The 72,089-nt window shown below is 37.0% G+C and overlaps 3 protein-coding genes and 1 pseudogene across 4 annotated transcripts; all 4 read left to right on the forward strand.

Moving 5' to 3' along the window:
* The first annotated feature begins 16,295 nt into the window (after positions 1–16,295).
* Positions 16,296–20,080, forward strand: LOC104109484 (flavin mononucleotide hydrolase 1, chloroplatic). Its single transcript, XM_009618806.4, has 7 exons — positions 16,296–16,596; positions 17,299–17,374; positions 17,889–17,940; positions 18,472–18,586; positions 18,672–18,742; positions 18,941–19,028; positions 19,821–20,080. Exons 1-7 carry the CDS (start codon positions 16,361–16,363, stop codon positions 19,975–19,977), a joined length of 795 nt encoding a protein of 264 aa, XP_009617101.4. The 5' UTR covers positions 16,296–16,360; the 3' UTR covers positions 19,978–20,080.
* A 1,869-nt stretch (positions 20,081–21,949) lies between these two features.
* LOC104109483 (flavin mononucleotide hydrolase 1, chloroplatic-like) lies at positions 21,950–28,477 on the forward strand (annotated as a pseudogene).
* Positions 28,478–34,582: 6,105 nt separating this feature from the next.
* On the forward strand, positions 34,583–42,708 carry LOC104109481 (uncharacterized). 2 transcript variants are annotated; one of them, XM_009618803.4, is made up of 6 exons: positions 34,584–34,768; positions 36,437–36,537; positions 37,346–37,423; positions 37,524–37,595; positions 39,732–39,829; positions 41,578–42,708. In XM_009618803.4, the coding sequence occupies exons 1-6, from the start codon at positions 34,745–34,747 to the stop codon at positions 42,138–42,140; spliced, it is 936 nt and encodes a 311-aa protein (XP_009617098.1). In that variant the 5' UTR covers positions 34,584–34,744; the 3' UTR covers positions 42,141–42,708. The 2 variants fall into 2 exon arrangements, with proteins under 2 accessions (XP_009617100.1, XP_009617098.1); XM_009618805.4 differs by lacking the exons at positions 37,346–37,423; positions 37,524–37,595 and having other exon boundaries at positions 34,583–34,768.
* A 13,321-nt stretch (positions 42,709–56,029) lies between these two features.
* LOC104089931 (zinc finger BED domain-containing protein DAYSLEEPER-like) lies at positions 56,030–60,411 on the forward strand. Its single transcript, XM_070175766.1, has 8 exons — positions 56,030–56,174; positions 56,514–56,998; positions 57,811–57,838; positions 58,477–58,640; positions 59,459–59,533; positions 59,620–59,650; positions 59,963–60,005; positions 60,221–60,411. Exons 1-7 carry the CDS (start codon positions 56,030–56,032, stop codon positions 60,001–60,003), a joined length of 969 nt encoding a protein of 322 aa, XP_070031867.1. The 3' UTR covers positions 60,004–60,005; positions 60,221–60,411.
* Positions 60,412–72,089: the final 11,678 nt, after the last annotated feature.

Genomic DNA, 72,089 nt, shown 5'->3' on the forward strand with positions numbered 1-72,089 from the left:
ACCCTTATCACACCGCATGACTTCAAATAGTTCCCCTGCTAGCGACGCGTATCAAGCCACCCTTATCTCACCGCATGCGTTTCAACACCCAGACCTTATACCACTACATGTGTATCAATATCACAATATATCATAATCTGTACCTCGAGTGCTTGAATATTTTAATTTGCCAAAATAAATCAACAACAATAATATTTTTCCACAATAGGGAGCTCACGGCTCAATCACAATGAGCACAAAATCTCACAAAATATTCGGGAATAAATAACTCAGCAAAAATAATATTTCACAATTTTTCGTTCTTAACTATCCTCCGTTGATCCCCGAACACGATCCCGGCTTAATTCCTTGGGCTTTTACTCAAACTTCAAAGCTCCAAATCACTTGAATTCGTTCCATAACATCTACATAGCTCGAAATCACTCCTACAAGGCATAAAACACACAATTAGTGCAAAACATTAGTGATTAAAGCTCAAACTCAACTAAAGTGCAGTAAATTGGAATGTAATAATCGACTCAAACATGACGAGCACAAAATCGGTGTACAAAATGTTGGCTCGCTAGTCAAATATAGTATAGTATTAAATCGTCTCCACAGGGATTGGTTTCAATAATGTTCTATTAATTCTTCTGCTTAACACTATCCAAGATAATAAACATTTTGATTTATGTTATTATTGACTGCAAATAAACTAAGATTATCAGCTGTAAGAAACTGGTGATACTCGAATGATTAGTAATAAAAAAGGAATATCAATGAGAGAGGCAAGGGCGATGACAAGATATGTGATCAACTATTGTTCTTGGTACTCTGTGCTAAATTCAATCTTAACTTCTATTTATTCTTTCGAGTTCAATAGATGATCAGGCTACTTCAGGGATTCCAATTCTTCTTCCGAATAAATTTGATTCCTTTAGCAAACCTAATGATAATTCCTATGAATTATATGCACTAAATTAGTGAATGAATGATCTTTCGAAGAACACCTCTCAGTTATTCTCCTGAACTGGGTAAATCGATACCTGCTTAAGCTCTTTCGATTACCTAGAAGAGGCGTAAAATCAACCCAATTAAGATGGTACAAAGCAAATAGCAGCAAACTTCTCTTTCGATTAAAGTAAAACTACAATAAACCTTGCAATTCAATTAATAACTCATTCAGTAAGGTTGAGCAATTAACATAGAGTAAAACCCAAAACAATAATCAATTCACAACATCCGTCAACAACCCTGAGTAGAATTACTCCATAACGAAGAAAGTATTCAAAACAAGAGTATTAGAAGAACAAGAAGACATTACAATTCTCAAATTCAACCAAACTTTCATATTGAGTGAATTGGATTAAGTATCTCGCTTTTCCGTTGCTTCCGTGCTTCTTCTCCCTCCAAAGTTCTCCTAAATTACAAGATACCCTCTTTTTAGACGATTTGGGCTTCATATAGGTCAAGGAAAGTTGCCCCCAAAATTACAATTTTAGCCCTGGAAAATTTTTCTCGGAAGGACGTGTGCGGCCGCGCACCTGGGCAGGTGATCGCGCATCTGGCCGCGCACTTTGGCCAGTTTCTACTTGACTTGCGCGGCCCAGTGCGCGGTCCATGCGCGGCCGCGCACCTGGGCAATTTTCTGCACTCTTCTTTGTTCTTCTTTTTAAGTGTGCTAACCTACTTTGATCCTCGAACGAACTCCCAATTTACTCCATAAGCTTTTACTTGGCCTTCAACGCTCCATATTAGCTCAAAAACGCTCCCTAACCTCATTGTAGCCCGAAGTTGCTCCCGCAAAGCATAAAGTACTCAGTCAGACCAATTTACTACCATTTAACGCTCAAACATCAGTAAAGTGCAGCGAATTAGAATGCAAATAGTGGCCAAAATACATAGTTATAGCCTACCATCAACACCCCACGCTTAAATCATTGCTCGTCCTCGAGCAATCAAACTACACTTTATATAGACACAACCTTACTAAGCAACTCTCCTAACTCATCACACCAAGAATATTTAAAATAGACTAAGCACAATAGTGTAACATCTTCACCTCAAGATTTGACTCACAAGTACCATGCATTATTCACAACTCACTCACTTACTCTAACATAGAGGTCAATGATTATTTTTCCTTCATGAATCAAGTGTCCTCCCACAACAAAAGAGAATAGTTCCACAATCAATAAATTTTAAGAACAAATAGGAACTCAAGATAGAAAGGATTCACTCACTCTCAGAAACGACATTCATGTGCCACAAAAGATGCACCATAGGCTTGCCCGTAGTGTACTGCTCTACTAATTGAGCTCATTCAGTCAAGGATTAAGTAGGACTTTTAACTGGTTGTAATGTAGGCTGCGGGTTGGGTAGGATACATTTAGATATAAGAGTGACTACACCTCTCTAAGCACTTTAATACATACACTTTAACACTTGAAACCCCACACTTATGTCAAACCATAGCTCGACCTTCACATCAATATACATTAACTCCAAACTATTTAAGCTCATTTGCATCAAGAGTCACCACTATTTTCACAACAATACAACTTATTTTTTTGTCTTTTTTTTCCATACAAGTGACTCTTACTTTTTTCAGAACATTGCACCTTTCTCCTTATTTCACTAGTTCAATTCAAAAGCCAAACCAACCACACCACACTTCAACTTTTACAAAGTTCATAACACTTTTAAGTGCTCATGAGAGGTAAATGGTTCAAATAGATGGTCAATTCAAATAAAAAGGGTAAGGCTTGTAATGTAGTTGCCAACAAAACAGGATTACAGGTTCAAAGAGGTTAACTAAGATACATAACAATTAGGTGGGTAAAACATATAAATGGCGCAACAAAGAAATGCCTATATCACTTCCAAGACTGAATAAAACTACTATTTCGCTTTGCAAACATACGGGGCAAGTTCTAGACATCAAATGCAATGCACAAAATACAACAAACCTCAAATGCACATGGCATATGACTCACTCAAGATTGGATCATCAAGACACTCTAGTCAAAGCAGTTAAGCAAAGTTAAGAACATACAATTTAAGGCACTTATACAAGAGTCAAACATTGAGCCTAAGTGTCAAAACTAAAGCACTCACTATTCTCAAGGCATGATCGAGTCAAGAGATATTACTTCCATTTCAAATCATAGCACAAGGTTTCCTATTTCTAACAAAAATAAAAACTAACTATACACGGTTTAATCAAAACCCTTGAAAAAGAACCGCAACACAAAGAAAAATCAAGGGGTAATTAATACACTAACTACAAAAGAAAATCTTTTTGTCTTTTTCTTTCGACTTAATTCCCTCAAGAAACTCGTCGAATGATATCCATCGTCGGAAAAAATCAAAATTTTTAATGCTTTTTATGTTTTTTTCTAACTACTAAAACAACAAAAACTAACACATATACATATAACATACAATTATCCTCCTACCCCATACTTTAAGTTGTGGCATGTCCCCATGACACACAATTAAAAAGTATAAGGTAAAGGAAACTTCCCTGAATTTTCTTCTTTTTCGAGAACTTATGAACTCCACCCCTAATTCTAAGTTCATTCCTCATTTTCGCTCCTTGGGATTCCTTATGGAGCTCATTAAACCCAATTCTTCTGAGGATACCTGCAAGACCCACTCTTTTCTTTCTTTCTTGTCCTTATCTTGACGGTGATTGCTCGTTCAGAATTATCCTTAACTTGTTTCTGCATTCTTTCACAGGATCAATCCGTGTATCTTCCTGTAAATCCCCAAAAATAAAATCCACATGATCAAGGTTAAAATAAGAAAACAAAGAAGAAAGGTCAAGTGAATATTCCTCTGGTATGTCCAAGACTATTTGTTTCTCATTCTCTTCTATTAAAGGTTGCAAATGTGGAAAGGCAGATGGGGGTTTGAACTCTTCTTCCGTTGCTTCACACTCAACCACAGCCTTATTCTCGATCATCTCGGTTGAATTAAGTTCTCTTGAACAATGGAAATCTCTCTCTGTGGATGCTCATCCTCTTGGGTAGGCTCATTCTCACATGGTATCTCCTCCATATATTCACCATCACAATGCAATGAGCTTTCTGAAAGTGTACTTATTATTTGACTCACTTGCGTTGTTAGGTTGCTAATGGCTTCATCATCTTGTGTAAATCTCTCTACTGGCTTATTTATGAACTTATACACAAGTTCTTCCAAACTATCATTATCCCCTTGAGGTGGTTGTCTCACTTCGCTTGCATTCCAGTCATAATAAGGGTATTCATCCCAACCAGAGTCAAGATTGTACGCATATCCTCATACATGTACGAACTAGAAACAGAGTGAGAGTCTTCAAAATACGAACCATAGGAAGAATACATACCTGCTTGACAGTTAACCCATAGATGATTTTCACCGCATTTAAAACACATAGCATACCGCTGATAATATTTAGTTGTTAACTCTTCAACCGTTTTCTTAGGCTGGTTGTACTCCATCTTCACAGCATTTAGAGTTCAATATCTATAGTATCAACTCAAACTTGTTAGGAACCACAAAACAAATCTTGAAAAGAAGTTAACTAATAAAGAAAATAAAATAGAAAAGGAAAAATAAAAATAAAAAACTAAAACCAAATTCCTGAATTAGCACCAAAAACTATTTCAAACACCAATGATTACAAATTCCCGGGAACGACGCCAAAATTTGACGAGCGCGAAACTGGTGTACAAAACATAGGCTCGCTAGTCAAAGATAGTATAGTATTAAATCGTCTCCACAGGGATTGGTTTCAATAGTGTTCTATTAATTCTTCAGCTTAACACTATCCAGGATAATAGATCTTTTAATTTATGTTATTATTGACTACAAATAAACTAAGATTTGTGATACCCGAATGATTAGTAATAACAAAGGAATATCAATGAGAGAGGAAAGGCCGATGACAAGATATATGATCAACTATTGTTCTTGGTACTCTGTGCTAAATTCAATCTTAACTTCTATTGATTCTTTCGAGTTCAATTGATGATCAAGCTACTTCAGGGATTCCAATTCTTCTTCCGAATAAATTTGATTCCTTTAGCTAACCTAATGACAATTCCTATGAATATATGCACTAAATTAGTGAATGAATGATCTTTCGAAGAACACCTCTCGGTTATTCTCCTGAATTGGGTAAATCGATACCTGTTTAAGCTCTTTCGATTACCTAGAAGAGGCGTAAAATCAACCCAATTAAGATAGTACAAAGCAAATAGCAGCAAACTTCTCTTTCGATTAAAGTAAAACTACAATAAACCTTGCAATTCAATTAATAACTCATTCAGTAAGGTTGAGCAATTAACATAGAGTAAACCCAAAATAATAATCAATTCATAACATATGTCAACAACCTTGAGTAGAATTACTCCATAACGAAGAAAGTATTCAAAACAAGAGTATTAGAAGAACAAGAAGACATTATAATTCCCAAATTCAACCAAACTTTCGTATTGAGTGAATTGGATCAAGTATCTCGCTTTCCCGTTGCTTCCGTGCTTCTTCTCCCTCCAAAGTTCTCATAAAATTCAAGATACCCTCTTTTTAGACGAGCTGGGCTTCATATAGGTCAAGGAAAGTCGCCCTCGGAATTACAATTTTAGCCCTAGAAAATTTTTCTCGGAAGGACGTGCGCGGCCGCGCACCTGGGCAGGTGACCGCGCATCTGGCCACGCACTTTGGCCAGTTTCTTCTTGACTTGCATGGCCCAGTGCACGGTCCATGCGCGGCCGCACACCTGGGCAATTTTCTGCACTCTTCTTCGTTCTTTTTTTAAGTGTGCTAACCTCCTTTGATCCTCGAACGAACTCCCAATTTACTCCATAAGCTTTTGCTTGGACTTCAATGCTCCATATTAGCTGAAAAATGCTCCCTAACCTCATTGTAGCCCGGCTCCATACCCAACAATCAGGCCTTGCCCGGCTCAAACTATACCACTGGGGACCGGCACCGCCTACCATACAAAGCCTCATACGGTGCCATCTGGATGCTGGACTGGTCACTGTTTGTAATAAAACTTTGCAAGTGGCAAGTATTGGTCCCATGACCCTCCGAACTCCATCACACAGGCACAGAGCATATCCTCAAGAATATGAATCGTGCGCTCGGACTGCCCGTCCGTCTGAGGGTGAAAGGTTGTGCTCAGCTCCACCCTAGTACCCAATTCCTACTGTACGGCTCTCCAAAACTGTGATGTGAACTGTGTACCTCTGTCTGAAATAATGGATACTAGAATACCATGAAGGCGGACAATCTCCCTGATATAAATCTCAACTAACCTCTCAGAAGAATAAGTGGTCAACATTGGTATAAAATGAGCTGACTTGGTCAGCCGATCCACGATCACCCAAATAGCATCGAACTTTCTCAAAGTCCGTGGAAGTCTAACTACAAAGTCCATAGTGATCCGCTCCCACTTCCACTCTGGGATCTCCAACCTCTGAAGTAATCCACCCGGCCTCTGGGGCTCATATTTGACATGCTGATAGTTGAGACACTTGGCCACAAATCCAATTATATCCTTCTTCATCCTCCTCCACCAGTAGTGCTGTCTCAAATCTTGGTATATCTTCGCGGCACCGGGATGAATGGAGTACCGTGAGGTGTGGGCATCCTCGAGAATCAACTCCCAAAGCCCATCTACATTGGGCACACAGATCCGGCCCTACATCCTCATCACACCGTCATCACCAATAGTCACATCTCTGGCATCACCTCACTGAACCCTGTCCTGAAGAACTAGAAAATAAGGATCATCATACTGGCCCTCCCTGATACGGTCATAAAGAGAAGACCGAGCAACAACACAAGCTAATACCCGGCTAGGCTCTAAAATATCCAATCTCACGAACTGGCTGGCTAAGGCCTGAACATCCAAGGCTAAGGGCCTCTCAGTTGCCAGAAGATATGCCAAACTCCCCAAACTCTTTGCCCGGCGACTCAAGGCGTCGGACACTACATTGGCCTTCGCCGGGTGGTACAATATAGTGATATCATAGTCTTTAGATAGCTCCAACCACCTCCGCTGATGCAAATTAAGGTCCTTCTGCCTGAGCAAGTGCTGCAAACTCCAGTGATAAGTGTAGATCTCACAAGGAACACCGTACAAATAATGACGCCAGATCTTCAGGGCGTGAACAATAGCTGCTAACTCGAGATCATGGAGCGAATAATTCTTCTCATGCACCTTCAACTGTCTAGACGCGTAGGCAATTATCCTACCTTCCTGCATCAATACCGCTCCAAGGCCAATCCTCGAGGCATCACAATAGACAATGTAGGACCTCGAACCTGTAGGCAATACTAATGCTGGGGCTGTAGTTAAAGTTGTCTTGAATTTCTGAAAGCTCTCCTCACACTCCTCGGTCCACCTGAACGGAGCACCCTTCTGGGTCAGCCTGGTCATAGGTGCTGCAATAGATGAAAATCCCTCCACAAAGCGACGGTAATACCCCGCCAAACCAAGGAAACTGCGGATCTCCGTAGCTGATGACGGTCTAGGCCAACTCTGCACTTCCTCCACCTTCTTCGGATCTACCTTGATCCCATCACAAGACACTATGTGGCCCAAGAATGCCACTGAATCAAGCCAGAATTCACACTTAGAAAATTTTTCATACAACCTCTTCTCCCTCAAAGTCTGAAGCACGGTCATCAGGTGCTTTTCATGATCTTCCCGAGACCGGGAATATACCAGGATGTCATCAATAAACACAATGACGAAGAAATCAAGATAAGCCTAGAACACACTGTGCATCAAATGCATAAAGGTTGCTGGGGCCAAATAACATGACAAGAAACTCATAGTGACCATATCTGGTCCTGAAAGCAGTCTTCGGGATATCCGACTCCCGAATCTTTAACTGATGATAGCCAGAATGCAAGTCAATCTTGGAAATCACCCTAGCACCCTGTAACTAATCAAATAAATCATCGATGCGAGGCAAAGGATACCTGTTCTTCACCGTAACCTTGTTCAAATGCCAATAATCAATACACATACGCATAGAACCATCCTTCTTCTTCACAAATAAGACCGTAGCACCCCAAGGTGATACACTAGGTCTGATGAAACCCTTATCCAGTAACTTCTAAAATTGCTCCTTCAACTCAGGAGGAGCCATACGGTAAGGAGGAATAGATATGGGCTGAGTGTCTGGCAACAAATCAATGCTGAAATCAATATCTATATCGGGCGACATACCCGGAAGATGAGCTGGAAACACATCAGGGAAGTCCCTCACTACTGGGATTGACTTAATTGTAGGGGTATCAATACTAACATCTCTCACGTAAGCCAAATACGCATCACACCCCTTCTCAACCATTCGTTGAGCCTTAAAAAATGACATGACCCTGCGGGGAGTATACTCTAAGGTACCTCTCCACTCTAATCTCGGCAAGCTTAGCATACCCAGCATCACGGTCTTAGCGTGACAATCAAGAATAACATATGGGGCGACAACCAATCCATGCCTAAGATAACATCAAAATCTACCATACTGAGTAATAACAAGTCGGCTCTGGTCTCAAAACCACTAAGAGCAATCAAACACGACCGATATACACGGTCCACAATGAGAGAATCTCCCAAGGGAGTAGATACATAAACAGGGGAACTCAAAGAATCCCGAGATATCCCCAAATGTGGAGAAAAATAAGAAGACATATATGAATACGTAGAGCCTGGGTAAAATAATACTGATGCATCCCTATGATAGATAGGGACGATACCTGTGACGACTGAATCTGAAGCGACGGCCTCTGAACAAGCTGGAAGGGCATAGTACCTGGCCTGGCCTCCCCCTCTAGGGCGACCTCGACCTCCCCGACCTCCACCTCGAGCTGGATGAGGAGGTGGGGTGGCAGCTGGGGCTAGAAGAATGGCCAGAGGACCCGGTGGAGCATGTGGAGGCTGATAAGTCCGTGAAGGTGCACCCCTCCTGGCTTTGGGGCAATCTCTAACCATGTGACGAGTGTCACCACACTCTAAACAACTCCTTGGAGGACGCGGCGGCTGAGACTGACTCGGACCTGGCCTGCTAGACTGGCCGGTAATAGCACCTCGAGTAGGAGGCATACTGGATACTGGCGGTGCATAATAGGGCTCCTGAGGTCTAGGAGGAGCTGGAACACCGCTGGCTTCTGGAAGAGCTGAATGAACAGGGCGACTCACAAAACCCCTACCATAGTGTGCTGCTGGTGCACGAGCTCCTGAATAATGACCAGTCTCTCGAGACCTCTTGGACTCTCTCTCCTCTCTGTCCCCGGCGAACATGCGCTCCACTCTCCTGGCAATGCTCACTACCTGCTGATAAGTGATGTCCATCTTCAACTCCCTAGCCATACTGGCCCGAATACTGGGGTGGAGTTCCTCAATGAAGCGATGAATCCTCTCTCTGACTGTAGCAACCAAAGCCAGTATATGGCGAGCTAACTCACTAAAACGGACTGCATACTCCGACACAGTCATAGCACCCTGACGCAGCTGCTCAAACTCTGCGCGCCAAGCATTCCTGAGGCTCTAAGGAACATACTTACGCAAGAACATCTCTGAAAACTGAGTCCAAGTGAGTGAGGCTGCCTCATCCGGACTACTCAGCTCATAGGCACGCCACCACTAATATGCTGCTCCCCTCAGCTGGAAAGAGGTGAAAGAAACCCCACTCGTCTCCACAATGCCCATAGTGCGGAGAATACAATGACACTCCTCAAGAAAACCCAGAGCATCATCTGAAGCTAGTCCGCTGAAAGTAGGTGGGTGGTACTTCTTGTACCTCTCAAGTTTGAGCTGCTCTGCCTCAGAAGCAGCTACCCTGGTCTCATGCTGAACCGGAGCCACTGGGGGCATAGGAATATACGCTAGGGCCTGATCAACCTGGACCCTCTGCTCAGGAGTGCGGGCTGCGGGAGTCTGTGCCCCTCCCCCGGCCTGAGATGTAGCGGGAGCTATCGGAAATAGTCCAGCCAGAGCCAGAGTGGTGAACATGTTCAAGAACTGAGCTAAAGTCTCCTGGAGGGCTGGAGTAGCAATATGGATCTCCGGTGTTGGCCCTCCAGCTGGAGCTGCTGGGGGCTCCTCTGACGCAGCTCTCGCAGGTGCTCGGGCTGCACCACGTGGTCGTCCTCTACCCCGATCCCGGCCTCTGGCGGCTCTGGCAGGGGGCTCGGGTGCCTGATCATTGGTCCTCCCAATACGGGTCCTCACCATATGTGAGAGAGAATAGAATAGAATTTTAGAATTTTTTTTATGTTAATAACTCGCACGATACACAGCCTCCCGAAGATAAGTACGGACGTCTCCGCACCGATCCGCGAAACTCTAATAAACCGGCTTGTGACTCGCGACTCCTATGAACCTAGTGCTCTGATACCAACTTGTCACGACCTAAATTAACCCTCCGTAAGGTGTCATGACGGCACCTAGTCTTTACGACTAAGTAAGCCTAATATTACGAAAAATATAAAGAAAACACAACATTTTAAAGATAAAACAGCATATTGTGAATAACAAAAAGTAGTACCACTCGGCATAAATAAAATAATTTCCCAAGACCCGGAATATCACTAAGTCACAAGCTGTTATAATCCATGTAGCTCTATACAAAAGTCTGAAGATAATAAGGAAAATCTCTAAGCGAGGGAGTAGAAGGGGACTCCGAGGATCTGCGGACGCAAGCAGAAGTACCTTGAAGTCTCCTAAAATCAGCAGCACGCACTAACCCCGAGGCTGATAGCTCGCACCTGGATCTACACACGAAAACATGTGCAGGAAAGGGCATGAGTACACCACAATGGTACCCAGTAAGTGCCAAGCCTAACCTCAGTCGAGTAGTGACGAGGTCAGGTCAACGCTCTACCGGAGTAAATATAATAACTTAAATAATAAAAGATATAAGTAAAGTTTATGGTAACACAGTTAAAGAAATTATCAAAAATTTAACAGTTAAGGGAGCCCTCGGCTCAAAACAAGGTAAAACACAATGTAGAATCTCCTGAGATACCGTCCCGTAGTTCCGAATGAATATGCAGTACAGGGGAATCTCTCGAAATACGTTCGTAGTCTCAAAGTAAATATACAGTGCTGGGGAATCTCCCGGAATACGTCCGTAGTCCCAAAATAAATATGTGAGACAGGGGGATCTCCCGGAATACGTCCGTAGTTCCAATTTAAATATGCAAGACAGAGGAATCTCCCGGAATACATCCTTAGTTCCAATTTAAATATGCAACGCAAGATGAAATGACAGGTATGGCATCGAGTTATACAGTTTACACTGAACACAGATAAGGAAAATAGGGACTTCTAAGCATGGCACACAGAATGTCAAATAGGCAGTTAAAACACGTAAGCATGCTTCTCTAATCTAAGCTAAACAATTAAACGTATTAGTGCAATTTAATAAGGGAAAACAGTTTATGATTTAGAAAGGAAAAACGTGATTTTTGCAATAATAGCCCGTGTACGTACTCATCACCTCACGTACGCGGCGCCCACACATCAATTAATATCAACATCCTAAGGAAAAAGTCCCAAACACAAGGTTAGGCCACTTACCTCGAACCGCTCAAATCAACTCGATATCACGTTCTTGCCACGAGTATCCGACTCCAAATGGCCCAAAACTATTCAGATTAATTGCATAATATAAATATAACTACAAGTAATTAATTTAACTAATTAATTCGAAGCTAAAGCGTGAAATTAGGAAAATCGCCCAAAAAGTCTCCCCGGACCCACGTCTCGGAATCAGGTAAAAATTATAAATTATTAACACTCATTCACTTACGAGTTCACTCGAGCAAAAATCATCTAAATCCGACGTCAAATTCCCATTCAAATCTCAGATTTTCAATTGGGGAACCTTTTCCCCCATTTCCAAACTTCTGCCCTCAAATTCCTTAATTAGATGAGGAAAACAACAATAGATTAATGTAATATACACGAATTAGAGTTAAGAATTGTTACCCACTGATTTTCTCTTCAAATCCCTTGCAAAATCGCCTTCTCCCGAGCTAAAATTCGAATTGGTGAAAAATGAGGAATGAAACTCTCGAATCTGCCTCTTCAACCCAGCGATTTCTGCACCTGCGGACCTAGGACCGCACCTGCGGTCACGCACCTGCGGACAAATCCATCGCAGGTGCGAAGTCCACTTACTTGGGCTGGGTCCGCACCTGCGAGCCTAGCTTGACAAGCTCATTTCCGCATCTGCGAGCTTCCCATGGGCACCTGTGAGCTCGCAGGTGCGGTCAAACTTGCGCACCTGCGCTCCATCACCAGCCCCACCAGTTCCGCATCTGCGCACTCCCTCCGCACCAGCGGCTCTCGCACCTATGGCCTCCCTTCCGCAGGTGCGAAATACCAGAACCAGCAAAGGCACCAGATTTTCCTAAGTCCAATTTCATTCCGTTAAGCATTCGAAACACACCCGAGGCCCCCGGGACCTCCACCAAACCTACCAACCTATCATATAACACCATACGAACTTAGTCGAGCCTTCAAACCACATCAAACAACACCAAAATCATGAATTAAGCACGGATTCAAGCCTAAGAATTTAGAATTTTCCAAATTCTACAAACGATGCCGAACCACATCAAATATAGTCCGAATGACCTCAAATTTTACACACAGGTCACAAATGACACTACGACACTACAGCCACTTTCAGAATTCCATTCCGAGCTCGATATCAAAATTTTCACTATCGGCCGAAATCGTCGAAAAACTAACTTTCGTCAATTCAAGCCTAAATCTACTACAGACCTCCAAAATATATTCTGGACGCGCTCCTAAGCTCAAGATCACTCAACGGAGCTAACGGAGTTGACAGAATTCCATTCTGAATCCGTCTTCACACAGTTCCGACTACGATCCAATTTCTAAGGCTTAAACTCACAACTAGGGACTAAGTGCCCCAAAACTCCCCGAATTTCATAACCAATCACTCCGCCAAATCCCAAAAGTAGAAATAAATGTGGGAAAAGCAGATATTAGGGGATCGGGGCTCTAATTCTTAAAACGACCGGCCGGGTCGTTACATGAGTTTCTACTTCTTGTGCTCACAATCATACATGAATTTGATCATGGCAAGACATAAAAATTTTATCACTTCGGGTAGTTAGAATTTCTTATAAACTCTATTAGAGTTATAATCAAAATTTATTGTCTTTACTTATATTTAAAATCAAATTATAGAATTTCAAGAATTTAAAAGAGAAAAATAAAGTAAACTACGTACTACTTACCTTAAATCCAGAATTTATTCCTCAAGGAAGTTCATGGAACAATTGACAATCGTTATGCTTAATATTATGTACAAATTGAGCACCGTGCACGTATCCCAAAGCCTGATGACCAAAGCAAATGCCTAGTATAGGAATCAATGCATTCACGCAAGACAGAGTTCTATATCTTCTCTCCACGGGTAGTTTAATTTCTCAAATATTAGACAACTAATTAATAGTATATCTATAAATTAAAACAACCGCCTCTACTCAATTGGTTAGAGTCTCGTGCTGATAACGTGTTATAAAATAATAAAAGAAGAAAAAAGTATTGCAAAGAAAAGTAGAGAGAGAGAATTCTTATTGATTTTGGGATGAATTACAATGGAAAATAATCTCTCTATTTATAGGAAAAAAGTAACTTAGACACCAAATAACAAATCCTAAAATCTCTCTAAAATATAGACATTTACCTTAAATACAATTCTATTTATAACATTACCCTTATACTTTTGCTATTCCATTTCTTTCTCCGTTCACTTCCTTCTTCTCTCTTACTTTGCCCTATTTCTTTATCCACAGAAAGGCCGAAATCTTTAAAGGTTATTTGCCTCCTATACTAATCTTTTTCTTTTTCAATTTTGTTTTGAAACCCGTTGGGATCTCATTTTGCCTCCTATACTAATCAAGTTCCCTAAATGTATATATTTGATGTTGTATTCTGTATATTTAATGTGCAATACATTTATAGTTGTAATTTATATAATATACACATTTGATGTATAATTCTGTACACCTATAAATAAATCTATATATTCGGTATATGTAGTATTATATTTTATGTATAACTTATGTAGTTTGGTGAAATCTGAATATATTTTATGTATACTTGACATGGAATATTTTTTAAACTTCTCCATGTCTATGTAATCATAATTAAAAAAAAAGTACATATTTTAAAATTATATACCTTAAATAAACAATGTATATTATTGTTATTAGGAGATTATATTTAACATATAGTGTTGTTCTAACTGTTATACTCAATATATAACAGTTCTATTTGATATTATTTTTTAATTATTCTATATATTATAGATCATATATTCTAGATTTATTAGTTAGAAATTTTACCTCCTATAGCAAAGGTATACACCCTATTTATTATAAACCAAAATTATTTTAAAATATTATTTTCTATAGGTACCTTTTATATTTTATAGCAAAATAGGTATTTATAATATATACTACCATTGAGATATGAAATATGTTATTTATATTTTTTTTTCTCTCTTTCTTTCAATTAACACAAGATTCTCTCTCAGATTTTTTCTTTTTTCTCTCTCTTCCTTCTCTCTCTCTTCGAGCAACTCGAGCCCTAATATTGATGGCCGACGAGAAAGAAGAATCTCTCTCTCTTCGATTCTCTCTCGGATATTTTTCTTCTTTCTCTCTCTCTTCGAGCAACTCAAGCCCCAATATTGATGGCCAACGAGAAAGAAGTATCTCTCTCTTTTCGAGCAACTCAAGCCCTAGTATTGATGGCCGACGAAAAAGAAGTATCTCTCTCTCTCTCTCTCTCTCTCTCTCTCTCTCTCTCTCTTCGAGCAACTCAAGATACATGCCCTAGTATTGATGGCCGATGAGACATTAGAATAGAGTAGAAGGCAGTCAGGAAACAAAAAAGAGTAAATTTTTCGAACGGAAAGGAGTAATGTGATGAACTCTTATCATAAATTTGTTGTACGGATCCGACGAACTTTCTTCTCTTCTTTGCTATTTAGTCACATACAATGATACAAATACATTGTATTCTGTACAAATTCACTCAAACATATTGTATTTATATATAAATATATTTTTGCCTGTATTTATGTATTTCGAAGATCTGGTTTTTTTTAATACAGCTGAATAGACTTGTATTCATGCATACTGTACATATAGTATGCATGAATACAAGATATAAACATTGAAATACACTGAATACAAATATTAAAATAGAATAAAATATAAACAGTGAATATATTTAATTTTAAAATACTGTAAAATACAGTAAAATACACTGAATAAAAATAAAAATATAGTGAATATAACCAATAAAATATACTGAATATAGCAGTAATAATATGTATTAGGAATAACTAAAATATTGTTAATATAAATACATTTGAATATACTGAATATAAAATAATGAATACAGTAAATACAAACATTGAATTTAATGAATGCAACAGTAAAAAAATAATATTGAAATACACTAAATACAAAAGTTAAATACAACAGTTATATACAATTGAAAATTTATTCTAATTAATAGGATTGATAAAGAGACATGTTAGAATTGATTTTGTTGAGTTATATTAGGAGTGTATCGCACTAATTGATATTATTTCCGTTATTAGACAGCTGGACATACCTATTTTTAAGGTGATTGGCGTTACTGTATTCATAAATACATGGCACGAATACATGTGAATACATGTGCGTACAGCTGGACTGTCATGATTTTAGGCATTTTGAATACAGCAGTGCGAATACAGCGAATACACTACCGTAATAACTGAATAGTAGCTATAGGAAGTAATTATGTATATAGTAGTTATAGAAAATTAATAGCCACTAAACAATAATGGTTTCTGAAAATTCCCCTTATTAGTTTCATATTTTGCAAATGATACCAAACCAAAGAAAATATACGGGTAGCAAGAAAAAAAAAGGAAAGATTATTTAGGTAGTTACAAACATGTCATATCCGTAACATGTCAAAACAAAATGTGTATTATCCTAATTAGGATATAGAATTATGAACATTGGTCCACCTTTTATTTTGGAAATAAAAAAAAAACCAATTAAACAAGTCCTCACTCCTCAAAAGTAGCATGCATGATGATTCCTAATTTTGAGGCATGGGAAATGGCTGGATAGCTGGTTCCATGCCATATTTTGTTAATTGATTAATGTTGTTAGAATTTAGTAACATTTTCTTAAATCTTGTATAGTTATGTTTTCTTCCCTATAAATAGAACTCCTCCTTAGCCCAAAAAAATAAATAAAAAAATACCTTAATCTTGCAGAAACAAAAGAATCCAATTTTTTTAAAAGGAAATTATCCAAATTCGAAATGGCTTTATTGGTATCTTGGAGACCATCTGCTTCTAACATTAGCAGTTTCCCTTTTATGGTCAAAACATGTCCTAAAACTGCAAAAATGGGTTATTTCAGTAACAACATTAGTTGCAGTGCCATTTCATCAGTAGCAACTATGGCAGGTCAAAGGAAGCTTCCCATATTGCTTTTTGACGTTATGGACACTATTGTTCGTGACCCTTTTTACCATGATATCCCCGCCTTCTTCAGGTATTTACTATATGTACCCCCTCCCCCACATCTAGCTCTTCTAACGCCCCGATTGGCCATTAAAAAAATCATTTTTTTTTCGAAATTAATGTTTGTCCATGAAATTTTTTAAATTTTACTAGAAGTTGAATTTCATATTTTTTTCTGAAATTTGAAAAACTCCTAAAGATTATTTTTCAAAATTTTCACTTCAAATCATTCACAAAAATTCAATAACAGGTCCAAATTGTATTCATAACAATTCCAAATTGTATTCATGTCCAAACACAACTCTAATTTTTAAATACTATTTTCACTTAATTTTTTTTATTTTTTCCCGAAATTTCATAATTCTTATGTCCTAATGCCCACTAACAATCTCTTAAACTTGGTTTAAGTTTTCATTTTGATACCTCAATTAAGGCTAGTATTTATTGAACATTCCAACTTAGTTCTTAGTGTACCTATTAAACACAAAAATTGACATGACAAAAACATTGTTTCCTTATTTTTCCTTAGGCGCGTGAATTTGTCCCAAATTAATATTTTTCCTCTTTTTTTTTCCTCTTAAAAAATACACATTTTTAAAGATATACTAGTACTTACAGTCAGCACCCAGTATCAAAATGATCCCTTCTCCTAGTGTTTTTTTCTCTCTTTTTTCTTCTAATTTTTAGCTTCTAACTCATTTTCTCCTGTTTCAAATTGAGATTTTTTATTCAGAATGCCAATGAAGGAATTGCTAGAATGCAAGCATCCAACTGCCTGGATTGAGTTTGAAAAGGGTCTTATCAGTGAGGTATATTATATTGACAAGTGTTTCTACTTTTAACTATTTCAAGTAGCTACACATTAGATTTAATAGAGGAATATAACCGCATTGGTATTATGTTTAATTATTCTTCTGTCGTGGAAGATGATGATTAATTATGTCTATTTCTTTTTTTGATAGGCTAAATCAAATATAATCTAACCTTATACACACTATTTACTAAAGGGCACCTACACATTTTTTCCAAACATTTCAACATGGTAGTTTTGTGGTAAAGCTGGTAAGGTTCTTGGGATCGAATCTCACCGTTACCTATTATCAAAAATGATTTTCATGTGCTTGGCCAGCCCGCACGTAAGGGGTGCGCTGAAAAAATAATCAAGTAAATAAAAGTGTGCTCTATATATCAGAATAAACTTTTTGATAAAACAGTCACATAATTTAGTAAACCGGAAAAGAGTTAATTATTTTCTGACTTTGCGCGTCAACTATTTTTTCTCTCTTTTTAAATTATAAAAGTTTGTTCTACTACTCTTTTCAGGATGAGCTAGCTATGAAATTCTTTAAGGACGGAAGATCTTTTGATTTGGAAGGTACGTTAGAATATTCGTGCACCTTATCTCCCATAAATAGACCTGAAATAACCTGGAATATTTTTAAATTCCGCAAAACCTTATTTGAATGTTAGGAACTATTATGCTAAGGTATGAACCTATTTTCGCACTTGCTCATCACAGCATATATACGTAGAGATCAGGGGCGTATGTAATATATACGTGACGGATTCAACTAATTAAACTCATAACTTTTGATGAGCAACATAAATTTATTAAAGAATATAATAAATAGTAGATTTTAATCCATAACTTTAAAAATATAATGAGTTCAAAGCTAAAAATCTTAAAGGTTGAACCCATTAAAGTTTAAATCCTGGATCCGCTTCTGGGAGATATCTCTGTATTTAAAGTAACTCCTAAACTATCACATACCAGTTTATATTAGCTACTTCACTTCAGTCTGAACATTATCTTTAAATAAACAAATAATCATCACCCCATTAAATCTATTAGCATATTTTGTTTGTTCATTTGTAAACTGAAAAAACCATTTAAGTTTTCTTGTAGGCCTCAAAAACTGTCTGAGAAGTGCATGTTCCTACATTGAAGGTGTTGAAGGATTATTGAATTCATTAAAAGAAAATGGTTATGAAATTCATGCTTTCACAAATTTTCCCATATGGTATGTTCAATTTAAATTAAACCTTCATTACTTTGCAAAATATATATATCAAGTCTTTGAAACTTTGTTACTATTTATTTTTCAGGTACCAAATGATTGAGGACAAGCTAAAACTCTCAGATTACCTATCTTGGACATTTCGTTCTTGTGTATTTGGTAGTTTTCTCAAAAGAAGTGGCTTAAAGATTTTCACTTTTATACTTAGCGTGTGTTTGGTATATGAAGGAAAATATTTTTTTGGAAAATTTTTGTCGAAAATCTCTGACACCTAAACTTGTGAAGCGCAAGAAATAATATAAAGTATGAACTCAATTGGAGTATAAACCTTATTTTTTCAGTTTGTTATCTTAACAGGAAAACGGAAGCCTGATCCTGAGTTTTATTTGGAAGTTGTAAAGCATCTTAATGTAGAAGCTTCCAACTGTGTTTTTATTGATGACAGGTATGTCATTAATGTTATTTACTTTTAGGATAAGTGGCATATTGTTAATTATTTACACTACTAAAATGCAGTTCTATCTACTCATTACCTTGGCTGCAAAAGGACCAAATTATTACTTGATCTTATGTCATGCGGAAGCGGAACAAAGGCCGATTCAAAATTTAAATTTAATGGGTTCAATTTTTAAAAATTTTATTATTGAACTCATTGTACTGTTAAATTATGGGTTCAAATCTAGTACTTGTTGAAATTTTAGTAAAATCTTGGGCGAACTGCAACAATAGCCACTATTTTGCCCGCTATTTAAAATATATACACAATTTACAATGTATTTAAAGATTAGTCAATTCATTCAAACTTCAGGATAAGTATCCTAAATTTTTGAGCTACTAATTTGAAATTCAAAACTAAGTGTCCTGAATTTCTGAACTACTAACTTAAAATTCAGGACATAAGATTCAAACTTATGGACACAATTTTCGAACTTTAGGATACGATGTCCTGAAGTTTGAACTTTGAAGTTTAAACTCTAAGACGTCGTGTCCTGAAGTTTGAGCAAAATTAGCTAATCTTTAAATACATTGTAAATTGTGGATATATTTTAAATAACATTCTTAAAAGTGACTACCTGATGCCATTTCCATTAAAATCTTTACATATAAATCCATATTCTGTGTTAAAAGTTACGGGTTCAATTAGCCAAAAGGCTACATCCGCCCCTGATACAGAAGCTATGATATTTAAGTTTGTTTAATATAAATTTCTCATACAAGTTATGTAATGATCATTTAGGATGAGGAATGTTGAAGCTGCAGTTGAAATAGGACTCAAAGGCCTTCAATTCAAGAATGCGGATTTGTTACGGACGGACTTGTGTCTTCTTGGTGTCGATGTTTCAACAAATGAAAATCAAGATTTGGCTGATGTTCGTCATAAAGTTATATGTTAATTGATCAATTATCTGTTTGTTAACTTAAGAAAGTGTCCTTTTATCTTTTTTTTTAATAAGGTAATATGATTTTCTCAACGAATAATAATAATAAGGTGTCCCTTTTTCTTAAAGCAACAAATTTTAGCACAATTTGTTCTAGACAAAACGATGTCAAGCTATATATAAGCTCCAGTTCAGCGTATGTTTTCCACCATATATATCTAGCATTTTGGAGTTCACATGTCGATTTAGCATCGAATATGTAACATAACAAATAGGAAGGAAAAGGGTTGGGTAGAAGGATAAATAATATACAGACATCAAAATGACTCTAAGGAAGGGGGAGAAAAATTGAAGGACTACTTTATATTAGGACTCTTATATTTATCTGTTGTGCAAGTTATCTTGTACTACTTTTCCTAGAGATAGTTATATCTTCGTCTCTTGGGCTCGTTTGGTACGAGGGATAAAGAATAATTAATCTCGTGACTAAATTTAAGAAGAAGTTATCCCATGTTTGGTTGGTAGAAAAATACGGTATAATTTGTTGAGGTTTTTGTTATTTAAGATGAAATAGTTTTAAAATGAGGGTGAATGAGAAATGGAGGGAAAAATAAAATTTTTGAGTAAAATTTTAAGTTTTCCCCTCTTGACAATGAGACATTGTCCCATATTGGAAGAGGAAAAGATTTTTGGTGGGTATATATATAATTGCTCTTCTTGTAGCTCTTAAAGAGTTAAGAAGAAAGCAAGCCTCGCGCCGTCGTCGTCGCTCGGCTCGGCTTCGGAATTAGTTATACTGGGATTAATTATATTGGATTTTTGTTATTTAAGATAAAATAGTCTTAAAATGAGGGTGAATGGGAATTAGTTATACTGGGATTAATTATATTGGGTTTTTGTTATTTAAGATAAAATAGTCTTAAAATGAGGGTGAATGGGAAATGGAGGGAAAAATAAAAATTTTGAGTAAAATTTTAAGTTTTCCCCTCTTGACAATGAGACATTGTCTCATATTGGAAGAGAAAAAGATTTTTGGTGGGTATATATATAATTGCTCTTCTTGTAGCTCTTAAAGAATTAAGAAGAAAGCAAGCCTCGCGCCGTCGTCGTCGCTCGGCTCGACTTCGGAATTAGTTATACTGGGATTAATTATATTGGGTTTTTGTTATTTAAGATAAAATAGTCTTAAAATGAGGGTGAATGGGAAATGAAGGGAAAAATAAAATTTTTGAGTAAAATTTTAAGTTTTCCCCTCTTGACAATGAGACATTGTCCCATATTGGAAGAGAAAAAGATTTTTGGTGGGTATATATATAATTGCTCTTCTTGTAGCTCTTAAAGAGTTAAGAAGAAAGCAAGCCTCGCGCCGTCGTCTTCGGCTTCGACTTCGGAATTAGTTATACTGAGATTAATTATCCCTTATCTCTTGTACCAAACGGCCCTTAAAGTGATGTACTTGTACTTCTTATTATGAATGAAGTTCTGGTGCATGGCATTGTTATTGTAGTTTATTTAGCAAAAGCAATCGTGCTTTATTCATCCTTAACAGGAAGAAAAAGAGTTTCATAAGCAAATAATAAAGATTACAAAACTCCCCTCTTTTTAATTTGTCGCAACCTGGCTATTGTGTGTAGTCGGAATATCCACCAGTTGGTTAGATAATAATAGATTCCATGAATTAAATTTGTATTATTTAGGACCCTTAATGATAATTTCTGAAAAATGGTGGATGAAGGTGAAAATTAAGTGCCTTAAACAAAAGGGATTTGGGAGATTGTGGGTTAAAGTTAGACATGGGATAATTTTAAATGTTTACAAAGCCTTAGAGGATAAATTTAATCCGATAATATAATAATAAAGATAAATTTGTTCGAATAATATAACACAAGTTAAATATAAATAATATCCAAAAGTAAGGTAATAAATTTGCTCCTTTTCCTTTACAATATATAACCCCAAGCGATACATTTTTCCAAAATACCACTTCAAAAATTATATGCCACCACACAAATATATCTCAAAGCAAAAAAAAAAGAAAAAAGAAAAAAAGAGAGAGTAACACCCAAAACCAAATCCAAACGCTCATCGAAACCGATCCATATTGTCTTTTATTGCAATTTCTTCCATTAATTTTCTCTCTTTTTTTTTTCCTTTCAATTTCATCTATTATTGGGATGAGACCTCAAGGCCAGTCGATTGGACAATCAAAAGTCAAAACTATAACTGCAAAATACACAAATGAATGAGAAAACTCCTCCTCAGCCAAAAAAAAACACACCCCTTAATATTTCTGAAACAAAAGAATCCAAATTCTAAATGGCTCTATTGATATCTTGGAGACCATCTGCTTCTAACATTAGCAGTTTCCCTTTTATACTGAAAAAAACATCTCCTAAATCTGCAAAAATGGGTTTTCTCAATAAAAACATTTGTTGCAGTGCCACTTCAACAATGGCGGGTCAAAGTCAAAGGAAGCTTCCCATATTGCTTTTTGACGTTATGGACACTATTGTTCGTGATCCTTATTACAATGAGATCCCTGCCTTCTTTAGGTAATTACTATCTGCACCCTCCACTTGCTCTTTCTTGTTTTTTATGATACTTCTGTTCAGTCTATGTTTGCCTTATTATGCTGGAATTGTTCAGTCAATATGAATCAACTTTGATTCAATTCAAAACTAAGTTGGGATCAGTATATGAATCTTTTGTTGCCATTCTGCTCTAATTGAGCTCGCCTCAGTTCTTGAATTGCTATATGTATGAAAAAGTGTTAATTTTAGCTGATTGGGCTTTTGACTTGGTTGCTAGTTACGCTTAGTTAGACTTTGACATCTGATCTATGTTGAAGTATATTCTAGTACTAATTATTTAAAGGGTGAAATACAAACATCAAATTTTAGTAACTCTTTTTTCCAATTAGAGGAAAACTGAACAGGAGAAACACAAAGATATACCTATTAGCAAAGACTATACTTTTTTTTTTAATAGCGGTAGAGTTGGGGCCAGCTTGTGTGCAAGTTGACTAATTCCACGGGGTATGTACTGCCTCTCACCAACATAGGTACCGGGTAACTCAGACACAACCAAGTTTACCGGAGGGGACTAACGCTTCTACTTCTCCACCGAGGATCCGTTCTTGCGAGAAGAAAGGGAGACTTGGACAGATGGGAAGAAATCACCTAATATTTTTGCCTCCACTAGGATTTAAACCTAAGACCTCATGGTTGTCCAACTTGCTCTTTCTAGTTTTTGGATACTTGTGGTATGGTAAAGGTCCTATTGTTATGTTGCCTTGCTATGCTGGAAGTCTTGATTGTTCAATCAATATGAAATAATTACACCCAAATGGATTTAAGGTTTGAACTTTATGGGTTCTGAATTCTAGGACAACGACCTCAAGTGCTAGTACCGGGTTCTGAATTTTACTTTTGTACATATTTAGTGGATTAAAGCTTTCTTTACACATATTCAGTGTTTGGGCTAAAGTTACTAGGTTCTGCTGAACCCATATGTTTACATCCACCCGCGGTTACACCTCAATCCCAAACAAAGTTGGGATATGCTATATGGATATTATGTGGAAAAAAATCAAATCTTGAATCGTTATATGTTTAAAAAATGATTAGTTTTAGCAGATGGGGTTTTGACTTTTGTGCTATGGTGGCTGAATGTTCACTGTGAAATGGATGATAACGAATCACCGTTTCCATAGGGAAAGTAGAAATAATTAAAAGGGCAGCCCGGTGCACTAAGCTCCCGCTATGCGCGGGTCCGGGGAAGGGCCGGACCGCAAGGGATTGGTGTAAAGTTGATTTGGTTGTGCTAGTTAAGCCATACAAGATCAAACTTTAGACTTTAGTAACTCTTTTTCCAATTAGAGGAAAACTGAACAGGAAAAACAGCAAGATGTAGCAATTAGAAAAGGTTACGCTTTTTCTTGCTTCCATTACTTTTGTTCAAACCAGACTAGTTCTTTTTTTCTTCTTTTAGCTTCTAACTCTTTTTTGTCCTGATTCCAATTGAGATCTTTTATTCAGAATGCCGATGAAAGAATTGCTGGAATGCAAGCATCCAACTACCTGGATTGAGTTTGAGAAGGGTCTTATCACTGAGGTATATTGAGGAGTGTTTGTAATGTAACTGCTTCAGGTAGCTAGACATTTTCATAGAGGCATATTTCGCTTTTGTCTTGAACATATGATAACTATCTTTTCTTTTTCGACTATGTCAAATATAATCTGATTTGTTATACATGTTTTACTTGGGGGCATCTAGCCATTTTCCCCTGTGACTGAAATTCTGTCTCTCAGCGTTCTTTTATATGTTAATATAAGAGAAAGCTGTATACAGTCTTGAACATAGAGCTCTGACATCCTCAAAGAAAAGGGAAAAAGGATCACAAATAAATTGTATTGTGCTAAAAGATCACCCTTGTTTTGTTAAGTGGTAAAACTTGTATCCTCTTCCTTATTTTTTTGTGTATATGTGCATGTATGCTAGTCTCTCTTTTTGAGTTTTGCAAGCCATTTCCTGTTGGCATCTATTGACGGTCTTAAGGAAAAAGGTTAGGCAACATTTTCAGCCCAGGTTGCTGCTTTGATAGTTGAACTGGAAAGTGGGTCCTTTTCATGGCTTTTCTTGAGTAACTTTTTTTAAAAAAAATTATAGAAGTTTGTTATAATATTCTTTCAGGATGAGTGTGCTCAGAGATTCTTTAAGGATGGAAGACCTTTTGATTTGGAAGGTAAGGTAGACATCACCTTATCACCCAAAAAGAGGCCTAACATGAATTGCGGAATACATTGAGGGTCTTGCAGATCTTTTTTGAATGTTACAGCTGATTTGTTACAAAAAAGATATATAGCTCCTATAGTATCATATACTTACCAATTTATATGAGCCACTTGACTTCTGTATGCTTTTCCTCATTTAATCTGGACCCAGAAAAGTTGGAAAGCTCGCATACTAAAATGAAAGATAACAACCTGGATCCAGGTATGCATCATCTTGAAGGAGGCAGCTATGTTGATTTGGTAGATTTTGAGTATTAATCCACCAATATTAACTTGATTATTATCCTTAATTTCTAGGTGTTTCAGACTGCCTATTCATTAAATTTTGGCTTTGATACTACACGCTCATGTTATCATTTTTACTATGCCTCAGTAAAATTTGTCCATTGTACTCACTTCCTGTTATGGACAATCAGATACAAAATTTGTAATAAATTTTTTAAAGTGGAATAAGATATGGGCCAGGCCTCAACCTTCTATTCTTGTATGAATGTATAGAGTTTTTTAGGAAATGCAGATTGGGCCCCCATGCTAAGAACTGATTTATAATGAATAAATATACCATCAATTAATTTCCCAGGAAGAGCCTATACTCATTTCCTGATTGTTCTTTTGTCTCTGTGTTATTATGATTGATGTAGGCTAAGGATGATTTGGTTGCAACTTATTCAAGCTATTAGCATCTTTTCTGTTGTTTGTAAACTGAGCACCATTAAATTATCCTTTCCAGGCCTCAAAAACTGTATGAGAAGAGCATATTCCTACATTGAAGGTGTTGAAGGATTGTTGAATTCTTTGAAAGAAAATGGCTATGAAATCCATGCTTTCACAAATTATCCCATCTGGTATGTTCAATTGAACCTTCGTTAATTTACAGAACATTCAAGTCCGTCAAACTTTGGTCTTTTTCCAGGTATCAAATGATTGAGGACAAGCTACACCTCTCAAATTACCTATGTTGGACATTTTGTTCCTGTATATTTGGTAATTTTCACGGACTTTCTTTCTATCTCTGGACTTCTGTTTGAATAATATTTCATTGTTGATGTGGATGGCTCCTTATGTATTCCTGCATATGTCGATTTTTGGGATGCTTACACAATTAATATTTCAACAATCAACATCCTGATAGTTGATACTTGAGTAGAAATATAGGAAGGAAGATATGCTGACCAGAAAGAGAGGTCTGAGACAAAACAAACCACTTAAAGATTTTCACTTGTAGTCTTAATTTAAATGCTTTTTTAATTAGTCTGCGTTGGAGTTTGGACCTTTAAAAATTCTTCTACTTTTGAGAGACAATTTCGAATTTCTTTTTTTGTCAGGGTTCTTAGTGAGAACCAATGTATGGAAATGTCCATTTCAGTGTTTACAATAGCTTAACTGAATATTATCTATATATCATTTTTGATAGATTGTGAGTTGAATATCTGTCTAAATGTATTATACAAGTTTAATATGTTTAATCGTACAGTCAAAGCTGCTGTTTTATAACTTGTCTGCAAGAATTAGATTTCGAAATTCTGATTGATTTATCCTTTTTTGTGTAGTACTGTATCTCAAATTTGTGAAATTTTGGATCCTCCGCTTTTGTTCCTTGTCGAAAAGTTCTGAAACCCTAAACTTGCGGAGTTGTGACGTGCAAGACATAATATGAAGTGTGAATTCACTTGGAGCATAGACCTGATTTTTTCAGCTCTTTATGTTAACAGGAAAACGCAAGCCTGATCCCGATTTTTATTTAGAAGTTGTAAAGCATCTCAATGTAGAAGCTTCCAACTGTATTTTTGTTGATGACAGGTATGTCATTAATATTATTTGCTTTTAAGTCTTTATAAGTGTTTATAATGCATCAATATTTGATAAGGTAAGTGGCATATAATTAATTATTTACACGAATAAACATTTGTTAAATGATAATCAAGTTTCGATTCCTTTAGTTACCAGTTTAATGTGGTCTTGAATCTTTATTATTTCTTCCGAGAAATTGGCACAAAGTAAAAAATTCTGGTCCTTTGATGCCAAAATGTCATTAGAAATCAAGCTATCCAGGGCCTTGTTCTGTATGCCAATTTCAGATGGTTTTACTTGGTATGCTAGTCATGGACTTATTTATTATCTTCATCTCTAATCTTGTTCAATGAAGAAAAGGCATAATCAAGATTAGAATGTTGGTCCAAACGAGTCTCCATTATCTTGAGGCTTATTTCCCAGGCATCATCAAATGATTGGAGGTTTCCTAGCAATCTAACACACAGGAAAAGAAATTTCTAATGTAATCCAACTGAAACAGTCTCCTTGTGTGTGTGTTTGGGGGGGGGGGGGGGGAACGGGATCCAATTAAACGTAAATGTCAGCATTGTAAATCACCGCAGGCAGTGTATACAGTATATATAGATGCTCTGATGAGTATTTCTCTCTCAATCTGGTTCAAATACCTGTTTAATATATCCCCACAAAGTGCAGTCGGAGTAGGGCTTGGAAATAACAACCACCCAGTGGAATCCCACAAGTGCGGAGAGTAGGTCTAACAAAAATGAATCTTCCTTTGTAAAATGTCTAATATCTTTACTATGTATACATGAAGCTAACAGCAATTGCCCAAGTAGCCACTTAATGGATCCAGTATAATTCTACTACAGATAACAGAGGTTATCAGCCTCAAAATATGTCTTCTCTCCTAGGTGACACTTGACTACTTTTCACAACTATTTTGATGACTCAACATGGTTAAAAAGGGGAAACCTGCGGGGACGAATGAATTCTGTAAATGTAATTATAGCTAAAGAGGCTGAGATCAATGTAAATTATGAAAACCGAAGATAAGTGGTTCAAGGAAACAGTCAATAGGAATTGTGAAGTTGCGGATGATTGCAGCTTATTGCTGGTTGTATCTTTTCTTCTTTCTTGAGTAATGAAGGTTTTATACCATCAGTAATGGGTCCATTCTGTACCTCCCCTTAAAACCATGTTGCTTTTTAATTAAGGGGGTGGGAGTGGGGTGGGGTGGGTTTTGGGGGGGGGGGGGGGGCTACCAAGACTCCTTTCTTCTCGAGAATCCATCCATCCATTAACAACTATCTCTTGACCACAAGTTCAAGTTCAGCCTCAATGATTTTTTCATAATGCAGCTATATAGACGGAGTCTATGCTTGGACGCATCCCATGTCCTTGTTCATCATGCTTCTAAGTTTAAAAATATAAATGGTTGGATAATAAAGAATTTTGTCAGAGTATAGTATATCTGAAAGAACTGAAGCTTTCTATTCATCGTCTTTAGACATGAAAATGCAGTTCCATCTACTCGTTGGGTTGCAAAAGTTCCAATTATCACTTGGTCTGTCTCTGCAGAAGCTATAACGTCTATGTTTGTTCAATGTAAATTTCTCACACGAGCTATGTCATGATCATCCAGGATGAGAAATGTTGAAGCTGCAGTTGAAGTAGGACTCAACGGCCTTCAATTCAAGAATGCAGATTTGTTGCGCAAGGACTTGTCTCTCCTTGGTGTCAATATTTCAACAAATGATAATCCAGATTTGGCTGAATGTCCATCATAAGATTATATGTTTGTTAACTTGAGAAAGATGTCCCTTTTTCTTGAAGGATGTAGATGATTTTTATTGACCTTTTGTCTTCAGGAGTTAGAATTCTCAAAGCAACAGATTTTAGCGCTATGTTATTACAGTGTATAAATGAAAAACCACTCATTCTTTTCTCTATATGGAGTGAAAGGAGAGCATTATTCTGTAACCATAAGCCACAGATGTTTTCTGTCAAAAACTTACACACACCCATTTACACCAACCTAATGAACATATGACGTGTATTTTTGCAGTTTACATACACTATCGCTTAACAATAGTTAAATAACACATGTTCTCATCCTAATTTATTGCTTAGCCCTGTCAAATTTAATGTAGTTTAGTATGTGCATAATGATGTATTCATGTAACCAAGAAAGAACCCTTCTCAACCAAATGTTTTTTCAGAAACTCTCTTACAACTTGTGAAATCAAACTGACTTGTCTATATAATTAAAAAGTGTACATCGTTAGATAACATGCAACATATGTCAAATAATTCTAAGCTTATGTTTCAAACTAAATATATTAAGACAATTAACCATTAAGTTTAGACAACTAAATAAGTACATCTCAATAGCTTTTCTTTTCAATCCTCTCAATAGCTTTTTAAATGACATATTATGCACTAAATAATAGGAGTGATATTTAACATAAAAATGAAATTATAAGCATATTATACATTAAAAGTTTGTTTTTACTAGTTAAAATTTTATTTTCACTCAAGGGGTGTAGTTTAGTAGTCAATAAAGTGAGTGAAAACTTTAAAATTCATGATTCAAATTCCAATAGAGACAAATAAACTAGGTGATTTTATCCTATTGTTGGGATTACTCGGTACCTCTGCTAGCAGAAACAGTAGATTTCTGATAGCATATAGCTAATGAGTATTGAATTTAAGTGATTATTTCACAGACCTCCCCTTGGGTTTGACTTCATAACACTAACTTCCCTTATGATTTATGATATTACACTAACCTCCCTAGTTTTCTGTTTTTTTGTAACAATTCTTTAAACCTATTTATTGTTAGTTTAAAAAATATGTGATATGACTAATTTGAATAATGTTTCCTTTAAGTTACAATCTAAATAGCAACTTTATGAAACTTCAAGTTTTGAGTCCTCAAAACATTCTGAAGATGTCAGAATTCATCTTTACACAACTTAATTTTTTATTTATTTAATATTTATTAACTATTGCTAGTCCACATTTTACTTCTCCCGAGTATAACACAAAAAGGACAAATAATAAGAGCTAATCGTATTTTCAGACAACGAAAAGGGAGTAATTTGTAACATTGGCAAACTCCATTGGGAAAAATTGTCAATTTTGTATACTATTTAAAATTACTCAATTTTGTCCTCTCTGTTATAAAATAAAAACTGTAAAGTAAAGACAAGTATAGAGAGAAACTGATATATTATTCAAACTTCAAACTTATGTACATAATGAACTGAAAACTCCTCTATTTATAGAAGAAAGGAAGCTGCTGCGTAAGCTGCTGCTGCAAGCTGCTGTGTAAGCTGCTACTGCAAGCTGCTACTGTACCAGATATAGATAATCTTCTATCGGGGGTTATGTTTATCCATAATGGAGTACCAAAATGATAAGCTTCTTCAGGAGGCTTATTTCCAATAGAATACTAAATAGATAAACGTATTTACGGCGGAGTCTCATATGGATAAACTTCTTCAGGAAGCTTATTTACAACGGAGTAAATGAACATCCATAATATAATATATTTATAACTCCCCCCCTCCCCCTGGATGTTCATTAAAAGATAATGTGCCTCATTAAAACCTTACTAGGAAAAATCCCGTGAAAAAAAATCCTAGTGAAGGAAAAAGAGTACACATATTTAGTAATACGTATTGCTAGCTGCCTCATTAAAAACCTTATAAGGAAAACCCAGTGGGAAAAACCTTAGTAAGAAAAAAAATATATCGCGTATTTTACTCCCCCTCATGAAAACCTTATTTCAAATATTTGAGTCTCCGCATTCCAATCTTGTATACCATCTTCTCAAAAGTTGAAGTTGGCAAAGATTTAGTGAATAAATCTGTCGGATTGTCACTTGAACAGATTTGTTGCACATCAATGTCACCATTTTTTTGAAGATCGTGTGTGTAGAATAATTTTGGTGAAATGTGCTTCGTTCTATCTCCTTTTATAAATCATCCCTTCAATTGGGCTATGCATGCAGGATTGTCTTCATATAAAATTGTGGATCTTTTATCACATTCCAAACCATATTTTTCTTGAATAAAATGAATCATTGATATCAACCATATGCATTTCCTACTTTTTTCATGAATAGCTATTATCTCAGCATGATTTGAAGAAGTAGCAACAATAGATTGCTTTGTGGAGCGCCATGATATGAGAGTACCTCTACATGTAAATACGTATCTGGTTTGAGATCGAGCTTTATGGGGATCAGATAAATAACCTGCATCTGCATAACCAATAAGATTTGCACTACCTTTGTTAGCATAAAACAAACCCATATCAAGAATTCCCTTTAAATATCGCAAAATATGCTTAATCTCATTCCAATGTCTCTTTATAGGAGAAGAGCTATATCTTGCTAGTAAATTAACAGAAAATGCTATGTCAGGTCTTGTAGCATTAGCAAGATACATAAGTGCACCAATTGTACTGAGATATGGTGTTTCAGGACCAATGAGTTCCTCTTCCTCTTCTGGAGGTCGGAGCGGGTACTCATTGGTGCGCTTCGTCCATGTAAAGGCGTTTTAAGACCCTTTCTGTATAGGCAGATTGATGGATAAAGATCTCGTCTTCATAATCGACTCCAGGTCGTTGTGAGAATCCTTGTGCGATAAGGCGAGCCTTATACCTTTCAACTTCATTTTTGTCATTCCTTTTTCGCACAAAAATCTATTTATGACCAACTGGTTTTATACCAGCAGGTGTTTGGACTACTGGTCCAAAGACCTCTCTTTTAGCAAGTGCGTTTAATTCTGATTGAATTGCCCCTTGCCATTTTGTCCAATCGGATCTTTGTCGACATTTTTCGACAGATCGGGGTTCAAAATCCTCACTATCTTGCATAATGTTAAGTGCAACATTATAAGAAAAAATATTATTCACCACTATTTCAGATCGATTTAAATTAATCTCATCACCAGTAGAACTTATTAAAAGTTCCCTGCTCACTTGAGTCTCGGGTTCAGTGATTTCTTCAGGAATCTCAAAACTAATCAGATCTTGGGTCTCTTCAGGAGATCCCTTCATAATATCGTTATCATTTGTCGATTTTCTTTTTCGAGGATTTCGATCCTTAGAACCCAAAGGCCTACCACGCTTCAGGCATGCTTTAGGTTCACTAGCTCTCAAGCTAGTAGATGGTCCTGCTGGGACATCAATTCGGATAGGCACATTCTCTGCAAGGATATGTGACTTAGTTATCCTATTCAAATCAGTAAATGCGTTTGTCATTTGATTTGCTATATTTTGTAAATGGATGATCTTCTGGACCTCCTGATTACATATAGGGGTATGTGGATCAAAATGAGATAGCGATAAAACTTTCCACACAATTTCTTTTTTGATTTCCTTTATCTCTCCCCCTAATTGTGAAAAATTTATTTCATCAAACCGACAATCTGCAAATCGAGCAGTAAATAAATCTCCCGTCAATGGTTCAAGATAGCGAATAATAGATGGTGATTCAAACCCGACATATATTCCTAACCTTCTCTGTGGGCCCATCTTACTGCGCTGTGGTGGTGCTACTGGCACATATACATCATATTCAAAAATTCGTAGATGGGCAATATCTGGTTCATGACCAAAAACTAATTGTGATGGAGAATATTTATTATAATGTGTCGGTCTGAGACGGATACGCGATGCTGCATGCAAGATAGCATGGTCCCTAACGGTAGTGGGCAATTTTGTTTTCATAAGTAGTGGTCTTGCTATCAATTGCAGGCGTTTAATAAATGACTCTGCAAGGCCATTTTGAGTATGAACATAAGCTACAAGATGTTCTACTTTTATCCCAACTGATAGACAGTAATCATCAAAAGCTTGAGATGAGAATTCTCCAGCATTATCAAGGCTAATAGCATTTATAGGATAACTGGGAATTGTGCCCTTAATCGAATTATTTGGGCTAATAGCTTTGCAAACGCCAGGTTGCGAGATGATAGTAGGCACACATGAGACCATCTTGAAGATGCATCTATTAGGACCATAAAATATCTAAACAACCCACTTGGTGGGTGAATAGGTTCACATATATCCCCATGTATACGTTCTAAAAAGGCAGGGGATTCAATGCCAACCTTCATTAGTGATGTTCTAGTGATCATTTTGCCTTTATAACAAGCATCACAAGAAAATTTATTATTTGTAAGAATCTTCAGGTTCTTTAATGGATGCCCACTCGAATTTTCAGTAATTCGTCTCATCATTATTGATCCAGGATGGCCCAAACGGCCATGCCAAAGCACAAAAATATTTGAATCAGTAAACTTCTGGTTTACGATGGAGTGTGCTTCAACTGTACTAATCTTTGAATAGTATAAGTCAGAAGATAAAGTTGATAACTTTTCTACAATGCAATTCTGGCCAGAAACATTCTTTGTAATACAAAGATATTCCATATTCATTTCATTAGTCGTCTCAACATGATACTTATTTCAGCGGATATCTATAAAACTCAACAATTTTCTTCGGGACTTGGAGGAGAATAATGCATTGTCTATTATAAGTTTTGCTCCCTTAGACAAAAATATAATGGTTCTTCCAGATCCTTCAATCAAACTTATATTACCAGAAATTGTTGAAATATTTACTTTTTCCTTATGCAAATAAGAAAAGTATTTCTGATCCTTGAATATGACATGAGTTGTTCCACTATCAATTACATAAATATCTTCATGATTGGTTTTTGATCCAAACATAATTTGAGGATTATCCATATTCTTCAAAATGACTTGTTTCTCCTTCTGGGAGTGCAAAGTAATCAGCTACATCCAAATGCATGAAGTCTAAATTATCTTCAGAAATAAAATTTGCTTCAAACTTATATTATTCAAATAAAGACTTATGTACATAATGAATTGAAAACTCCTCTATTTATAGAAGAAAGGAAGCTGCTACTGCAAGCTGCTGTGTAAGCTGCTACTGTACCAGATATAGATAATCTTCTATCGGGAGTTATGTTTATCTATAACGGAGTACCAAAATGATAAGCTTCTTCAGGAGGCTTATTTTCAATAGGGGTGTTCAAAACCGAACCGAAACCGAAAACCGAACCGAAACTGAAGTTTAATGGCTTATTGGTATCGGATTAACGGTTTAACGGACGGGGAACATACTGAATTTTTTTTATCAACGGCTTATCGATTTGGGGGCGGATTATTCAATTTTCTTAACGGATAATCCGTTAACCCGTTAAGAATATATATATATATATATATATATATATATATATATATATATATCAAAAACCCTTCCACTTCTTCCAATACTCTATCTCTAAGTTCTAACGCTTAATTCCTAAATAATCAGAACCCTTACGTACTATGCATCAGAAGATCCCGGGCTTGGCTTAACTTAGCTTATTCTCCCACCCTACAACGAGATTGTTTAAGCTGCTGTCTTTGGTTCACCTCTGCTTTTATTTTTTAAACTAATGCATGCTGTCTATGTTTAATAGAAGAACAACAGTGTTGTGCCACATCCTTTTTCACTCTACAACACATGACACACTACATCATTCTTATGTAGGCGTTAACAGACATGTATGTCCGGACTCAATGTGTAATTTACTATTCTGAATTTGTATGCTAGACGGTCAGCAAACAATTAATGCCCGCAATATTAATTGAATTAGGCCGATAAACCGCCCGATAAGAGCTAAACCGATACCAATCCGCCCGATATCTTATCGGGTGGCTAGCGGATTAATACATTTAAAAGCCGATAACCGTTAAGCCAAACTGTTAAGAATAATTAACCGCCCAATCCGCCCGATAAGCAGCCCTAATTTCCAATAGAGTACTAAATAAATAAACATATTTACGACGGAGTCTCATATGGATAAACTTCTTCGGGAAGCTTATTTACAACGGAGTAAATGAACATCCATAATATAATATATTTATACACTCTCTTAGTTTTTTGGTCTAATATTACCGTCTTGCTAGAAAATAGAGCAATTTTAAATAGTACAAGGACAAATTTGGACATTTCCCTAAGTTTAAGTACTAAAGTGACCCATAATGACTCCTACATATTTTTGGGAAGTTTTATATTGATTGGTTATTGTTATTGCACGAAATCCTAAAACATTGCCCTCAAAATCGACTGTAAAGAAATCCAAGAAAATTTGTGGGTTATACACCCTTTACGATTCTTCATCATTACCCACTATGAGTCTTACAGAATTCGCCATGGTAAGTAATTTCTCACCCCCGTGATTTATGAAAATTCTGTTCTTTTTAACATTTAATTGATTATTTGTAATAATCATTAGGTTAGGGTAAGTGTAAGAGTGAGATTTAATTAAATTGTAGAATTTTATTTACTTTGAATTTACAAGTTATTTACCCGTATTGAAAATTGGTGTTTGATATAGGGTTTATTGTTGGTTCAGGGGGAATGATTCATCTGTAAAAATATGTTTTGCTTAGTATTTTTTGGGTTAAGGCAGTAGTTAGTAGTTTCATTTTGAGTAAAATGGAAGAAAGTTGTTGTGTAAGAAGAAATTAGTAAAAATTATTTCAAGAGTAGCCCAATTTTACTGAAGTCTGAAACTTATGTTGACAGAAAGTTGTTGGAACTAGAGGCCCCCAGGGCTATTGTCTAGTGGTTAGGGGGGAAGAAGTGATGTGTGGATTGGTGCACGTCACAGGTTCGAATCGTGGTGCAGACAAAAACCTGGTATTTAAGTGGAGAAGTGTAAAGGCCTAGTCCATCATCCACTGAGTTTCGAACCGTGCACTAATGGCCCTCGGGATTCTCAGTTATCAAAAAAAAATAATTGTTGGAACTATAGATTGTGATTTAAGAATCTAACTGGAACTCACAGTGTTATTAGAAGTGATGAGGCTTGAAGAGAAAAGCGAGAAGTAAAGGCTTGCTTCTTTGAAGTGAAGTGCACAGTTCATGGAAGATTAAAAAGTACCAGACATATCTGAATTAGTACTATAATAAACAAATTTAAATTAAGATATCTAATTTCAACATCCAATATATGATAATGCTGATACTAATCCAACTCCTCAAAGTTGAGTTCAAAGAGTCGACAACAACTTGTTGGAATCACTTTGTGCGTCATTGTTAGAGACAGACACTTCTCTGAAGCGCATGACTTCGCCTATCAAACGGTTACCCCTCGCTTCACCTTGCTTTATCGCTTTAAGCTACAACGCCATAGCTTTAACGACACTGTTTACTCACCTGCTTTGTAGTTTTATTTTAATGGAAAATGGATATTATGTTAGGATGGTTTAATATAAGAAAATGAACGTTCAGATTTGGATGAAAGATTATTTATTTGAGAACATAATATGCCACATACTGCATTACTTGGAGATCATTCTCGACCTCATAATTTGATGATCTGATTGTATTGTTAACCATATCTTTTTGCATGAGAAATCTAGTTTCCGATGTACAATTTTTAATAGATTATGGGAACCCAAAAGAAATTGTTAGTGGTTAAATGAACTCATACACAGGTGTAATTCTGCACTCTGCTATATGTTTCTGGTTGACTTTGGTATGCACATGTTTATATTTTTTCTTGTTTGTTACCTAACAACCCTAACATAACCTTGTTTAGTAAAACAATTCAGGTGATAGCTAATTAAATTGTTTAGTCCATTAGGACCAACATTACAAAGACTTAACGCGTGCAATCAATATCTTCTGGTGATTTAGTTGTTGCCTTTGCCTTAATTATATGATATCTTCTGGTGATATATTACTTGATGGTTAACAATCTTTTAATTTAAACAATCAATCTACTATTTCTTTTCCTTGTGCCTTTTGGCAATCTTTGTACTTCCAATAGTAAGTGTTTTAGGTCGCGTGACAACATTTCCATCACCACAATGCAGGTCGAAGAGCTGGCCTTTCTTATCAAAGATAATCTTCCTTGCAAGCATCTTATCCTATCTATGGAAGAGACCCTAGTCAATTTCCTTCTTGATGATACCAGGTACTTTAGCAGGAAGAGTTAATCAAGTACAGAGGTTATGAAGATGCCGACTTCTTACTCTAACACCCAAAGCTTGTAATATCAACAAACAAGTGGAATTTTAGCTGATAAAAAAATATGTATATTCAATGACATCATCCAACAGCTAGAAATTACCATTTCTTGCATTATTGTGAAGAATATGAAGGGCAAAGATTAAGGTTAAAGGAGTGTAAGGGACAAGTCGGTAGTTTCTTTCTGAGTTTTTGTCTTTATCTTTCCTTTCGTATCATGCAATTGCACCTCTATTTCCCACGATTCATTTCTCTTACACTTGTCACAATATGTTATCCCGCTGTCCACAAGCCTTGGCAATGTTATAAGTTGTCATTTTCAATCTAGGCTTTGGCCTGTGTGGGTTCAAATACCGTTAGTTAACCTATACTACTGTATGTTCATTGTATATCAACACACAGTATCTGCACCTTGTGCGTCATTATCCCAATTGTTCTTCCATCTATACAATCCCTCTATGCTTTAAATGTACGCTTTTAGAAAGACTTTGTATTTATCAATTGATTCAAAAGTTTAAATGGGGCTACATGGTCAGTGAGGATTCATATAGCCGAGTCCAACTTGCTTGGGATTGAGGAGTAGTTGTAGGTGTTGTATTTATAGATTGATTCAACACAGAAGGAAAGGGGGAAACAGTGATTTTCTGCAGATTTGACTTGAAATAACTCATTTTCTCGTTGTACAAATTTAGGTAAATATGTCAGTTCTTTTTTCTGATGGTGCAACTCATATTAGATCTAGTATTTTTATGCAGCTCTAATGGGGTCTTGGAGCTAGAACCAATGAATCCATATAGCCGCCTTCTCTTACATCGGCTTGCTGATATTTTTGGGTAATTGCATTCGGAATGTTGGTTGCTTTATATCATAGAGTACTTTCTAAGTTGACTATTTTTGCTGTTTGACAAGTGTATAATTGCCTTATTCTGGTAGATTTTCTCATCAATCAGTTGGTGAAGGGGAAGAACGGCACTTGGTTTTGGAGCGTTGCTCGGAGTCATCGATGTACGTAAAAAGAAAGTTGCATTGTCCTAAACTCCTCATGTGAATGTTCATATTGCAGCTCCGTCACCTATTCTGAACTTCTTAGTTGAAATTCATGAGCACATATTCCATCAGAGCATCTTTGATCTCTTGTTTATACAGATGTTGATTTGAGTGACCTTTTAGGGTCAACAGCTTTGCAACTTTAGCACCCACCAGTAATTCTTGTCACTGTGTCTGAATATACTTGTAAAGAATTCAACCTAGACCAATGAGAATGAGTTTCATTTTAATAATTGAGATCTTTCTGAAGTTGCACCAATCGTCTCACTCGTCATAATCGAGTTTTCTCCAATTGAAGAAGAATGATGTCACTCAAAAAGAGAGATATTATCATCACTTTACTGTCATATTATTTGTCCTTATATAGAGATTAGAACTTATCTATTAGTTAGAGGTAATTTTAGGGAAACATAAGAGTCTTATATACCCTCCGTAAAGTATCTTAATCCTCAACGGTTAATCGACCATCTTTTTGCAACATTCAAGCGAGGACCACAATAAGGATTTTGATTCTCAATTATCATTTTCTAAGTTGGTGATGGTTCTAAGTTTCACGAGACACTTCTAGAAGTTTGGAATTTGACCCACCTTAGGTGTTGCTGCAGGTACCCTAGAACCTAGCCTCCTCCTTTTGAAGGCTCTATTTAGATTGTGGATATGTTGAATGATGAGATCGTAGCTTTCTCAGCTAGTGGTTCATGTAAGAGCCTCCTTCAATGGGAGGACTCACTAAATAATGCTATGAGTATCTCACGCATCATCATGATTCCTTTGAGTTGTACCAACAGTCTTACTCGCTGAAGTCGAGTTTATCCCGATTGAAGAGGCTGATGCAGCTCCTAAGAGATGTTATAGATTTTATAGTGGAAGAAGATGAACTATTATAGATTTTGATATCTCTTTAGAGATATTCATATCATTTTTCTATTATTTTCATATTTATCTTTTATATTTTAGATTAGATCTTTTTCTTTATGATTATCCTTGTCTTTTTTTTTTTTTTTTTTGAAAATATTGATTTTTGTCCTTGTCTTTTAATTAGAGATAGAGTTTTAGTTGTCACTGGAGTTAAAGCTTGTTCGGTGTTCCCTATTCTTAATAGGACCCATTGTGCTATGTGTTGTCATAGATTAAATCTCTCTCTCTTTCCTTCCTCATCCTTCTCTCTTACTCTTAACTTCCGATCCTTCTTCCTCTCATATTTCCTTGACAATTTCTCCGTTCTCCCTTTTCGGCTAAGTTGCTCCGGTACGGCAATTTAGGTGCTGCACCCGTGTCGACACGACACTAGTATGGGTGTGGGTATGGGACTTGTACCGGACTTGGTCAAACAATTTTGGGTACTTTGACCGCAACAGATAAAAAATTCGAGACGAGATACAATTTGATTCCCGAAATCAGAATCAAAATTAGGGTAAATTTGAAGAAAATAGTATACCTTATCTAGGAAATCAATCATTTACTTATCTACAACTTGAGAATAAAAAATAAATCCATACTTTACAAGCTATACGTAAGTATTCCTCATAATTTCTCATAATTTAGAGATATTTTTATATTTTTATTTTTTTGAATTATTTTTAGCCGGATCCCCGCACCCGTATCCATACTAGGATCCATATCCCCGAATCTTAGAATTTACATCTCGAAGGATCCGACCTCTAGATCCGCACCCGTGTCGGACACTCGCACCCGTGTGCGAGCAACTTAGCTTTTTGGTACTGTGTCAACCCGTCTTCAAGATTCGTTCAGTCTCGTTCTTGATAGAAATTGGAATAATAAACATGCATCCCCAAAATTCACACCCTCCATGCAGTCATTTCCTCATTTGAACTGCCCATCTTGAGATTGTCTTCGCCTCTCAGGAGGACCCACACCCACCGGACATATGCGTTAACACTCTTGTTGCCTCTCAACTTTGGCTGTAGAAACATAGTGTTGGGTAAGTGGGAAGAATTAAATACAATTCTCTTGCACTTAGCCTTTCCCCATTCTGAAGTGACACCAAGTGCTTGAAATTCTGAGCTTTAAGTGATAAAGTTTTTCATTATTAGTTCATGATCTTCTAATATTTTTTGGGAACTCAATTTGCAGACCTTCCATACTCATTAGTGATCTCCTGTGGCAGTATGACGGACTACAATCTCCTAGGGCTGTGGATGTGATATATAGAAGAAAAGAAGTTTCAGCAGGTATTGTTTCTTTTCTAGTATATGGGGTGCTCTAAGCTTTATGTATTTGATAACTTGTCTATAGATCAGAGCTTGAAATCAGTGTCTGAAAAACTTGGAAAATATTCATGCAGTTTCAGATGAAATCTAATCAGTCTAATGTCCAAAACAAGTTCAATTCAAAATACCTATTTAAGATTTTTTAAGATGCTTATCTGGTTTATTATATATTTTAAAATAGATGCTTATCTAGGGGTTTAAGTCCTACAGGTTTTTATTACAACTTCATTTGGCATTGAGGGAGAGCAATTGCTTATAGAATCAAGAGCTTTTCTCTTTCATGGGTCAGAACCAACATCCTTTCTTTCCCTTTCTTTCTTGCAGTGTTGTCAAATGCTCATTTAAGGTGCACTTAAGCCTTGAAGCTCAGAAAAGCTTGGGGGGGGGGGGGGTTCGCCTCACTTAAGCTGCACTTCGGTGTATCTTGAATCGAGCTGCACTAAACAACAAATATAATCTGACAAATTAAGTGTATTCGTTGTTATGGAAAACATTATCAATTAATTTGTTGCTTTTTCCTTAAATTGCATATATACTTTTATTTTTTTCCTTCACTGAGCCTTTTTTTACTAAAGCCCACACTTAAATTGCGCTTAAAGCCCCAATAGAGCTGGAGCACGCTTTTCGCCTTTGACAACACTGCTTTCTAGTGACATATATCCTTGATGCAAGAATCCGAGTATGATGTAGGAAAAAATGAATTTCAGCAATAATGCAGAGACTATCTGCAACATTAGCAAGTTTAAAGGCCAGAAGTAAAAGGGTCTAAAGTGTTTGAATTGCTAGCAACATGACTTTATGCTGTTGACTGTTGAGCAGATGGGCCGACTCTGTAACAAATATTTCAAGTTGTTCAACAACAAACAACAACACTAAAATATATATATATATATATATATATAGTGGATAGAAACATGTAAGGTATTTATGGAGGGGTCCGACTTCTTGTGTTTATACATACATAGCTAGTGGTTCACTTCAGCTCATTGCAGGTCAGAGATGCCACAGTCCAAAAGATATGCTGCATCAACTTAGTGTTTATGGTTGGAGAATTGTAAGAACATGTAAAAACGATACACTCAATCCAATCAGCTGAGACGCATCAGTCTTTATATGTTCTTGCAATTCTTCAACCAAACAAGCTATCTCGAGGCAAATACCCAAACCTTTAAAAGCTTACCTTCTTTCCTCTTCCTGAAGTTGAAGCCTCAATAACCTGGCTGTAGTAGAATATATGGTACTTTGTACAGTAAAAATCATTTTGCTCATCTTGAGCTTGACCTCACTAGAAAAGTGAACAAAAAAGCTCAAGTACAAATATCGCGGGGCATATTATACAACAAGAAATTGCACTCGTTGAATGGATCAGAGAAGTTGGGGTTGATTTGAATGCCACATTTCGCCCTGAGCTTTGGGAAATAGTGAAAAATGCATTTTCATTTGTCTGGTCCAAATCATTTTGCTGTACATCTGAATTAATACCTCACTGCTGTCAATTTTTTATTCTTTTCCTGTATTTTGAGAGTAAACATGGAGAACCTCGTCAATAATCCTGGTAAGACAATACTGCAATGAAGAAATTTCTCCTAGAATTAAATTTCTTTGTGCAAGTGGATGGAGCTCTTGTTAGTTTAATTTTCTTGCAATATTCATCTTATGCTCAAGCTGATTAAAAGTAGTCTTTAGTTTTTGGCCTTTCTTGTTTTCAGAGTCAAAGGTAGAAGAGACACCAACACCAATCTTTAACATTTCCCTTGAGGAGAGGGAAGAAGCATATCTGGCTGCCCGAAAACGGATTTTTTCTGGTGATCACAGTGAGACAAGTCAATGTATGAAAGATAGGCCTCGAAATGATCCTATGGTTGCCCGTCGTATGATTGCACATGCACTTGGCCAAAGAATCAGGCCATCTAACCTTGAGATCCAACATGCAAATACTGAGGAATGTGAAAAAAAAGCCAAGGATGTAAATATCCAGGATAAGGAAGGTCGGATAAATTTGGGCAAGCAGACTCATATGGAGGTCAAAACTCCCCCTGCAAAATATCCGGATTCTGGTGGTAAGCCTAAAAGCAGCATATCGAGTGGCAGTAAAACACCACATATTAAGAAGATAACACCTAAAAACACCGATGGGACAGGTTCCTCGACGCAAGTGAAAAAGGAGGGGAAGGTTAACAAAGAGAGTATTCGTGAAGAACATATTGGTGCTGCTAAGAGAATATTTGCCAATGCTCTAGGATTTGCAAGAGAAGGGAATCTTTCAAAATGAGGTGCACCAACTTGCAGCAGTCTAAAATTGGAATTATAATGTATTCTTCTTGAAATGCTTGAAGAGTAGCCCAGCCACACAAACCATTGAAGTAATCAATGATCTTGGAGCACTTTGTGATGCTCTTGTAAAATCTGTGCCATGAGGAAAGTGAGTAGTAATTTTGTGCCAGCCTTTTGATAGCTGCATCGAATATGTCCAAGGAACTATTAGGGTATGGAACTGAAGGCTACTGAATCCAAGTCATCGGCAAGTTAAGGTCTTAAAGCTGGTGAGGTTTGCCTCGTCTGTCTGTTTTCCTGTCAGCATCATCCTGCAGATTTTCTCTTCAAGCGAACTCCTTGGCGACCACATCCTTCATTTTCTTTGGCTTCTCCTCTTTATGATATGTACAACTTCAATACAGTACCTTAGATCACAGACCATCTAATGAGCTTGTCTGGTTTTTGGTAGTACCTCAAGTTTTCACTTTGGCTTTTTGGCCATGGAATTGCATGTTTATCAACGTTGTGCAGAGTACAGTGGTACACCTGAAGTCTGGATTTGTTAATGAGTTTTAACTGTTTAAGAGTTTCCGATCGAGGTTTGTGCAAGCTGGCTTGGAAACACCACTACTAACAAAATAGAAAAAAGAGAGTAATATAGTGCATACAACTACAGTTCTGAGAAGAAGAAGAAGAACCCAATAAAATTTCACAAGTAGGGTTTGGGAAGTTTGGGAAGGGTAGTACTGGAAAGAACAGTCATCCAAAAACAAGATAATGTTGTGAACGCAACATATTTGCCAATACTATTAGCCTTTTCTAATTCTACTCTTTGAGTATCGTTTAGATTAAAACTCATAGTTTTGCATACGACAGTTTTTTTATTTGGCTTTATATGACACGTTTCTTTTTCTTCCATCAAAAAATAATAATGGTATATGATGATATGAACTGTCAGTTTGGAACGGTTCTCTCTCTTAATACTTTTGCATAGGACAGTTTTTTAATTTGACACGTTTCTTTTTCTTCCATCCGAAAATAATTATAGTATGATGATGATAATATGAACTGTCAGTTTAGAACGGTTCTCTCTCTCTGATGTTGCAATTGAAGCGGACCGTTAATGCAACGGTAAGAGTTGTCGCCGTGTAGCAAGGAAGCCATATGTTTAAGTTGTGTAAATAGCTTCTTAGATTTCTTAGAAATGTAAGGTAAAGTTGTATATAATAGATGCATTGTGGTTCGGGAAAACTGAAAGCTAAGCCGACAAATTTCTCTTTGTATAAACTAAAGGCTTGTTTTACTTTTTGAGTCCATATTGAAATGTAATTATTCTTTAACTTATAAACGTTCTTGGAAGGGCAATTATATCAACATTTCTCTATTTTCATTGATGCGTTAGACATCTTCCTCGTTGTATCAAGTTATGTTAAAGTATATATCTTCTTCTTCGATATGAATTTATCACCTAAATAAATGTTTTGCTAGATCATGGTTGTTTTTGTTATTTGAAAGAATATAAACATAATTAACCATACAAAATCATTACCCTCTTGAAAGCAAGATAGCATGATAGCAACGTACCATAGCAGAAATTAAAATGGCAGACAAGATTCAATCAAAATGAAAAAACATACTATTTCAACACACAAAAGAGAGAGAAAGAGAGAGATGATCAATATAAGGAAAGTTAGGTATTGACTTGCAGAGTATCTAAACATACTAATTAATTATAGGCAAAATACATAAGTAACCTCTTGAACTATATACCAAATTCCTGTTACACACTTTCTGAGGACCAATATCACCTTACACACGTAACCTTTTAAAATTGTATCTAGTACACATCACTTTTGCTACGTGGCACGCGTGTGCTTAACAAAAAGATTGAGAGTGTAAAACTTGAAAAATATTTTGTCTAAATCTGTATTAGTGCTACGTGTCAAAGTAATAATATTTTTCTTATTTTTCCTTTTTATCAAATGATAATACATTCTGCCTTCCCAAAACTACCAGCCCCACCACCCCCTCCCCCACCCCAACCCATCCTTTCCTCACTTGTCTTCCCCAAATTCTCCTTTGTTTCATCTCTTCCCCCTATAGCTTAAAAAAATCCATCAAAATCCATGATAAAGAATTTAAACAAGGTGTTCTTTTATGAGAATAACAAAAATTAAACTCTCCGTCGTCTCTTGCCCTTTCAAACTTGTCTTACTTCTTTTTCTACCATTAAAATTCACCAAAACATCCAAACATTACATAATTAAAAAGGAATAGTTTTTCATATTTCATGAGAATGAATAAAATTATAAGAGAAGATTGGAGATTTTTTCACAATGGAGTTTTTTAATTCATGAAAACCAAAAATTAACTTTGATTTGCTTTGTTTGGTCGTAGAATAAGATCTGAAAATGGTGGCGGAAAATGGAGGAAGGAGAAGTTGCAATTTCAATATTCATCTCTTTCATTCTCGGATGTGAAAACGTTGTTGCAGCGATAATGATGATGGCATTCTTGTCTTCGTTTGTTCCCCTTGATTTTGCTCTTCTCTTCTGAGTTTCATGTATTATTCTCGATATATGGTAGATGATATTGCTCTCCTCTTCTGAGCTCCATGGCCAAAGAGGAAGATGATGGGAAGAGGGGGAAGGGGGTGCTTGTGGAAGATGACATAATATTTTTTTTAATTTAATCAATTAAGGTTTATTTTAAATATATGGAGTACTATTTATTTACAGATGAGTTATGAGTTATGACACGTGTCACATTTTGATTGGCACGTGGATACAATCTCCAAACAAAAACTGGTCAAGAAAAAAATGGTGCGTACTAGATACAATTTTGAAAGGTTGCGTGTGTAAGGTGATATTGGTCCTCAGAAAGTGTGCAACATAGATTTGGCCTATAGTTCAAGTGTAGCTATTGCAATGGCCAATAACGTGTTTTCCAGATTAAACTAGTCCATTTTTAAACTAATATATAATCATCAAATTTCACATATTTCGACTGATTTAAAAGTCTATTAATTTGATTTGCATTATATATATATATATATATATATATATATATATATATATATATATATATATATATATATATATATATTAATTTGGACCAAATTTACCATCTGAAACATTGACATAGGATATCCCGGGAAAAAAAATAAAAAATAGCAAGATTTATAACTGGTAATTGAAAAATAGTCACACTTTCAAAAGTAATCGAAATTTAATAACTTTTTCATATAAAGATAAAATCTAAATAAAAAAACCCTTAAAATTCGAAAATATTCCAGCATAATATGCTGGAGTTCGAATTCTTTACATATGAGCTTTCAGTATAATGTGATGGAATTTCATAATGTGTTGGAGTTCCAATATAACATGCAAGAAGTTTATATGCAGGAGCTCCATAATTCATTATATTATGCAGGAACTTTCCGTGTGGTGGAGTCCAACATAATATGCTACAAGTCTATACGCATGAGCTCCATAATCCCGCATATTATGCTGGAACTTTTCGTGTTTCAGCACAATAGAGGCTATTTTTCAATGACTTTACAAACACTAACTATTTTTTAATTACCAATCCGAAAACTGGCTAGTCCGTGCTTTTTTTGATTTTCCTGGCCTAAATTTCGCTGATGGTCAGTCAAGTTAAGCTTTGTAATATAAAAGCCATTATTATTTTTCTAACACCTATTTAGCAGAAATATAAAGTGACCTAAAAATATCAATTTTTGCCCAAAAAAGTGACATGGCTATCTTAATTTGTTTGACAAAGAAGGTCATACAATCTGTCACGACCCAAAATCAACTATAAGTCATGATGACGCCTAACACTGCCGTCAGGCAAGCCAACAATGATTGATCAACTTGTTTACTCATTTTATTACTTTGAAATCATAATTTCCATTAATTAAAGAGTATAAAATAGAATTTATAGGGTAAATGATAATATTTACATGAACTACAATAATGAACAACCCGTAGGAACCCCCAAAATCCGGTGTCACAAGTGCATGAGCATTAACTAGGAAATATAATAGAATACAATATATGTCTAGAGTACAAGTGAGACAGGAGAATATAAATAACTCTGATGGAGACTCTGTATACTGCGGATCGTAACATGGAATGCAGCTCACCGTCTGCGCCTAGAGGTCAACCAAAAACATATATATATATAAATCCGGTGTCACAAGTGCATGAGCATTAACTAGGAAATATAATAGAATACAATATATGTCTAGAGTACAAGTGAGACAGGAGAATATAAATAACTCTGATGGAGACTCTGTATACTGCGGATCGCAACATGGAATGCAGCTCACCGTCTGCGCCTAGAGGTCAACCAAAAACATATATATATATATATATATATATATATATATATATATATATATATATATATACATACACACACACACACACACACACACACACACCTGCATAATAAGTGCAGCAAGTATAACATGAGTACGTAAATCAACGCGTACCCAGTAAGTATCTAGCCTAACCCTAGAAAAGTAGTGACGTGGGTCGACATCGATACTTACTAGTGGCCCAATAAGACAGATACAGTAGAAGTAAACCGATGTGAGGCAGAGTAAATACACGGAATAACAAGTATAATATGTGGTACAATCCTCCTCTCAACAATAAACTCGAGCTCTCAATTAGCTGTTACCTCCTCAACCGGAGTATATATATAATGTGCCTCACTAGATAGGTCGTCACAGTTCAAATCAGAAAAAACTCATAGATACACTGGCTTTTTGTCAAATATTACACACGATTCCATAAGAGTATTTTATAGAAATGCCGAGGCGTATGGCCCGATCCCATCATAATATGTGCACTGTCGAGGGTCGAACGTCACGAACCATATATACATATATTATATTGCCAAGGCGAACGGCCCGCTCACATGAGAGTGTGATACATAATCCTGCCGAGGTGAACAGCCTGATCCCATCATAATGTGCGCACTGCCGAGGGTCGAACGACACGTATCTATTATGCTGCCAAGGTGAACGACCCGATCCTATTAGAATAAGCAGCTTTAACGGGTCCTTGACCCCACTCACAAATAAACGTGTGAGTTATAGATTCTTAGGAAAACCTTTCGAGGAAAACACATAGCATGGGAGAAATTCGTAAGAGGAGTACAATTATTCCGCGGCTAATCACGAAGCCCGTCAAATCTCTACAATAGCAAGTCTATCACTCTACGCAAGTCTATTCTCAAGTTGTAACGTAAAATAAAGAAATTTAATAGGCAAGGGGCTGCTCAAATATTACAGTTATAGCATGGAGGGAACCTAAGTCTACCCGCACATAACATGAATCTAGCTACGTACGGACTCTCGTCACCTCATGCGTACGTAGCCCCCGCAACAAGTAGCACATATCAAATACATCACCTAGGGGTAGTTTCCCCCTCATAGAGTTAGACAAGAGACTTACTTCGCTCCGAAGTTCCATAACCGGCTCCAACGCCATTCTACCACCTCAAACCAATGCCCGTCGCTCCTAAACTAGTCAAACAATGTGCAAACCAATAAGAATATACTCTAATACTCATAATAAATCAATTCATAACAATTCTCAACTCTACTCGAAAAGTCAATAAAGTCAATCCTCGGGCTCACGTTTCTGGATTCCAAAAATATTCGAAGATAAACTTTACCCATAACACTACGAACTCAAATATATGATTTATTCTCAATTCCATGTCGAATTTCGTGGTAAAAATCTAAATATACCAAATTCTAGGTTTCTCTCTTAAAATCCCATAATTTTCATAAATATTCATGTTTTAATCCACATATAAATCATGTATTTAACTTACAAGATGTAGAAATTACTTACCTAAAGTTTGATGATGAAAATGGCACTCCAAAATCGCCCCAAAGTCGGCTCCCATGGAAGGAATGAGGTGAAAATGAGCCAAACCCCCGAAATATATCTTTTGCCCAAGTATTAACTCTTCGCGATTGCGGAAAATGCTTTGCGATCGCGAAGCACAACTTTTCTCAGCTCAAAATTTCCCTTCGCTATCGCGAAGAGCAAGCTGCCCAACATTTCCAAATAGCTTCTAGTATAATGGTCATAATGTTTTGTACAAAAATCCAAATAACAAATGGTTTGACTTTCTAAAAATAGACACCGAGGGCTACAACTTTCATTTTTGGATTATCTCCAAATTACTTATAGATTGCAAGATATAAGCTTCCAAAGTCAGCCCTGTGCATCAGAAATTTCTTCTTCGCAAACGCGAATATGCCTCCGCGAACGCGATTCACACACTCATTTCTCCCATTTTCCTCTTTGCGAACGCGACCCTTTCCTTGTGAATGCGAAGAAGGGCGCACCAGACCTCAGAAAACATCAGCTCAATATGGCAAAATGACCCGTAGACCCTCCGAAACACACTCGAGGCCCCCGGTACCCCGTCCAATCATACCAACAAGTCCCAATACATGACACAAACCTGCTCGAGGCCTCAAATCATACCAAACAACATCAAAACTATGAATCGACGATCGAAATCTTTCTTTAAACTATCAAACTTTCAAACTTTGACGAACGCGTCTGATTCATACTTAAACATTCCGGAATAGCGCCAAACCTTACACACAAGTCATAAATCACGATACGAACATATTCCAAGGCTCGGAACCCTAAATGAACATCGATAAGACCAAATTCCACCTCAAACCAAACTTAGAAAATTCTCAAACCTTCAAAATGCCAACTTTCCATAATAAGCGCCGAAATACTCCCAGGCGACCCGATACTCAACCCCAACATACGTCCAAGTCCAAAATCATCATATGAACCTATTGGAACCTTCAAATCCCGACTTCGAGGTCGTTTACTCAAAAGTCAAACCTTAGTCAACTATTTCAACTTAAAACTTTCGAATTTAGAATTTTCCATCCGAACTTCCCGAAATTCAATTCCGACCACATGTACAAGTCATAATATCTGAAGTGAAGCAACTCAAGGCCTAAAACCTCCAAACGACACGCTAGAGCTCAAAACGCCCGATCGGGTCATTACATTCTCCCCCACTTAAACATAAGTTCATCCTCGAACGTGCCAAGAGCTGTTTTGTAGTTGTTCATAATCACTGTTTAATACCTCGTACACCTACCCGTGCCACCACAAGCCATGCGAGCACATTAGCTCGAGCCAGACTGAAGATTCTCCTTCTAACCTTGGCTAACAAGCCTAAGAACTAAATTCCAACATCCGAAATTCTCCCCGAGACCCGATTCTAACATACGAACACCACATCAATCACTACACACTATACCAAAACATGATCGTGCACTTTTACTGAAATCACACCATGCACCGCATAATTTGCATGCCCATATTAAGATTCTGCGACCACAATAGCCGTAATTTCACAAATCCGATGCCCGCAATACGCCTCATAAAACATGTAAGCCCTGTTCCAACTCTCGCAATACTGCCAATACGAAAGATATGTGTAGAAACTCATAACCACCTACCAAAATAATAAATCATGGGGTCTCTCCTCCTGATAAGAACCATTATCTCATTCTAAACTGAATAGCAATATTTGCTCTTTAATATACCTTATATAACTCCGATCGCACTGATCCCAGGTCCAATAATCACGTCTCACCTAGTACAAGATGCTCGGGAAATAAGCCACCTAAAACACCGTCTAGAATCTCATATGACACCACCAAAGCGCCAACAAGCTACAAACTCGAATGTGATAAATAAGTAAAAACAAACTCTGGAAAAGAACTACCCTGCCCGCGTAACGAATAAAATGGCCGAAGAGATGCTATGAACCTTTCTCAGAGAATGAGAAACAAATACACAAAATAAGTATAGGGGACCGTACTCAACATCTCACTGTTTCAACGTGCAACCCGATACACACATGATATTGTTGCGGCGTGCAACCCGATCCAAACATGATATCGTTGTGTCATGCATCCCGATCCAAACAACATAGCTGTGGCGGCGTGCCACCCGATCCACACATAACAATAAATAAGGACGTACCCATCAAGTTATAATGCTTATACCTACAGAATACCAAATATCTCCCATAAGCACGCCAAGTGCAAAAATACAACTCTGGGGAGACGTATAGCGCGATACACCACAAACCCAAGTATAACTAAGGCACAATAAATTACCTGCATCTCGAAAGTCATCCTGCTCATATAACACCACAAGCTACTCGGGAGCTCAACACATGTGCGAATAATCAAGCCGTCTCAATCCGGAACAACTCCCATAGTTTACAACCAAAGGAATATAGCGCCTTCCATGCATAAACTCTCACATTAACGATAGTACCATAATCTCCATGCTTGGTTTCAATCTTTTACAATCAAGTGACTAACATGTCACACTTATACAGATTTCCCCGTGGGATACTCTCTCACGACCTTTTGCACCAGGTAGCAAAGTTTGTTCATCCATACCACTAAATGTTCTAATTCTGTAAAGCAAATCAAGAATCCGCAAATCAATACACCAATCCTCTTACACAGAACGCCATTCTCATATGACACTAAAGAAAATGCCAAGTTACTCTGAACATCTGAATTCTTCCCTGCTCATACGAGCTCGTGACATTCTTGTCAACACCAAACCGTAACCTTGATCCTCAACTTTTAAATTCCCATGCCGCTCAATCCACCTATTATGCCGCTACGCGAGAATACACGAATTCATCATAACCCCTGAATTACCAGTAGAATAAACACTTCATTGGCTAGAAATATTTCATTTAGCTCATTTCAGAAGAGCCAATGCAACACGCAATAGAATTCCCAAACCGTAGAAAATACAAACCTCAAGTCGTAATCTAAACCGCCATGACTCCTCCGGAATCCATTTACACCACAAGGCCATTTGAATCAAATACCTCCCAAATCAATCAAGTTGTGGTGGCTGTCAAGCCCGCGCGTACAACCACACACCACATGTATAACTTCACACGCTGAAGGAACTGATCTTTGCCACAATCATGCTGATTCAACCATTACTAACCGACCCAACTTCTTCCAATTTACTCTCGACTTGCCTTAGAAATAATAATAACTCCATTCAAAAACGTAACGAACCAAATCTGCACTCATCTCGAGTGACCCGCATCACGAGACCACATCGTCTCAATACTCATGAACCATCTCATACTCTCCTTATGCACACAATAGCATCTCCAACGGGTACACCCATTCTGCAAGACCTTCCGCGAATCCGAAGCTATTTCTTCCTTTCCTCCAATACTGCACCGCATACCCGATGATAACATAGAAACTTCCAAGTCCCGTTCGTAATTCACTGTGAAAACTCGATCCTTAACCACACAACGGACCCGAAATCCTTAGGCACTGCACTTAAATTCTTGAACCCACTAGGACTGTTGTTGAGAATCACCCACTCTGACCTGATCCCGAATATAACCAAACTTCAACGCTCTTCTAGCACATGAACACCCTCTCAAAGAAGCAACCATCTGAATTGTTTTCCTTGTACATTACATCCACAAAAAGCATAAACTCCGAGTTTTCCCAAAACCTGCACATGAATCGATAAGGCAGAATATAGTGCGCATTAATCAATTTCTTTGATCGAATTACCCCTGATGTTTTCTTTCCTCAGTCATAATAACCCACCAATACACCGATAACCAGAAACCGCACAAGCAGACAACCACGTGATCCAATCGTAGATGGTGGGGCTCCCCTACTTAGCTTTAAGCTACAATTATATAAACCTAGAACCCGCAAGGATTTCTCCTTCTCAATTACTATGATCTCGCACCGTCAACCCGCCAAATTTCTTGTAGTTTTTATTAAACTTTTCACGAACATTCCGAATTATCAGCCATAATCGCGTACTCAACCTCCTGCCGGGTAGTAAGTAGAATTTTTCGTAGAAAGTTCATCAACATCATGCAACTGCCAATCTGTTCATGGGAGATAACCCACATGTGGAAATTCCATACCGACATCTTCTAACGATGCTGCATTGGGTACAACTACCACGAATCCAGTAAACCCTCCTGAGCATATGCTCGTCCACTAGTTGTATAAGTCTGTTCACTCCCCATCGACATCAACTGAAAATCTGAAAATACATTCCAAACTCGGAGTCACGTTGCATCCAAAAAAGATAATCAAATCTTCACACCCCTCTTCATTTCAAGCAAACTCCTCTTTGCCATATTCTATCTCACTCGGTACATTAGCCACCATCCTAAATAAAATTCGTAGACCAAATCACTTTCTACCACGATTTCCTAAATCGCCCTAAGCTTTCTCAAGGCACGTGGTTATCCTACCACTGAATCTATACGATACTCTGCCACTCCCATTTCGGTTAACCCATCTCCTTAAGCAACTTCTCGACCTCTGTTGTGCGTACTTGACAAGCTATTAATTCAATCACTGCGAGACACCTCCCACCATGTCCTTCTTTGTCCTTCACTACCCCAATACCGCCTCAAATCGAAATCTATCTTTGTAGCACCCGAACTAATAAATTGCTACCAACTCTAAGCCTCATCACAGATCATCTTTCTCGAGCCATCAACATTAGAAACACCGATTCGATTTTGAAACTGCTACATACCGCCATCTTTGACAACCGTTTCTCAAGCACCATTTCACAGCACCCTGCCTTGAAGGTAAATCAAGAAGACCATAACACCGACGAACCTTAATGCGTCCAACAAGGATGATGACACCTCATCACAAATGAGAATTCCACCACGCTCGAAAATATCAAGTCTCGTTACTCCATCAACCAAAGCCTGAACATCTATAGTCCAATTGTCTTTCCTCCGCTGGAATTAAATGCCGAACCTCTAAATCATACAATGAGAAATCCTCCTTTCAAGTCATTCACTACCTCAACACATAAATAAATACCATACCATAACACCAACATTGTGTGATAACAATGCATGAACATCATAGCAATCTGTGCATAGCCTCAAAATAATAGGAAATACAAATAAAGAGCTGAATGACAGAACATCCTTCCACAAGGCGACGATGATAGCCTGCTTGAATACGCCGGAAAAAAAATATCCTGCACCACGTCTGCAGTACCACTACAACTCCTCGATATCCCATTGATAACAAGCGCTTCATGTCGCATAAGATTGAGTAGGAAGGAAATAAAAGCATAACCCTCAAAGGAATCAAATCACACGATGAGGAATCAAGAAAAGAAGTGCTCCTAGCAGCCCTGTAACCTCTCAAAGATAAGTATAGATGTCTCTGTACCGATCCGCAAGACTCTACTAGACTTGCCCATGACTCGTAAGACCCAAGTGAACCTAACGCTCTGATACCAAGCTGTCACGACCCAAAATCTACTATAGGTCGTGATTGCGCCTAACACCGCCGTCAGGCAAGCCAACGGTGATTGATCAACTTGTTTACTCATTTTATTACTTTGAAATCATAATTTTCATTAATTAAATAGTATAAAATAGAATTTATAGGGTAAATGATAATATTTACACGAACTACAATAATGAACAACCCGTAGGAACCCCCAAAACCCGATGTCACAAGTGCATGAGCATTAACTAAGAAATATAATAAAATACAACATATGTCTGGAATACAAGTTAGGCAGGAGAATATAAATAATTCTACTGGAGACTCTGTATGCTGTGGATCGTAACATGGAATGCAGATCACCGTAAAGTCCCCGCAAATGTCGTGCCTCTGCGCCCAGAGGACCACCAGAAACATATATATACCTGCACAATAAATGCAGCAAATGTAGCATGAGTACGTAAATCAATGCGTACCCAGTAAGTATCTAGCCTAACCCCAGAGAAGTAGTGATGAGGGGTCGACATCGACACTTACTAGTGGCCCAATAAGAGAGATACAATAAAAGTAAACATATGTGAGGCGGAGTAAATACACGGAATAATAAGTATAATACGTGGTACAATCCTCCTCTCAACAATAAACGCGAGCTCTCAATTAGCTGTTACCTCCTCAACCGGAGTATATATATAATGGGCCTCACCAGATAGGTCGTCACAATTGAAATAAGAAAAAACTCACAGATACACTGGCTTTTTGTCAAATATTACACTCGATTCCATAAGAGTATTTTATAGAAATGACGAGGCATACGGCCCGATCCCATCATAATATGTGCACTACCGAGGGTCGAATGTTACAAACCATATATACACCTATTATATTGCCGAGGCGAATGACCCGCTCCTATGAGAGTGTGATACATAATGTACTACAAAAGAATCAGAGATTTTACGGCGGTTGCGGGAAATCGCCACAATATGAAACATAGAATGGCATTTTTAGACACGCCACATTAAGGGTGTTCAAAACCGAACCGAAACCGAAAATCGAACCGGAAAAATGGCTTAATGACTTATTGGTATCGGGTTAACGGTTTAACAGATGGAGAACGGATTGAAACTTTTTTATTAACGGCTTATATATATATATATATATATATATATATATATATATATATATATATATATATATATATATATATATATATATATCCATATGTAATATGTATATTAAATAAGTAATAAAAATCCCTTCTTATCGTGACATTATACAAGCAGAAGTGTTAAAAGTGTTTCTTTACCAGTACCCTTATTTATGAGTACTGTATTAGACATTTAGATTTGAGACATTAGAAACCCTAATGTCTAAAAGTGTTAATTTCAGTATTTCACCCAACGGCCAGAGCAGCAGACTCGCCATCTCCCTCTCACTGACTCGCCTCTCCATCTCGCTATCTCGCCTCTCCCCTTCGCCAAATCGCCGTCTCGCCTCTTCCTCTCGCTAAATCGCCGTCTCGCCTCTCCCTCTCGCCATAGATAGAGACCAGAGCAGCAGATGGTAAGTTTCTTTTCTTGTTGATGTCTTCATAATATTCGGTCTTCACTGTTGTTTACACCTTTAAAATCAAAGAGCATCTCAAAGTATTCAGCCATTTCACGGATCTCCAATCACTGAGATGTATTCTGAAATTGACATTCCAATTGTTGCCTTCTTTGCTTTGTGCTGTTTTGAGATCGATTTTGACAGTTTCTGTTTAAATATCCGTTAAGGAACTTGTTATTTTCATTCCTTTTCTTTTCTTGTTGCAGTGACTCATAGCATGGCTGAAAATATACAAAGTGATAAGGTGATGGGTGAAAGTGGGGCTTCTAATTAAAATGCAATAAGCTAATCTGAAATAACGGAGTCAAATATAACCAAAAAAGGAAAAAAAAGGTTTGTTGTGTGGGATCATTTTACAGAAATTATTACTTCCGAAGGGAGTACAAAAGAAAAATGTTACTATTGCTTTATTGAGTATTGGTTTAAGACCAAAGACGGTACGTCGACACTTCTTTCTCATATTTTTAAGTTTCCTAAACGCCCTACTATTGTTGATAAAAAAACAATCAAATTTAGGTTTTCAATCTGTTCCGGGGGGGGGAGGGAGTAGTCAGGGTGACGTAGCTGTTGTTACTTGAAAATTTGATCAAGAAGAGTGTAGGAAAGCATTATGTCGTATGGTAATAGTTGATGAGCTTCCTTTCAGCTTTGTTGAGAAAGAAGGTTTTAGAGACTTTATGAAAGTGGCGCAACCTTATTTTCGAATTCCTTCCCGTAGTACTGTAACTAGGGATTGTTTTGATCTTTTTAATGAAAAAAAACAAAAGTTGAAGAGTTCTTTTATAGAAACGAAACAAAGAGTATGTATTACCACTGATACCTGGACTTCTATACAAAGAATCAATTATATGTGTATCACTGCCCATTGGATTGATAGTGAATGTAATATGCATAAGAGAATAACTAATTTTTGTCCTATTAATAGTCATAAAGGCGAAGATATGATAAATGGTATTGGTAGGTGCTTATGTGAGTGGAAGATAAATAAGATCTTCACCGTCACAGTTGATAATGCAAGCTCAAATGATGTGACAATAAAAGAATTGTCTAATCAATTAACAAAAATAGGAACTAATTTGATGAACGGTAATCACCTTCACGTGAGATGTATGGCTCACATCATGAATCTTGTAGTCCAGGATAGTTTAAAAGAATCTTCAGTGTCTATTAAACGTGTTAGGCATGCAGTGAGATATGTTAGGTAGTCTCCTACGAGGTTGAAGCGGTTTCAAGAATGTTTTGATGATGAACAACTCAATTGTAAAAAACTTTATGCTTGGATGTTCCAACTAGGTGGAATTCCACCTACTTGATGTTGCGCATGACTGTTGAATTTGAAAGTGCATTTTCACATTATGCTTCTAGTGAAATTAGCCTAAAAACATTATCTTGAGCATTCTTATATTGAAGTTGGAATTCCTACAGGTGAACTTTTGAGTAGTGATTGGGAGAATGTAAAAAGAATTATAAAGTTTCTTGAAATCTTCTATCTTCCTACTTTGAAAATATCTGAATCACGTTATGTTGCATTGAATATTCATTTTCTTAAAATTTGTGCGGTTGCTGTTTATTTGAAGCAATTGATAGCAAATGAAGATACAGTTTTAAGTGAAATGGCAAAGAAGATGAAAAAAAAGTTTAATAAGTATTGGGGTGATACAGGGAAAATGAACAAGATAATTTTCATGTCATATATTTTGGATCCACGTTACAAGCTCGAATCAGTTGGCTATGCACTTGTAAAGATGTTTGGTGAAGATCCGGGGGCAACTATACAAGCAGAAGTGAAGAAGTGCATGACTTCATTATTTAGTGAGTATGAAAAGTCCAGCTCAAAAGGTGTCGTGCTTGCTTCATCTTCAGATTGTTCTTTATTGGACACTTCTACTTCCGGGCTTTCTGGCAGTCAAGTAAGCACCCAAAATACAGGACTTTTAGAATCATTAATGCAAGATATAAAAAAATATAAAAGTGGGAGTGGAGGTGTGGATAATAAAACAGAGTTAGATAAATATTTTGGTGAAGAAACTGAGAATGACACTAAAGAATTTGATATTCTTCTCTGGTGGAAATTGAACTCAACTAGATTTTCTGTTCTTCTCTCTTGAGCTCTGCAAAATAGATAAGAATGAGCTAGTGTTCAGCAACAAACATGAATTTTTAATCAACAGTTTATATAATTCTACTAATTAGCTCAAATTTTAAGGTGTATCTACAAATTAATTGATCTCATTTTTAAAAGCCTTGCGCCCTCAAACTGTCATATTTTAAGCCTGCTACCATCTGAGTTATATAGTGCTAGGCTGTTGGATGTTAGCAGTTTGTTATTTCTTGAATGCTATTAATAATGTAAATGGTTCTACCATTGCAGAGTGATTCCAAAGACTCTTAGGCTGTTGTTTGAACTTTGAAGCTGCAGAAATTGAAGCACTGTTAGGCGTTAGCTGCAACAGTTGTATTTTGTGGATGTCTCCAATTGTTCTAGATTTTATGTCTAAATTTCTATTTATCTCTAGTTGTATTCTGGACTCATTTTGACATATGTAATTATCATGTTAGGAAGTGTTAAGTGTTAATAGAATCTCCATTCATCATTAATATAAAACAGTTAAGATTTTAAGTGGTTACTATATATGGATAGTAAATTGGTGATTAATAAGCATGTGTAAATATATGTATAAAGTTTTTTACTCTTTGTTATCTCTGTGTATGGATTAATCAGATACTGAAAAATAGTGATTTAAGCATGTGTAAATTAAATATCTTTACAACTTTGCCTTTAGATCTTTTTTTTCTCGATATTTACAGATTAAATTAGTATTGATATGATCTTTATGAAATAGTATGTGCGTCATGTGCAATTGCAGCCATTGCTCCAATATCTGTAGTCTGAACTAAAAGCAGCGTCAGTGGGCACTAGCAAATTTCTCTAGTGTTTGGAGGTGTCAATTTTGGTGTAACAACTAATAGGCTGTAACATAAAGGACCAAAATAGTCCTCTGTAATACAGATTGAACTAGGCCGATAAATCACTCGATAACCGCTAAATCGATACCAATTCGCCTGATATCTTATCGGGTGGCTAGCATATTAATATATTTAAAAGCCGATAACTGCTAAGGCGAACCATTAAAAATAAATAACCGCCCGATCCGCCCGATAAGCTGCCCTATGCCACATCAAGCTTTTAAATAACGGCGATTGATGTTGATTACGACGATTGCAAGCCGCCGCTACTGTTAATTATTATTTTAAAGTATTTTTGTCAACTTTCTCGGACCAAAAAGTTCCTCCCAACAAATATTTTAGACTCCCTCCACCGCTCAGACCAAAAATTAGAACTCCCTCCTCCCTCATTTCTCCCTCACTCCTCCTATATAAACCCTAGTATTGCAATTTCCTCTCTCCCTCTCCCTCTTATCGATATGGCGCAGATCGCTAGTCGTCGTAGCTTGCGACTCCCTCATCTCGGCTCTCGATTGGAAGCCACTTGTCTCCAACGAATCTTTCGAGGAGTTCAGCAACCTCTATCTCCAAACAAAATTCAGCAAGGTCCTTTCGATTTTTCTCTCATTTTTGTTATTTACTGCTTTTTTATTAATGCGGATTGTAGATCTAGGGTTTATCATATATCTGGTGCTCTAAGAAATAGTTTGATTCGTGGTTGAGTTTTGATTGACTGAAACAAGAGCCATGTGTTGAGTTGGGTTTTATTTATTGAGATTTAGGGTATGTCTCATGGTTTTGGTATTTAGCATTAGCACTACTTCTTACTGCTTTTTCAGAGTACTTTGCTATTTGTCTTCGATGTTTCTCTGTTGTGCCATGTTTGTCCAGTCTGAATTTCGCATTTTGTGAATTAGAGTTGCTGTTTGATTAGCTGTGCCTTTCTTGTCTTGATGGTAGTAGTGATGATTGGTATGCTATATGCTGTTGTGTGAAGGAAAAATTTAGTCTCATGTGGGTAGATACTGATAATAAACTAGAAACATAGACTCATAGAAGCATAGACATATATCTATTACCAACTTGACTGTAGAAAATTTTATTTGAAGTACCTTTTTCTTGATAAGTAAAGCAAAAAAAGATGTAGAACTAGCCTATGCTTTCTAAGTAAACTCATAACCACTCAGTATCACTATGCGGTTTGCTCTGTTAATTTCTTTTCCGTTAGTTTTCTTTAGGCTTTAACTGGTATAAAAATTTCTAATAGAGTTGCTGCTCTGGTATTAATGCAATTAACTTTTTTTTCCTTGTAGCTTCATTGACAGATGAGCCAATATTTGATGATATAGGTCCAGCTTCATTAGTCGGTCCTAAATTTTTATTAGTTGCTTCATAACTACTTTTTAGTACAATTTTGTATGCAGCAACGAAATGGAGTGACTTTTGAGGTGATGGTGAAGGGAAAACAAGATGGAAAAGTAGCTTCCGCAGGAAAGCAGGTGACTGACTCTATTGATAATTCAGATAGAGATGGTGCAAACATAATGCTAGTAATCACTGTTGAGTTATCCTTTCTTTTGTCCAGGTCAAAATTTATTTAATTGCTAAATTAAGAGGTACAGGATGCGTCGTTGGCTCTAGTTTTGGTGAAGCACCCCATAAACTCTCTCTCTCTCTCTCTCTCTCTCTCTCTCTCTCTCTCTCTCTCTCTCTCTCTCTCTACACACACACACACACACACACACACACACACACACACACACACACACACACACACAGCTCTTTTAGTTGTCTGGACAAATGGATGAGGAGTATATACAGTTTAGGTGGATTTTCTTAGTTGTTACTGTGATTTTCAAGAAAGTTCTCTTCACTCCTTTCCCTATACAAGTTCTGCCTCTTCATATTTATTTGTTGTCTTTGATCAGGTGACAAGAACGTGGTAAAGGAATTTGAACATTGGCATTGAAGGTAATCATTTTTATGGACTGAAACTTTATACACTAATGATTCTATAAGGTACATCTACCATCTAAAACCTGTTCAACAGCTTGGGGAATAGAATATATTAGTTTGTACCATGACCCTTTTACATGCTTGTAATTAAGAATAAAAAGTTCCCTTTTGTATGCACGAGGACTAATTTTGTTATTACTTGTTGCTTATTGTTTTGTTTAATTTTGTAGGCTCAAGATATAAGAAGTATGTCCCATCACCTGACAGCCCAAAGAGGATCACCAATTGGAAGTAACACCGTATATTCATGCGAGTGCTCGATTAACATTTTTTTAGAATTGGTTCTTAGTTATTTCCCTTTTATTCAGTGGATGTAAAGTACTACGCGAAATTTTAATATATTTTATGATATAATTTTGAAGTGCTTAAGTTATTTATATACAATGAATGGTTTACTTATTAAACATTTCTCTTATGTTCTTCTCAATTGTCGAATTGGGAACATTGGAACAAGCTTTGATGAATTAGGCAGGGTGTCGAACTAGAATGAAAAGAAATCTAGAAGAAAATAAGCAGGAAATGAAAGAGATTGTGGCGGTTTGAAACTGCTATTTTAGACAATATAAATAATGGCTTAATGTATAATTCTGGCGGCTATTAACTGCCGCAATTTGCAAGAATGAACCGTTGTTTTATCACTTTTATAATTAGCGGTTAATAAAAAACCGCCGCAATAACTTTTTGGCGGATGTAATTGTGGCGTGGTCTGAAACCGCCGTTAATGTGCATATTGGCGGTTCTAAACCCCCACAATACCCAAACATAACCCCGTCACAATATGCAGGTTTTTTTGTAGTGATCATGCCGAGGCGAACGGTTCAATCCCATCATAATGTGCGCACTGTCGAGGGTCGAACGCCACAAACCATAGATGTATCTATTATGCTGCCGAGGCGAACGGCCCGATCCCATTAGAATAAGAAACTTTAACGGGTCCTTGAACCCACTCACGAATAAATGTGTGAGTTATGGATTTTAAGAAAAACCTTTAGAGGAAAACACATAACACGGGAGAAATTCATAAGAGGAGTACAATTATTTCGCGGCTAATCATGAAACCCGTCAAATCTTTACAATAGCAAATCTATCACTCTATGCAAGTCTAGTCTCAAGTTGTAACATAAAATAAAGGAATTTAATAGGCAAGGGGCATCTCAAATAATATAGTTATAGCAGGGAGGGAACCTAAGTCTACCCGGACATAACATGAATCTAGCTACGTACGGACTCTCGTCACCTTGTGCGTACGTAGCCCCCGCAACAAGTAGCACATATCAAATATATCACATAGGGGTAGTTTTTCCCTCACAGAGTTAGACAAGATACTTACCTCGCTCCGAAGTTTCATAACCGGCTCCAACGCTACTCTAACACCTCAAACCGATGTCTGTCGCTCCAAATCTAGTCAAATAATGTGCACACCAATAAAAATATACTTTAATACTCATAATAAATCAATTTATAACGATTCTCAACTCCACTCGAAAATTCAATAAAGTCAACCCTCGGCCCACGTGCCCGAATACCAAAAATATTCAAAAATAAACTTTACCCATAGCACTACGAACTCAAATATTTAATTTATTCCCAATTTCATGTCTAATTTCGTGGTAAAAATTCAAAAATACAAAATTCTAGGTTTTTCTCTTAAAATCCCATAATTTTCATAAATATTCATATTTTAATCCACATATAAACTATGTATTTAACTCACAAGGTGTAGAAATCACTTACCTAAAGTTTGATGATGAAAATGACACTCCAAAATCGCCCCAAAGTTGGCTCCCATGGAAGGAATGAGGTAAAAATGAGCCAAACCCTCGAAATATAGCTTCTGCCCAAGTATTAACCCTTCGCGATCGCGGAAAATGCTTTGTGATCGCGAAACACAACTTTTCTCAGCTCAAAATTTTCCTTCGCGGTCGCGGAAAACCAATCGCGATCGCGAAGAGCAAGCTGCCTAATTCCTCCAGACAGCCTCTAGTATAATAGTCATAACCTTTTATACAAAATTCCAAATAATAAATAGTTTGACTTTATGAAAACTATACACCAAAGGCTACAACTTTCTTTTTTTGGATCATTTCTAAATTCTTTATAGATTGCAAGATATAAGCTTCCAAAGTGAGCCTTGTGCAACAGATATTTCTTCTTCGCTATCACGACCCAAAATCCAAAAAGGTCGTGATGGCGCCAGACACCATTGTCAGGCAAGCCAACCATAATCAATTAACTTAATTATCCATTTTAGTGTTTTTAAAACAAAACTTTCTTCAATGAAATAGTAAAGATAAAACTCGTAGAGTAAATGATAAATATTTTTAAAAACTAAATTTCTAAACAATTTACAACCATTCCCAAAATCCGGTATCACAAAAGCATGAGTATTTACTAGGGAATTAAAATAAAATACAACATCTGTCCAGAATACAAATTAGACAGGAAAGTATAATAACCCTAACGGAGATTCTGTTAGCTGCGGGTCGTAATATAGAATGCAGCTCACCTATGTCCCCACAATTATTAACCACACCTCTGAGCCCACAAGGCCGCTATACATATATGTACCTGCACAATAAAATGTGCAGCAAGTGCAGTATGAACATGAAAACAACGTGTACCCAGTAAGTATCAATCCTAATCTCAAAGAGGTAGAGACGAGATGGTCGACTATGACACTCACTATGGGTCAATAATATTAAATAATCATGAAAATAGAAATATTTATATCAACATGATTCACAGAGTTAACAATAATTTTATTGAACCAGCAGAAGTAATTAAATTTCTTCAATTCCAATAATTTCTAATCTATTAATTAAATCCTTCAAATTCAATAAAAATTCCAATTTATCAAATAGCCTTACAAGCTGCAATTCAATTTCAATAAATTTTTAATTTATCAAATAGCTTTACAAATTATAATAAACTGTTCAAATATCGTGTAATTATTATTATTATTAAGCATGATTTCTGCTGAGGATGTACGACCCGATCCAGAGTATCGTGTACACTGTCGAGGGACGTGTGGGGCGATCCATAGATGCATCTATCCTGCCGAAGCGTTCGGCCCGCTCCACAAGAAATGAGAAAATTTTCTTATGTACCTCCGGAAGGAGAGTATATTTATTATAAGATAAATTCGGGAGGAAGAATAATTTTTTTTAATAATTAATTAATTTAAACAAAAAATCAAGCATATGAGGTTTCCATCCTTTAATATCTTTATCTGAAAATTCACAATATATTCATATATATATATATATATATATATATATATATATATATAATTAAATTAAATAAAAGATACAATTTACACAAGTAATTCATGCTTTGAGTCCTAAACTACCCGGACTTTAGCATTAATAGTAGGTACGCACGGCCTCTCGTCATCTCGTGCGTACGTAGCCCCCACAATTAGCAATAATTATTCAATTTAATCCCTATGGGGTAATTTCTCCCTCACAAGATTAGACAAGAGACTTACCTCGTCTTGCTCCAATTTAATCTACTAGTAGGCCTTTTTCCTCGATTATCCAACTTCGATTGGCTCGAATCTAACCAAAAATAATTCGATACAATCACTAAAATTTATAGGAATCAATTTTATAAGAAAATACTATATTTTCAATAAAATCCCGAAATTAATTAAAAATTCGTCTGTGGGGACCACATCTCGGAATCCGGAGAAAGTTATGAAATTCGAAAACCCATTCAATTACGAGTCCAACCATACCAGGTTTACTCAAATTCGATTCCGAATCGATACCGAAATCTCAAAAATTCATTTCTATGAGATTTCTAAAATTTTCCAAATTTCAATCTCAAAACACTAATTAAATGGTGAAAACAATGATATATTTGTGTATATAGATCAAATCCGAGTTGGAATCACTTACCCCAAATGTCTTTCCTTGAAAATCTGCCAAACGTCGCCTCTGCGCAAGCTCAAGTTTGTCAAAAATGGCAAATGGGTCGAATGCCTCTCTTTTTTAAAGTCAACTCCTCGGTCAAACTTCCAAACTTAAATTCTTGTTTTAGCCATTTCAAACCTAATTTTACTACGGACTTCCAAATAAAATTTCGATCACGCTCCTAAGTCCAAAATTACCATACGGAGCTATTGGAATCATCAAAATTCTATTCCGGGGTCGTTTGCACATGATTCGACATCCGGTCACTATTTGAACTTAAATTTATTTTTTTTTAAAATCAAAATTCCATATCTCGGGCTAGGGACCTCGGAATTTGATTTCGGGCATATGTCCAAGTCCCAAATCACGATACGGACCTACCGAAACTGTCAAAATACTGATCCGAGTCTGTTTGCTCAAAATGTTGACCAAAGTCAAACTTGGCCTTTTAAAGCCAACTTAAGAAACCAAGTGTTCTGATTTCAACCCAAACACTTCCAAATCCCGAACCAACCATCCCCACAAGTCATAAATCATTTAAAGCACATATGAGAAGTTTTATTTAGGGAAACGGGGTTCTAAAAGTCAAAACGACCGATTGGGTTGTTACATTCTCTCCCACTTAAATATACGTTCGTCCTCGAACGTGCTAAGTAGTGTTCCGGAGTTATCCAAAATTACTGTTTAACACCTCGTGCACCTGCCCGTGCTACCACACCCAGTTGAGCACATTAACTCGAGCCAATCTTAAAATTCTCCTATTTATTTAGGCAAATAAGCCTTAGAGCCCAATTCTAACATCCAGAATTCTCCACCATGCCTGTTTCCAACCTATGAATGTCGTATCAATCACTACACGATGCACTAATACAGGATTGCATACCTTTGTTGAATTTAGACCATGCACCGCATCATTCACATGACTATAATAACATCCTCCGATAACAATAGCCAAAATTCCACAAATCTGATGTTCACAACATACCTCATGATACATATAAGTCATGTTCCAACTCTTGAAATGCTTCCATGATGGAAGAAATGTGTAGAAATTCATAATCAATTGCCGAGTCAACAATTATTGAGTTTCTTCTTCTGACAAGAACCATTGCCTCATTATAACCAAATAATGATATTTGTTCTTTATTACACTCCATATAATCCGATCGCATTGATCCCAAATCCAATAATCTCGTCTCACCAAGTATAAGCTGCTCAGGCAATAAACCACCTCAGACATGATCAAAAAGCCTTATATGATGCCACGATGAGCTAATAAGCTACGGACTCGATTGCGATACATAAGAAAATTGAACTCTGGAAAGGATTACTCAACCCACGTGACTAATTAGACAACTGAAAAGGTATCATGAACCTTCCTCAAAAAATGGAACACAAACACACAAAATAGAATATAGGGGACTGTACTCAACATCATACTGTTGCGACGTGCAACCTGATCCACACATGATACCGTTGCGGCGTGCAACCCGATCCAAACAACATACCCGTGGCATCGTGCCACCCGATCCGTGCAAAAGAATCTATAAGAAAATACTTACCGAGCTAAAATGCTCATCACTACAAAATATCCGAATATCAGACACAAGCACACTAGTGCATAATATCATCCCTGGAAGGACCGACAACGCCATACGCTACAAAACTCAAGCACAACTAAGGTACGATATATGATCTGAATCTCAAGAGCCATCCTGCTCACATAACACCATCGCTATGCGGAACCTTATCACATAAGAAATTTATCAAGCCGTTTCATAACTCACATGGCACAATATAGTATTACATGAAATTACCGACGACAAAACGACATCCAACGTCCGAATACTCCAACATAGGGAGCTTTTATGCTGAAATGAACATATCCGGCTTGATATAGAGCCCGTATTCATATTTAAATCCATCCACAGACTTCAAGCCAATTCTGATCGCACCGTACTAGGCTAATAACCTTTCAAGGATCCATAATAACCCTTTTTTCCCATAACACACAAGAATAACCATCATAATCGGAACAACTTCCACAGTCCACAACCAAATGAACAGAGCGCCCTCCAGGCATAAATTCTCGAATCAACGATATTACCACAATCTTCATACTTGGTTTTAATCTTCACTCAATCAAGTGACTGCATGTCACTCTTACACAATATTTCCGTGAGACACGCTCCCACGACCTTTCGCACCAGGTAACAAGTCTGCACATCCATGCTACCGGTTACACTAATGCTGTAAAGCATATCAAAAATCCACAAATCAATACACAAGGTCTCTTACACCTGACATCGACCTTAAATGATGCCAAAAACAATACCATCTTACTTTAAACATCTAAATCCCTTTCCTGCTCATCCGAGCTCATGACATCCTTGTCAACACCGAACCGAAATCTTAAATCCTCAACTTTCGAATCCCATGCTACTTAGTGCACTTAACCACGCCAATACGCAGGAGTACAAGAATTCAATCATAACTCCCTAACCACTAATAGAGTAAATACTTCATCATATAGAAACCTTCTTCTTAACTCATTTCAAGAGAACCATTGCAACACGTGACTGAATTCCCATATCCGTAGAACATACCGGCCTCAAGTAGTGGTCTAAGCTACCATAAATTTTCTGGGATCCCTCTATACATAACATGCCATAATACTTGAATTCCTCCAGATAAAATCAATTACGACGGCCGCCAAGCCTCGCACGTACCGCCACAAATTACATGCATAACTCTATGCGCTGAAGGAACTGGTCATTGCCACCATCATGCCGATTCAACCATTGTTAGCCGACCCGTCATTTTCTCAATTTATTCTCAACTTGCCTTAGAAATAATAATTGCTTCATTCATTACATCACGAACTCAAATCCGCACTCATCCCAAGTGGACTTATTTCACGAGACCACGCTATTTCAAAATCCACAAATCATCTCATACCCCTCCTTGCGCGCACTTTTTCATCTTCAACTGTTACACCCATTCTGATACTTCTTTTATGAATCCGAAGTTATTTTCTTCCGTTTCTCAAATGCTACACCACAACCTAAAGATAACGCAGAGTACTCCAAGCCCTGTTTCATAATCTGCTGTAAAAGCTCGATATTCAACCATACTACGAACTCGAGATCCTTAGACACCGCACTTTAAATTTTTGAACCCGCTAAGACCGTTATTGAGAGTCACTTGCTCTGACTTGTTCTCAAACATGATCAATTCCAAGGCCCTGCTAGCACATGGACACTTTATCAAGGAAACATCCGACTATCTCACTTTCCTGTGCATTACATCTACACGAAGCATAAACTCTGAGTCTTCCAAAAACCTGAATATGAATTAATAAGGCCAAATATGGCACACATTCCCCAAATCCTTTGCTCAAATTACCACTGATGTTTTCTTTCCTTAGTTGCAATGACCCACCAATACACCGATAACCAGAAACCGCACAACTTGACACTACGCAATCCAATCATAGATGATGGGGCTCTCCCACTTAGCTTGAAGCTACAATTACAAAATTCTAGAATCCACCGAGATTCTTTCTTCATCGTTGACATGATCCTGCACACGCAACTCGCCAAATTTTCTCGAAATCAAACTATTAACCTTTAATAAACACTTTGAACCACTAGCCACATTTACATATTAAATCTCTTACCGGGTAGGCAGTAGAATTCTTCGCAGAAGCTTCGTCAACACCACGCGACCGCTAACCTGCTCATAGGAGATAACCCACATGTGAAAATTACATGCCGACATATTCCAACGTCGCTGCACTGGGTGAAATTACTACGAAATCAGTAGATCATCCTGAGTCCGAGCTCATTCACCAGCTGCACCAGTCTGTTCACTCCTTATGGACGTCAACTAAAGGTGCGACAATACATTCCAATCCAAAGTCATGTTGTATCCTTCTTCATATCAAGCAACTCCCTCCTGTTGTATCCAATCTTCCTCAATATAGCAGCCAATATTCTAAATTTAGTCCGTAGACCTAGTCACTGTCCATTTTACATCCCAAATCACTCCAAACATTCCTCAAGACATGTAATCATCCTACCATGTAACCCATGTGCTACCTTGCCACTCTCCCACTTTGGTCAACCATCTCCTTTAAGCAACTACTCTGCTTCTGTTTTCTTACACTTGGCCTTTTCGGAACCTAACCACCGCAAGGCACCTTCCACATGTCCTTCCTCATCCTTCGCTGCCCAGTTATTGCTTTAACTCAAAATTCGTCTCTGTAGCACTTGAACCAATAGCTCGTTACCAGCTTTAAACCTTTCTGACGATCATCCTTCTCGAGACATCAATACTAGAAATGCTGCTTCGATCCTGAATTACTGCACACCGCGATCTCTAACGGCTGCTTCCCCTATACCAATTCCTAACACTCCGTCGTGAAGGCAAGTTGAAGAAAACCATAACACTGGCGAACCTTAACGCATTTTACAAGGCGATGACACCACATCAAAATTGAGAACTCTACCAAACTAGAAAATATCAAGCTTCGTTACTCCATCAACCCTAAACCTGAACATTCATAGTCCGGTTGCCTTTTCTCCGCTGGAATTAAAACAGGGAACCTCTGAATCATGTACTGAGAAAACCTTCTTTTAAGTCGTTTACTGCCCTGACACATAGACGAGCATTTTTCTATTTCATAAACACTGTGCGATAACAACGCACAAATCGTCATAATAATCAATGCCAAATCTCAAAACCTTAGGTAGTACTGATACTTAATTTGAAATGACAGAGCGGCCTTTCGCAAGGCGATGACAATAGCCCAATTAATTATACAAGGAGAAGTATCTTGTACTACACCTATAGTACCATTAAAATTTTCCTCGATCCTTAATGTATAACAAGCGCTTCATGTCGCATAAAATTGAATAGGAAGGAAATGTAGGCATAAGCCTCAAAGGAATTTAATCACACGATGAAGAATCAAAAAGGGAAGTATTCCTAACAGCCCTGTAGCCTCTCAAAGATAAACACAGACGTCTCTGTACCGATCCGCAAGACTCTACTAGACTTGCTCATGACTCGTGATACCTAAGCGAACCTAGTGCTCTGATACCATGTTGCCACGACCCAAAATCCAAAAAGGTCGTGATGGCGCCGGACACCACTGTCAGGAAAGCCAACCATAATCAATTAACTTAATTATCTATTTTAGTGTTTTTGAAATAAAAATTTCTTCTATAAAATAGTAAAGATAAAACTCGTAGAGTAAATGATAAATATTTTTTAAAACTAAATTTTTAAACAATTCACAACCATTCCCAAAATCCGGTATCACAAGAGCATGAGCATTTACTAGGGAATTAAAATAAAATACATCATCTGTCCAGAATACAAATTAGACAGGAAAGTATAATAACTCTGACGAAGATTTTGTTAGCTGCGGATCGTAATATAGAATGCAGCTCACCTATGTCCCCACAATTATTAACCACACCTCTGAGCCCACAAGGCCGCTATACATATATGTACCTGCACAATAAAATATGCAGCAAGTGCAGTATGAGTACGAAAACAACGTGTACCCAGTAAGTATCAAGCCTAATCTCCACGAGGTAGAGACGAGATGGCCGACTATGACACTCACTATGGGTCAATAATATTAAATAATCATAAAAATAGAAATATTTATATCAACGTGATTCACAGAGTTAACAATAATTTTATTGAACCAGCAGAAGTAATTAAATTCCTTCAATTCCAATAATTTCTAATCTATTAATTAAATCCTCCAAATTCAATAAAAATTCCAATTTATCAAATAGCCTTACAAGCTGCAATTCAATTTCAATAAATTTTTAATTTATCAAATAGCTTTACAAGTTGTAATAAACTGTTCAAATATCGTGTAATTATTATTATTAAGCACGATTTCTGTTGAGGACGTACGACCCGATCCAGAGTGTCGTGTATACTACCGAGGGACGTGCAACGCGATCCATAGATGCATCTATCCTGCCGAGGCGCTCGACCCGCTCCACAAAAAAGGAGGATATTTTTTTTATGTACCTCCGGAAGGAGAGTATATTTATTATAAGATAAATTCGGGAGGAAGAACAATTTTTTTTAATAATTAATTAATTTAAACAGAAAATCAAGCATTTGAGGTTTCCATCCTTTAATATCTTTATCTGAAAATTCACAATATATATATATATATATATATATATATATATTAATATTAATTAAACAAAGAATATAATTTACACAAGTAATTCATGCTTTGAGTCCTAAACTACCCGAACTTTAGCATTAATAGTAGCTACGCACGGCCTCTCGTCACCTCGTGCGTACGTAGCCCCCGCAATTAGCAACAATTATTCAATTTAATCTCTATTGGGTAATTTTTCCCTCACAAGATTAGACAAGAGACTTACCTCGTCTTGCTCCAATTTAATTCACTAGTAGGCCTTTTTTCTCGATTATCCAACTTCGATTGGCTCGAATCTAACCAAAAATAATTCGATACAATCACTAAAATTTATAGGAATCAATTCTATAAGAAAATACTACATTTTTAATAAAAACTCCGAAATTAATTAAAAATTCATCTGTGGGGGCCCACATCTCGAAATCCGGAGAAAGTTATGAAATCCGACAACCCATTCAATTACGAGTCCAACCATACCGATTTTACTCAAATCCGACTCCGAATCGATACCGAAATCTCAAAAATTCATTTATATGAGATTCCTAAAATTTTCCAGGCCAAGATCAGGCACTCACGAGAATGATCGAGGTATGCCCCTTTACTATCTACTCACAATTTTTGTGTATCTTCTACAGAGGTAGTTTTTTCTCTTGAGAAGCTCGAAATGAAGGTAATGTGGCCACCAAAGATGAGGTCTGATCCAAGTACCAGGAAATCTGATGCCCTCTGCGAGTTCCACCAAGAACGTGGACACAAAACAGAAGATTACATTGCCCTAAGACTAGAGGTAGAAAACTTTCAGCAGCAAGGGAACCTCAAAGAACTACTCAACGACAAAGGAAGAAACACCTTAGCAAGAGGTCGAGAACATCCAGGCCCACCAAAGCCACATTTACCAGCTCGTACCATCAATATGATTATTGGGCTCAAAACACTAATTAAATGGTGAAAACAATGATATATTTGTATATATAGATCAAATCCGAGTTGGAATCACTTACCCCAAATGTCTTTCCTCGAAAATCTGCCAAACGTCGCCTCTGCTCAAGCTCAAGTTTGTCAAAAATGGCAAATGGGTCGAATGCCTCTGTTTTTTCTAACTTACAGATCTGCCCAGCTCGATCTCGGGAGCTCGATCTCGGGAGCTCGATCTTGGGAGCTCGATCATGGGAGCTCGATCTTGGGAGCTCGATCATGGGAGCTCGATCTTGGGAGCTCGATCTTGGGAGCTTGATCTCGGGAGCTCGATCATGGGAGCTCGATCTTGGGAGCTCGATCATGGGAGCTCGATCAATGGAGCTCGATCTTGGGAGCTCGATCTTGGGCCTCGATTTTAGGCCTCGAACTTGGGCTCGATCACAGCCCAGAATTTCCAGCAGAAGAGAAAAATTGCAGCAGTTGTTTAAGTCCAAATTTTGATCCGTTAACCATCCGAAACTCACCCGAGGCCCTCGGGACCTCAACCAAATATATCAACAAGTCCTAAAACATCATACGAACTTAGTCGAACCTCTAAATCACATCAAACAATGCTAAAACCATGAATCATAGCCCAATTCAAGCTTAATGAAACTAAGAATTTTCAATTTCTACATTCGATGTCGAAACCTATCAAATCAACTCCGATTGATCTCAAATTTTGCACACAAGTCATAAATGACATAACGGAGCTATGAAAATTTTTGGAACTGCATTCCGACTCCGGTATCAAAAAGTCAACTCCCCGGTCAAACTTCCAAACTTAAATTCTTGTTTTAGCCATTTCAAGCCTAATTTTACTACAGACTTCCAAATAAAATTCCGATCACGCTCCTAAGTCCAAAATTACCATACAGAGCTATTGGAATCATCAAAATTCTATTCCGGGGTCAGCTGCACATGATTCGACATCCGGTCACTATTTGAACTTTTTTTTTTAATAAAAAA

Source organism: Nicotiana tomentosiformis, chromosome 5 (genome assembly GCF_000390325.3).
Source record: "Nicotiana tomentosiformis chromosome 5, ASM39032v3, whole genome shotgun sequence".
NCBI lineage: Eukaryota > Viridiplantae > Streptophyta > Magnoliopsida > Solanales > Solanaceae > Nicotiana > Nicotiana tomentosiformis.

Coding starts and splice junctions, on each gene's coding strand:
- LOC104109481 (XM_009618803.4), top strand. CDS start 34,745: ATGAGTCTTACAGAATTCGCCATG. Junction 37,596..39,731: donor CGTTGCTCGGAGTCATCGAT/GTACGTAAAAAG, acceptor CTCAATTTGCAG/ACCTTCCATACTCATTAGTG. Junction 39,830..41,577: donor AAGAAAAGAAGTTTCAGCAG/GTATTGTTTCTT, acceptor TCTTGTTTTCAG/AGTCAAAGGTAGAAGAGACA.
- LOC104109484 (XM_009618806.4), top strand. CDS start 16,361: ATGGCTTTATTGGTATCTTGGAGACCATCTGCTTCTAACATTAGCAGT. Junction 16,597..17,298: donor GATATCCCCGCCTTCTTCAG/GTATTTACTATA, acceptor TTTTTTATTCAG/AATGCCAATGAAGGAATTGC. Junction 19,029..19,820: donor TGTGTTTTTATTGATGACAG/GTATGTCATTAA, acceptor ATGATCATTTAG/GATGAGGAATGTTGAAGCTG.
- LOC104089931 (XM_070175766.1), top strand. CDS start 56,030: ATGATAAATGGTATTGGTAGGTGCTTATGTGAGTGGAAGATAAATAAG. Junction 56,175..56,513: donor AGGAACTAATTTGATGAACG/GTAATCACCTTC, acceptor GAATTCCTACAG/GTGAACTTTTGAGTAGTGAT. Junction 59,534..59,619: donor TAGCTTCCGCAGGAAAGCAG/GTGACTGACTCT, acceptor TCTTTTGTCCAG/GTCAAAATTTATTTAATTGC.